Source organism: Papio anubis, chromosome 19 (assembly GCF_008728515.1).
Source record: "Papio anubis isolate 15944 chromosome 19, Panubis1.0, whole genome shotgun sequence".
NCBI lineage: Eukaryota > Metazoa > Chordata > Mammalia > Primates > Cercopithecidae > Papio > Papio anubis.
This window is the reverse complement of record NC_044994.1, coordinates 33105857-33177945: the sequence shown is the minus strand read 5'-3', so window position 1 is coordinate 33177945 and position 72089 is coordinate 33105857.

The window sequence follows — 72089 nt, the reverse complement described above, 5'->3', positions numbered from 1 at the left end:
AAGATATGCTTTGGTGTTTTTTATTTTGTTTTGTTTTTTGAGTCTGGGATAATATTCAATCTGTTTGGTGTTCTCTGATCTACCAAGACCTATGATTTGGTGTCAGTGCGTGATTTTTACAATTTATCAGTTATTATGTCTTCAAATATGTTTTCTAACCTATTCTGTTTTCTTCTTGAACTCTAGTAATGTGAATTGAAGTTTTGGTAATGTCCTGTAACTCTTACATGCTCTTTTTACTTTTTATTATTTTTTCTTTTTTTCTTTATGTTTCCATTTGAATAATTTCTATAGACCTATCTTCAAGTTAATTGATTATTTCCTCAGATATATTATATCCAGTGATGATCCCATAGAAGACATTTTTTTATGGTAGAGTTTTTCCAGTCCAGCACTTCCATTTTTTTCCTCATACATCTTATCTCTTCTACTGAAATTATCTCTCTGATTTGCATGTTTTACATCATTTCCACTAAATCCCTTAACACATTAGTAATAATTACTTTAAATGTCCATCAGCCAGGCATGATAGTTCATGGCTATAATCCCAAGAACTTGGGAGACTGAGGCAGAATGATCTCTTGAGGTCAGTAGTGAGATACTAGCTTGGGCAGCATAGTGTGACCTCACCTGTAAAATAATAATAATTTAAAAAAAAACCACACAGCCGAGGATGAGGGCACATGCCTGTACTTGCAGCTTTTTGGGAGGCTGAGGCAGGAGGATTGCTTGAGCTGAAGAGTTCAAGGCTACAGTGAACCGTATTTTGTCACAATGGCTCTTGCCTATAATCCTAGCTCTTTGGAGGCTGAGGTGGGAAGACTGCTTAAGACAAGTTGGAGACCAGCTTAGACAATGTAGTGAGATGTTGTCTCTACAAAAAAATGTTAAAATTAGCCAAGTGTGGTGGTGCACACCTGTAATTCCCAGCTACTTAAGAGGCTGAAGCTAAGGAGGGAGGATTGCTTGAACCCAGGAGACCAATGCTGCACTAAGCCATGGTCATGCCACTGCACTCCAGCCAGTCAACAGAGCAATAACTTGTCTCTTTAATTTAAAATCAAACATTTTTAAAATTAAAATAAACAACTTTTTAGTCAGGTAGTTTCAACATCTTAGTGTAAGAAACGGATATACATGCCGCTACCTTTAGGATGTTGTTAAAAACAATCATTGTATCTGGGAGATACTAATCCAAGTTTAGTTCTAATGATTGCTATATCTTTTCTGAATATCTTTTTCTTTTTCGCCATTTCTATGCCGTGTGTGTGTGTATTTTGGAAAGCTGAACATGTTACGTAAAGCATTGGAGACTGTCGTAAAATGATTTTTATGCTTGAAAATGGGCGGAACCCATTTGTGTTCAAGGGAAGCACACCTTCCCCTTGATTTTGTTGGTGTGGCTTTCTCAGTTTTCCTGCCCTTCCTTCAACTGTAGTTTTTGGTCCCACTTACTGCTGTCCCCCTCCCTTTCTTACAATTGTCCCCACTTACAATTGTTTCCTCCCCCACCCCATGTTTTCTTTTAATCTCCCAGATACAACGATTTTCTTAACAACATCCTAAAGGTAGCAGCATGTATAAACTGTTTTCTTACAGTTTAAGGCTGTTGGTCCATAGTAGAGATAGGGGAGAAGAACCCAGGCAGAATTTCTTGCCCCTCTTTCATGGCTGATAGTCCCTTATTTCAGTTCTACGCCACGACGATTTTTTTTTTTTTTTTAAGAATTTTTATAAACTTTCTCTCTGGTGAAATCTGTGACAAGAGGATATGAACCCTCCAATTTCTTTGACTCTTAGGGGTTTCACACTGTCATGGAGACTCACATTTGGCCTTCTCCAAACTGTCAGCTCTTCCAGCTGAACTCTTGACTGGTGTCTATTGCATCTGCCCAGCTTGAGAACATGCTGACATCACTGTTGTCCCTGAAGACATAAATTCTTTTTAGATGTTGAGATCATTGTTTGCTTCCTGACTTTCTTTTTCCAAAGGAATAAGAAAAATGGTTGATCTTTGAAGCTAGTCTGGTGTTTTTTCTTAGAAAGAATTAGAGCAACAATTCTTGCATTTCTAATACATGGTTCAGAAGCTCTTAATTCCATATGGCAGATTTTAAAATAAATACTAAATACATACTTATGAACATGGATAGGATTGATCTCCAAATATTAAAACATAAATTTGCTAAGTGGTGCATATACTATACTGAAAATTATATTATTTAGAAAACAGAGCAATATGAGGTAGTGCTTATATATATATTCATATTTTAAACGTATAAAAACAGACTGGAAAGGTACACAGCAATGCTATTATAGTGATTACCCCTGGGGATAGGGCAATAAAAAGAAATTTCAACTTTATCTGCAATGGCCTATTTCTTTTATAAAAAATTACTTTAATGTCTGACTAGCACATCAACTGAAGTATCCTCAAAGCCAAAAGCATCATATATATTCCTTATGATGTGCCAGTATGAGCTTAATTAGTGACTCAGTTATGGCAGCCATTCTGAAGGCAGACAATAGACAGTTATCTTTAACACTCCTTAGTGTTGCAGTTATTTCAAATTTATAGATTATATGTGGATTGCATATATTTTATTTCCTCTACCACTACATCAGTGTCATGTGCTTTTTGGGGGTGCATTTTTCCCACTTTGAAGCAGACCTGACATACACTTGCAGAGACCCTATTCCTCTAGCAAGTGTTCTACATGAATGCTTTCATAAGAAATTACCAACCCTATTCTTAATTTTGGCTGCACATAAACATCTTACACTTGTTAAATTAATGATTAAATACATTTATCCACATCCTAACATGAGGGGTCACCGCATAAACCTCTTCAATTGATGTGATAAGGAAGAGCGACATGCCCAATATTTACACACTGCCAGCAGTCTATATTATTATAATATTTAGAAAACAGAGCAATATGAGATAGTGCTTATGTATATTAGTGCTATATTCTTGCTGGGAAGATAAAGGCTGCACAATTGTAGTAGACAAAATCACTATGTTGGGAGAAAGTATGTTGGAAGAACTATATGCCCATATATACATATACATAATATTAATCAGTAAGTAGTAAAAGTATCACCATTTTAGTCTATGACAAGTTCCAGAAATCATAAGTGGGAAGCATGTCATCAGGCAAAGCTATTAGAAGGTCTTCAAAAGATTAAAGACAGCTCCAGTGGACATTCCCAGGATATCTTAAAGGAAAGCTATGAAATCTTCCTTCATTATTATCTTCTATTATTCTCTTTCAGCAGCATATAAAGATATTTAGGGAATGGTTAGTAATTAAGAAAGTAAGCAATTATTGGTAGGAAACTTTAAAAACTAACTTACATATCATTTCATTTGTGTCTAAAGTGTATTAAAATGAAATTTCTGTAGTATCAAAATGTAAATTATTAAAATTTAATAAAATAATCATTAGTTTTTTTCATATAAGTTAGACACATTTAGGTAATTGATTTATACTGAACACTCTCCCCTTGAAGTGGTAGAAAAGGCAGTGAATAACTGTGGCTATAAATTAAACAAATTAGTGTAAACTATTTTGAATATTTTTAAAACAACTCAAGTAATTGTGAAAATAACTCTGCTTTTCTCTGTGGTATGAAGCAGATACCAAATGCTTAGAAACTGAGAGAATGAACAAAGTCAATGAGGGAAAGTCAAAAGAACCTGGGTTTCTTAACTTTCAGTAAAAAACAAAACACAAAGAGGGGCACGTTTATATCACTGAAGACTTTGCTATCTTTTTTCCTGCTGCCCTTTTGTATCCAGGACTATATGGGTCCCAAGAGGATTTAGAGATCCACTTTTATACTCTTTAAATATCTTGTTCTAGAACTTAATCTTTATTATCACCATCATGCCCCAAAATAATAGCAGTAAGTACAAAGAAAAAACAAAGAAAACTCTGCAAAAATCCATTTGCCTCTCTTTGCTGAGCTCCTAGTAGGGCATTTGTATTCAGCCCATCCATGTTCCTTCTTAACTCTCTTCCATGCAGGAGTGCCTGCTATGCCCCTGTGCCCAAGGGACAGCAAATTAAGTGCTGAAATGGAAGATATCTCACATCTCAGATGAGTCTGATGTCATTATTACTAGAAAACATAAGCAATAAAAATCAAATATGAATAATCTCATCTTTTTTTCCACAAGCCTGTCTCACCCTCTGCCTACAGAGATTTAGTCCAGCATGCTTCCTCTAGTTCCTGCCTCAAATACGCCAGTGCTGAGAGTCACAAGTCCTTACGCTAGGTCCTACTGTAAGGGGTCAACTAATATCTGCAGTCAAGACCATTAATATATCACAAGGGTTTTAATTCCCTGAAGAGCAAAGAATAAAATGTAATTAGAGAATCATTTTACAGTTATCCTGAAACCCATGCTACATTCCATGGAGGAAATACACAATTAGGTGGAAGTGAAAGAAAAAGAGAATAAGACAAACTTATTGTTCCTTAAATATGATAAACTGACAAAAAAATAAACGTGTTTAGACAATTCAATTGATTATCTATGATATAATGAGAAGATTTCTAACTGACATAGTAGAATAAATCTCCTTTCTCAAGTGACCAAGTAAGTCAAAAGGAAGGATATTTCATGATCAGCATAAAGTTATTATTATTGAACAGTATAGATAAAAGATAATTTAGGGCCAATTAAGTATTACATCTTCATCCTTGTCTCAGTCAGGTAAGAGTGATGAGATATCTTGATTTACATTGTAATTCTGTTTGTAGGAGACATGACATAGATAACAGCTTTGATGACTCCCAATAAAATTATTACTTGGATTTGTCACATTAGTAATTAAAATGTTTTTCTATCAAAATCAGAACCTTCACTTCCTATCAAGATGGAGTAATAGAGACCAAATTTACACTCCCACCTGAAATAACAAAACCAAACAAAAAAAAAGAAATCACAGTTCTCAAGATATTAGATATTAGGTGATGAAAGGCTGTGCTCTTTAAGGGATGAGGGAAAAAGTTGACTTCTGTAATTACTTCAGTTTACTGCCTAAGGAAAAGAATGTCTAGGCTGCAGTGCAAGCAGGAACACAGGCAGTGACTAACTCTCCCCCCGAATTGAGAAAGCAGATCGGAGAATCCAAAGATGCCAACATGGCTAGAGTTTGAAGCGCAGAGAGGAGAAAGCTTAAGAGAGAGAAATCAGAACATCTGAAGAGAATTCTTTCTGATTACTCAAGAGAGTCCTGGTCACAGCATACGTGTAAGGAAATTACAGGAGGTCAAAGAACCGCAGAAAAGACAAAATGGAAAAGTCATCCAGGCACACACAGATCTGGCCATAGAGTCTGCAAGAGTATCAAATGTCACAAATTTGTGAGACCTCTAGTAGTAAGAGCATCTTGTCACAAAAGTGGGGAATAATAAGCCCATAGGAAATCCTGCTCTGGTCTTGCCCAACACAGCTTTAAAAAGTATGACCAAAAAGAATCACACTGTTCAAATAATTACATCACCCATAAAAATTTATATTTACAAAGGTATAAAAATATCCACACCCAACAGGGTAATATCATGATGCCTAACATTTAATCAGAAAAAATTACTGGGTTTGCAAATAAGCAGTAAAATACAATCCACAGGAAAAAATAGATTCATCAAAACTGAGCCAAAAATTAAACAGGTAACATAACTGGTGGACAATAACATTAAAAAATTATAATTCTATTCCATATGTTCAAAAAACTAGAGAAAAAATTGAGCATACAAAGTAGAGACATGGAAAGTACAAAAAGACATAAATTGAGCCTAAAAAAATACAATGATTGTTATAAAATATACAATGGATGGGATTACTCAGAAGATTAAATGAGGTAGAAAAAATGGTAAATTTGAAGACATAGCAACAGAAATTATGCAAAGTAAAAGGAAATGAGTTTAAAAAGTAACTGAAAAAAATAAAGTAAGTCCAGCAGCAGTGAGCAGTGAAAGAACTTCAAGATGCCATTTAGTAAGGATATAGGAAATTTGAACAACATTGTCAATCGACTTGACATAATTGAGGTTTATAGAATATTTTACCCAAACAGCAGACTTGTTTTCAAGAGCACGTGCAACATTTACTAAAAGAGTCTGTTTTTTTTTTTTTCATAAAATAATGATCAATTTTAAAAAATTCAAATTATACAAAGTATATCCTCAGGTCACAATACAATAAAATTAGATAAAAATAACAGAAAGATAATAGAAATATATTAAGCAATTGAAAACTAAACTACACATTTATAAACAACTTAAGAATCAAAAGTAAAATCAAAAGGAATAATAGAATGCATTTTGAAATTATAAGAAGCAAAATCTCAACATGTCAAGTTTGAAGAATGTAAAGGGACTTATAGGGAAATTTAAAGCAGTAAGTAGCTATGTTAGGAAAGGAAAATATCTCAAAGGAATAACTTCAATTGCTACCTTAAAAACTGAAAAAAGCAAATAAAGCCTCAAACAGATAAAAACAAAATTATAAATATCACAATGGAAATCAATAAGCCAGAAAAAAAGAACAGTTGAATAAATCAATAGAACAATAGATTGCTCTTTGAGATGATAAATGAAACTGATAAACCTTAGCTAGATTAATTAAGAAAAAGGAGTAGATACAAATTGCCACTATTAGATATGGAAGGATAAAGATTATAAAAGATTGTATAGACATTAAAATTATAACAATAGAATTTTGTGACCAGCTTTCTGCTAATATATTCAAGAACTTGAAAAAATGTACAAATTTCTTGATAGGCACAAACTAGCTACACTTAGCTGAAGAAAATGTTATATCTATTAAATAAACAAATTTGTAGTTGAAAATTTTCCCACCAAGCAAATTCCAGGCATAAATAATTTTTAAGGAAATTCTATCAAACATTTAAGGAAGAAATATTTTACATTTTCCAAAATGCCTCCAAATAATTGAAAAGGAGAGAATATTTCCAAACTCATTTTATAGAGCCAGACTAACCTGACACAAAAACTAGGCAAAAACAGTGTAAGACAACTAATATTACAGCTGACTGCCACTACCTACTATTTGACACCGTCATTACAGGACTGAAGGAAGGGACGAAGGTAGAAATGAAAACTTAAGACAAAAGTAACTATTTCAAGGAAAGGTAACACGAGAAGAAAAAGAGAGTTTCCTGCTTCTAGTGAGCAAAGGCCGCCCCTTAGCTTCTACGGGTATTTATTGGGTAACAAGAGCAAGAAGCAGGAGGTAACAATTGGCCAGCTGCTTAACTGATCACAGGTTCATATTGTTACTGACAGGCTTCAATTATGCCTGATCATGAGAAACACTTGCGCCTGGGTCGTGACTGCCGTCAGCCTTCCTTCTGGGTGACATATGCAGTTTATCAGTTTGCCAATATTCTGCATTTATGAGAAACAGTTTGCTGCTTACTCATATAGCCTCCAGTGGTATACTGAGTTGGTCACGACCCTCATTCTTTCAGCCTCCAACATAATATCTCTTATGAAAACACATAATTATTTTAAACAAAATATTTGCAATTCTAATCTAACAATAAATTAGAAGGATAATACATCACAAGCAATTGGTATTTATAACAAGATTTTGAGACTGTTTTATGATTCCAAAATAAATCAATGTGATTTACTGTATTAACAGACTAAAAGGAAAAAACAGGTGATAATATCAACAGACACATAAGGAGCTTTTGATAAATTCTACCATGCATTTGTAGTAAATGTTCTCATCAAACTAGTACCAGAAGGAAACTTCCTCAGTTTGATAAAGTGTATCAGAGAGAAGACATATATCATCATTTTTTATGGTGAAAGATCAAACACTTTATTCTCTAAGATCAAGAACAAGACAAACATGCCTGCTGTTATTATTTCTATTTAGCATTGTAATGGAGGTTCTTGTTAGTAGAAAAAGATACAAGAAATATACGTATACCAGTCATCTAGATTACAAAACAATAATTAAAGTTGCCTTATTTTCAGATTACATAATCATCTACATAAAAATTCCTGTTGAATCTACTTAAAGAAAACCCTACCAGAGTTAATAAGTGAGTTTAACAAGATTGCAAGATTCAAGAGCAACATACAAAGACGAATGATTATCTGTATACTAGCAAGAAACATTCAGAAATAAAATTTAAAATAATATTCACAATAGCATGAAATGTGAAATATTTAGTAATATATCTTATAAAACATACTATACACTGACAAATATAAAATATTGCTAAGAAAAACTAAGAAGACCTAAAATAGGACAGATATATCACATTCATTTTTGAAAGATTTAATATTATCAAACTGTCAATTATCCTGTACTGTTTTTATAGATTTAATACAATCTACATTATATTTCCAGCAACTATTGGTGGACATTTCCAACCTGATTCTAAAATTCATATGAAAATATAAATGTCTTAACCAAAAAAAAAAAAAAAAAAACTGAAAAAGAAGAAAAAAGCTGACTAGACTTAACTATCTGCTTACAAGATCTATTACAAAAGTTCAGCAAGCAAGAGAGTGTATTAGCATTAAGACTGACAAATATAATATGTGAGAGAAGATACAAGGGAAAAAAGATTGACAAGTAGATAAAACAGATTTAGATCCACACATATGTGATCAATTGATTTTCAACAAACAACAATCAATTTAATAAATAAGGAATATTCCTTTTCACAAAATTGTGCTGAGACAATTGGATGTTTACATGTAAAAAAAAAAAGAATTTTTTAAAAAAGTTAAAATATATCATAATGTAGATTTAAATATAAAAGTTTCAACTATAAAACTTCTGGAAGAAAACTCAGAAAAAAACCCAAGAAAACTTTGTGACATAGGCAAAAATATTTTAGAAGGTAAAAGCAATTAAAAAGATGGTATCTGAACTTCATCAAAATTTAGAATTATAGCTTTTTGAAATACATTGCTAAGATAATGAAAAAAAAAAACAAAAACAAAAAATAGATTGAAAGTCCGAAATAGATTGTGATTTACAAATCACATGTCTGATAGAGGAGTTGTATCCAAAATATATTTAAAAACACTCAAAATTCAATAATAAGAAATAAATAACCTGATTAACCCAGAATTATTTCTCTAGTTAAAGATCTTTAACTTAATTGTAGCTGAAAAGCTCCGTTTGCCATATAAGGCAACATATTGATAGGTACCAGGGACTAGAACATGAAGATCTTGTGGTGCCATTGTTCAGCTGACAACAAGCAATAACTTATAAGGAATTTGTAAAGTCGAACATCTCATAGGTAATATAATGTGCTAAAAGTCAATCAAGTAGTGCTGTCAACGTTCTAAATGAACCATTTCGTGAACCAAGGATTTTATACTTAACCAAAATATCAACAAAATATATGGTTTTAAAAATATTTTGTCAGACATGTAAGAAGTGGGTATATTTATTTTTTATATACTTGCTTAAAAATGATGTGTTTGAAGAAAAATGTAAAAGATATACAAGAAAGCAGGTAACATAGAAATTCCAAAATGTGGACTATACCAAGGGTGTAATAAGGGAACATCCTGTAAAACTAAAAATATTCCTAAAATGTAATTGGTACACAGTATAACAGAAAGTCAGAGCTAGAGAGGATGGCTTTAGGAAAGAGGTGTGTTTCATGCATAGTAAGTATGCTTGGAGTATGGACGATCTGAGGAATCTATAGAGAATGTTGACCCTAATATTTTAGAATGAGAACATCAAAACTAATGCTCTACGTATCAACACAACTAATCAACTTGAGCTATAACTATATAGACATATATATATACACACACACAAGTAAGAGAATCCATATTCCTTTCAAACGTTTATGCCATCAGTCACTACAATGGCAGGCCATCAGCCTATAAAGGAAGCCTCAATAAGTTCAAAGTGTCAATATCACACATAATATGTGTGAATAAACTTCAAAAAAGTTCATGAAAAATAGAATTAAAAAATAAAAATGTAAAATAAATAAACTGTATTTCTCAACGTAAGTTTTGTCAAGTTCTAGACACTTTTATAAGCAACGATATCAGCCATTTAGTTCATTCTTAAAGAACTGAGGGTCCTAGAAATGTAACAATGTCAATACATATTTTTTACATGTTTATTTATTTATTACATATTTATTTATTACATATTTATACAATACATATTTATTTATTAACTAAAGAAAAGTGGGTGTCTTTAAAAATTCTTTAAGATTAGAAAACAAAAAGAAGTTAGAAGATAAAAATCAGCACCGTATTGTGGCTGTCTGATGATTTCCCATTGAAACTGTCATAAAATTGCCCCGCTGGTGAAAAGAATGAGCAGAAACATTGTCATGGTGGTGAAAGACCCTCTGATAAATCTTTCCTGGGAATTTTTCTGCTACAGCTTTGGCTAACATTCTCAAACCACTCTTGTAATAGCAGATGTGATTGTTCTTTGGCTCTCCAGAAAGTCAAGAAGCAAAATGCCCCGAATGTCCCCCAAAAACTATTTCCATTACCTTTGCTCTGGCAAGTTCAATTTTCTTTGACTGGGCTACTTCCACCTGTTGATAACCATTGATTTGGTTGTGGTTTGTCTTCAGGATTGTACAGATAAAACCATGTTTCATCTTCTGTTACAACTCTTTGAAGAAATCCTTCAGGATCTTGATTCCTCTTTTTGAAAATTTCCATAGAAAGCTCTGCTCTTGTCTGCAGCTGATCTATGTGTAACAGTTTTGGAACCAATCAAACGGAAACTTTGCTCAACTTCACTTGTTCAGTCAGAATTGTATAAGCTGAACCAATTTAAATCTCTACGGTGTTGGCTGCTGTTTCTGCTGTTACTCACTGGTCCTCTTTAATTAGGGAACAAAGAAGATTAACTTTTTTCTCTTCAATTCATGTGGATGTTCTGCCACTGAAGACTTGTCTTTTCTTCAAACAAGTTATCCATTGTAAATTGCTGATTTCTTTGGGGACATTATGTTTATAAACTTTTAGTAAGGCATTAGTGATTTCATCATTCTTCCACCCAAGGTATATAATAAATTGTATAGTCTTGCTTCAATTTTAGCAGAATTCATGTTGCTCTTTTAGGGGCTTTTTTCAAAGTAATGGCATAGGCTTCTCGGATCCTATTCAGGAATGTCATAACAAGTTAGTATGAGTTTACTTTGGTGCAAAAAATTTTGAAATCTATGCACATCTTTTTTAATAATATGAATTTTCTATAAACTTTTGGAAGACCCCCTCATATTTTAAACACAATCTTATAGAGTGAAAAGCTAGTAGCTAAAAATAGCTAAACAAATTTCATATGCTGAAGAAATTAAGTAGCATATAATTAAATATTGCATGGTCAAAAATAAAATAATCAAAAAATTCAGAAACACATAGAAATACATGTTAATGTAATACAACCTGTCAAAATTTGTAAAATATAGCCGAATATTTATTTATTTATTTATTTATTTATTTTTATTTTTGAGATGGAGTCTCACCCTGTCGCCAAGGCTTCTATGCAATGGCGTGATCTCATCTCACTGCAACCTCTGCCTCCTGGATTCAAATGATTCTCCTGCCTCTGTCTCCAGAGTAGTTGGGATTACAGGTGCCCACCACCATGCTCAGGTTTTTGTTGTATTTTTAGTAGAGACAGGGTTTCACCATGTTGGCCAGGCTGAGCTCAAACTGCTGACCTCATGATCTGCCCGCCTCGGCTTCCCAAAGTGCTTAGATTACAAGTGTAAGCCACCGTGCCTGGCCAGAACCTTTATTTAGATAAAAAAGCAAATGAGATATGAGTCAAAACAGTTAGACATTCAACTCCAATACTGGAAAAATAATAATTATATTAACTCATAAAATGAAAATAATAAAAATAGTAAAAAATATAAAGGCATAAATCAACAAAATAAAAAAAAAGTGTAGAAAAACTTATAAAATAAAATGCTACTTTTATGAAAATGTTAACAAGATAGAAAGAACTTGGAAGTTTTGAAAGACTGCAAGAATGAAAAAGTAGGCCAAAGATACAAATAAAGAAAATATAAAAATAGTGAAATAGCTACACACATGTCAGAGACAAAAATAAGAGGTCCGTGATTAAAATGTGTGTGCCTTTACATTTGAAAACTTAAAAGAAATGCGTAAATTCCTAGAATAATACAAAATGTCCAGTTTGATAAAATAATTAGTGAAAACACTATCAAATACATAAAAATCTTAGTCAAAGCCCTCTCTTCATTCTAAAATTCAGGCACATCTGACTGCTGTCAAATTTTAAGTAACAAATCATTTCTATCTTATATATATTGTTCTAGGATGTAATCAGAGTAAATTGCCCAGCTCATTTGTGAAGTCAGTATAATTCCTGTTTATAATATGTAGATATACTCAGTACAACAAAACATAAAATAAAAACACAGGCTAATTCTATGTATAAAGAAAACAAAAATTATACTAAATAAAAGAACCCTAAAGCACATTAAACTTATATTCCATAATCAGACTTGGTTTATACAAAGATAAAAGGATAATCCAATAAATAAAACATAACATAATTTGTCTTTATAATAGAATAAAATATTTAAAAGTTATGTGGTTATCTCAATAAGCGTAAAAAAAGCTTTTGATACAGTTTAGTATCTCCAGTAGTAACAAACATTGTCAGGATTCAGATCTTAGCTTTGAAATACCATTCTACAATTAACGGAATCAGGAATTCTTGAAGAAAAGGCAGATTCTAAAGCTGAAACAGAGAAAATAGAAGATGGGCTAGCAATAGCTTGTTAGCTGGAAAGTTATTTTATTTATGAAAATAAATAAATACATACATACATACATACATACATACATACTAGGGTCTGACATGTCAAAATAACCCAGGAACCAACCTGAAAGAACTCCCAATGGCTAAATTTCAGTTTGAAGCAATAACAAACCACAGGAAATGACTTTGCATTGCATTATAACCCAAAGTATAAATTAATTCTACATGAAACCATGCTGATATAATTAAATGATTAAATTAATGAATGATGAAGAGATGAGTCTTCCTAACAAATGAACTTCAAATGATCTATATCGATATTCTCCTTTCCAGGAGGTGGAGCTTCATCCTCCCTATCCCCTGTGAGTGTGGAAAAGGTTTGATGTCTTCTTTCCATAGAACAAAGTATTAAAAGCAGCAGAAGAGAAAGAAGAGGCTTACTTTTCAGTGGAGAAACCTGGCAACAAAATCTTAAGCAAATGACGGAGGTTAACATTAGTAGTGATGGCATGTGGTTATTATATACTCCCTGATGTGATGTGATGGGAAGGGCACTTCACCTCTGTCAGATTCTTTCTAGAAACCCATAACTTCAGTCTAATCATGAGAAAATAAATCAGACAGATCCAAATGGAGGAAAATTCTATAAATTATCTGGCGAGTACCCCTCAAAATCATCAAAGGCATGAAAAACAAAGAATAACATTAAAACTATCACCAACCAGAGGAGACGAAGAAGACACAGCAACTAAATGTAATGTAGCACCTGCACTGGGTGGTGGAACAGAAAAAGGACATTAGCAGAAAATTGGTGATACTTGAATAAAACTTGGAATTTAGAAACCGTAATACATAGGGATTCTTAGTTTTGACAAGATGTGCTATAATAATTCAGATCATAAATTTAAATAATATTTGGGAACTCTCTGTACTATCTTTGCAACTTTTGTGTAAACCCAAAGTTTTCCAAATAAAAAGTTTATTTAAAAATAAAGCAAAGCAGCAATACAATTCATGAGCTGTACTTCTGTGACCTGTGAATTTTTCTAAATGTATGTTATTTTTTCAATTAAGCATCTATTTATAACTCATAAAGCAACATTATCAGAAACAAATAGATAAGAATGTCTTGATTTGGCAAGGGTTCTATACCGCAAATGAATAGCAAAATATTGAAAGAATATTAGATTTACTCTGTTAAGATCAGGAACAATATAGAAATAATATAATAATATAGAGATAATGCTATTACGAATGTTGTTAAACAATATAATATGTTTCTGCTATAATGATGGACTAACCAGAAGTCAGCATACAAAATGTATTTTTTATAATAGCAACATGATTTATCAAGTACTGAACAACTTATCCTACTCAAAAATATATAATAATTTCGACAGAAATAAATTTAACATTGCAGTATAATGCAGATAATAAAAATTGATTCCATATGCTTGGGTTAGAGGTTTTAATTTTTTTTTTTTTTCCCTTGAGACAGAGTCTCGCTCTCACCCAGGCTGGAGAGCAGTGGCATGATCTTGCCTTACTGCAACCTCCACCTCCTGGGTTCAAGCAATTCTCCTGCCTCAGCCTCCAAAGTAGCTGGGACTACAGGCACATGCCACCACACCTGGCTCATTTTTTTGTACTTAGTGTTGCCCAGGCTGGTCGTCAACTCCTGAGCTGAGGCAATCTGCCGGCCTCGGCCTCCAAGATGATTTCATCTTTTAAAGATGATAGTTCTAACATATTATGCATATATTAAAAGCAATTCTAGTCAAAAGTTAAATTGAATTTTTAGAAGGGGCTTGATAAATTTATTCTGAAATGTATATGGAAGTATAAAGTCAACCTTGAAAAAGTGTGAGTTGGGATGGGAGACTGCCTGTCAGAAATGATGACGTTGTCCAATAGGCTGCTATATCAAAAATTTACAAATGATGACACACTATGGTGATGTAGTGATATAAACTAATGTATTAGCACAAAAACAGACAGACTAATGGGGACACAGAACAGAGTTTAGAGACAGATAACTTAAATATGGTGAGTTTGAGAGCTTAATGCATAATAAAACTGATACTTAAATCAGTGAGGAAAATAAAAGATGTTTCTATGTTTTGCAATATGGAGATAAATAAATTTAGATATCCAAAAAGGCCATTTACAAATGGACACCCAAATGATTAAAAGTTAAAACTGTTAAATTAATGGGAGCAGATATAAGAAAACATCTTTATAATCTTGTGGTTAAATATTTACTTAGAAATTCCCAAATCATAAGCTGTAAAATTAAAAATTTGGATTTTTACCAAACAGAAAATACCATTGACAAAATTTAGAAATGCATAACAAATTGGGAGAAGATATTTTTGATTTCTAAAAGTGACAAAGATCTAATATCTTGAATATAAAAGATTTCCTGAAAATAAGTAAGAAAAAGACAATAACTACAATCAAGAAATGGGCAGAGGATGTAGGCTTTCTGGAAAAAAGAAGACCCAAATGCCAGCAGCATAGGAAGAAATGCTCAAATTCATTAATAGCTAGAGAAATGCAATTGAAATATCACTTTGCATATATGTACAGATACTAGATTAGACAATGTCAAGTGTGGCCAGAAATGAGGTGATATAAGGGTGGAAGTGTACACAGGCCTAATTGTTCTAGATAGCATTCTGATAGATGTTCATTGATTGACCAGTCTACGAGCTAGCAGTTTACCATTTAGATATATATTCCAAAAGAATTTTCACATGTTTCAAAAGGGAGCATGTAAGCATATGCTTACCACATTATTGTTGTGTGTAGTAGTGGAAGTTTGGAATGCATCCATGACCTGCAGAATGACCAGGTCAAACATGGTGGATACTCTGCAGTTTGATGCAAGGAACTAGAAATTCACAAAGCAGCATGAATGCTGGTGACATAAGTAACAGATTGACATCTATAGAAAAGTCTAATAGACACAAATCTAAAACTTAAATTCATATATCAACAATGAACTTTTTGCAAGAAAATTTACCAAAAAAAAAAAATTAAAAAAAAGGTGTACATCATATATTTAAGTGAATGCCCTTAGGGAAAAGAATGGGAGGAGAGAATGCTAATAACAGAAAAAGTAAACTTACAAATCTGTGTCCGAGGGAGGAAAAGGTCAGTAAAAACAGCAGCTTCCTTTAAGAGTTCAGTTATATAGTTACTAGTCCATCCTTCCCGCATTTTACTGCAATACATAACAATGCTTGTGCTACTTTGACTCCCATAGAACAGTGTGATGGTTAATGAGATATCATGCTATGTATTTACTTCCTTCATCCTTAAATCCTTGAAAACCCATGACTCACTTCAGGAGTCATGATGCAGCTCTTCATTAAGCAGTTTAAGAAAGAAATAACTTTTAATTAGGTGGTTTGATAAAAATTCTAACTAATAATGGATTATGTAAGCTTTCTGCTCCGCAATAATTTGTACTACTAAGTGAATCCTTTGAGATTAGCTCTCTCTGATACCCTAATAAATAAATAAACTATCGGAGAGGCTGTGTGGGGGAGCATTCTTCCTTTTATCTACTCCTCTAATTCATTTACCCAAATGTGACAACGAGATGAACAGTTTTGCAAAAGCTTGACAAGTGCTGATTTATCTCCCTTTTATATTATTTTATGAACATAACAGGTATTTTCCCATCTTTCTGTTTGTGAAAGTTAAAAATTACTGATTAGATTTGCTATTCTGGTTGGATCCACTGGAATCATCTTCCATATAATATTTATTAATTTTTATGAAGGAGATATGTGCTTATTATAGAGGACTTGCTGTATATGTGTAAGAGATATAACTTGGACAGTCATAAATAAGAGTTGGAAAATGTTTCCTTAATTTTTTCTAATGTATCTAATCTTGTTCTTTAGTAGGCAACACATTCTAATCTATTTCAGGGTATTCATTCTGCTCTAGAAATACTTTTGTCAGCAGAACCTAAATATCCCAATCATAGACAAGTCCAAAGTTTAGTCACTTTGGTTTAAGTACCATGCTCTGTCTTCAGAATGTATCTACCCTACTCCCACCCCCATCTCAAATCTTGAATATTCTCTTTGCTGCACTTTCTCTTGTGTGTTGTTAGGTTGGCTTCCCCACCATAGACTGTCATTTTCTTTCACGGTAAGTGTCATAATCCATATTCTTCTTGTCCCACCACCTGTATGCCACGTCTTTGCTTTTTCCACATTACACATAAATGTGCAAAACCCTGTAGTTGTGTAGTATCACTTAATAAGTAGTAAAGTTTCTTTTTCATTACATTATTCTTTCCAAGACATCCTTATCTATTTATTCTTACACACATATTTTATAACCACCTTGTTAATTTTCAAAATAATCCTGCTTGAATTATTATTGAAATTGCATTGTACTTTTAAACTAATTAGAGAGAATTGGTATTTTTACAACATTGTGTTTAAAAGTTATCTAGGATACATTTATATCCATCAGAAAAGTTAGTAATTTTTAGATAACTTCCAATTGACTACTTGTTAACCTTTTTCTTAGCTATGGTTTTTTTTATGCACTTGCAAATATAATTTTATTATATTTTAGAATTGGTTATTGTAATTTATATAAGCTTAATAATTTTTATATATTTTCTGTATTTGTCTACCTAATTATGCTATTTCAGTTGTTCTGTTTTCAACTTATATTCTAGCTTTATTGAAAAATAATTGTATCATCTAAAATTTATTTTTTTCCTCTTCAATTATTACCCTCTAGTATTTTTCTTGTCATATCTGTCAGAATTTTCAAAAAAAAATGAGAGAAATAGCTTGATCCTAAACATTAATGTAACTGGCTCTAGAAATTTATAATTACATACACTATTGGCTGTTAGGTTTAAGTGGTGGTCCTGAAGTCTATTATATTATAGAATTATTAGTGGTATCTGATTTTAATTTCTCCGAAGGCTGAGGAATCTGTGGGGATTTGAGGGGAGCTGTGGGTATATGAAAAGCAAATTCAGGGAATGGAGAATACATATATAATCCTTTTTTCATTAGAATGAAGCTCTGGTCAAATCTGTGCTTTAGAAATTTTAGTAAACTGCCAAGAGGAAATGTTTGGATTGGTGACTAAGTATCGTTTGACAGATAAACAATGAAGCTGCCTAGACCAACACAAAGCATGCATTGGCTATGGAAAGATAAAAGGTAAATATATATTAAAGATTGACTAGGCATCATATATTATAGTAAACAACATAACTATCATCAAATATTTAAAAGGTAAGTGTTGGTGTTTATTTCTTATCAATTTCTCTTCTGTTTGTCTGCCCTCTGCCTTTTTCACTCTCTGTCTCTCTAACACACACACACACCCCCCCACACACACACACTCCTGACAGATAGATCCTATTCTTTTTTTAGGAAAACGAGACAAGAACACATAAGGTTGTACAAGTTACCTAGTATTAACACTGGCACTGGGATTAGAAACTTTTTTGTTTTTAGTATAAGATAAGATTCCTGACACTGCACCACATTTGATTTATATGATAACTGAAATACAAATACAGTACTATGGGGCTGTGTAGGAGAAAGAGAAGAATTTCAGCTGAAGAAATTCAAGAACACTTCCTGTGTACAGTTTAGGATGATTTTAACAGTAGATAATAGTGGAAACAAAGGATTTTTCTTTTTTAATCATTTTATTTTTTGTATCCCATTAACATACATTAGATCAAGGAAACAAGATTGTATCTGAGAAGTCCACATGGCATATGTAAAATCTGAGAAATCTGGCCTGATGAGTACCATAGATCTCCTTAATCTCACTGCCCTTCCCTCATGCATTTCTAAAACACTTACGCAGATTTGTTTCAAATGCTGTTATACTCAGCAGTAAATCTGATATAATTGTTTAGCAAATTCAAGACATTTACTGCTGTGAATGTGAGTCTATGGGGGTAAATATATGTATGTGTATGTTTATATATATATATGTAGGTATAAATGTATTTTCTACTCATAACCTCAGATTGTATACTTACATTATTTCGTTATATATGTATAAATTTGTGCATGTATTCATTCACACATTATGTTTGTAGATATAATGTAATATACATTGTCTGGATTTACTGTCAGTTTTAATTACTGAATACCCATTTTAGGTCTAAATAAAATCTTAGAAACAGTCTCTAAGGCCACATGCTGTGCATATTGTTCCTGTCCCTTTTCTGATGTGTGTGTGTGTATTTAGTGTGTGTGTGTCAAATGAGTGGAGTGATAATAGAGATTTGTGGAGGAATATAAGCTGCATGAATAGAAGGAAAATATACAGGAATGGGGTTGCATTTCTTCAATTATTTTAGCTGGTGGCACAACATATAGATTATTTAATTTTAAATGACAATGTTTGAAAGCAACATGAACTAATACCAGCGCAGAGAAAGGGTTTCTTTGGTTATTGGATTGGTATAAAATTTCCCATATAAGTAGTTTAAGGAATGTGGCATTTTACACTTAGAGAATATGAGAAGCAGGGAGATGGCATAGCTGTCCTCAAACGTTTAAAATGTTGTCATGTAGCAGAGAAAACAAACGTGGATTCTGTTTGATCAAGCAAGTAAAAACCAAATGATAGGAGTTACAGTGGAAAAGAGTTTAAGGTTCTAACCACTTTGTTTTTCTAGAGAAAAAAATTCATCTTAGCAGGCACTGAGTTTCTTGTTTTCAGAGGTATTCAAGCTGAGTTATGACAATAACGTGGATCAATTACAGAAGGGATTCAATCTCTCACTGGAAGATGGGATTAGGTAATCCACGTTTTAGTTCATTTTGTGTTGTTGTAACAGAATACCTGAGACTAGATAATTTATAAAGCAAAGAGGTTTATTTAGCTCACAGCTCCGTTGTCCAGAAAGTTAAAAATTGGGCAGCTGCATCTGGCAGCTTTTGGTGAGGTTCTCATGCTACCTCAAAATGGAAAGGGAGCCACATGTGCAAAAAGAACAAAACACTAGAACCAACCTCGATATAACAACTTACTCTTATGGGAATTAACTCATTCCTGTAAGAACTAACCAGTGCTGCAAAATAATAATAATAATAATAATAATAATAAAAAATAAATAATAAATAAAAGACATTAACCCAGCTTAATGACTGAATCACTTTTTAAAGACTCCTCCTCCAAGTGCCACCACATTGGAGACCAGGCCTCAACACGAGTTTCTGTGGGGACAAACCATATTCAAACTGTAATAATTTGTGATATTTTCTGATGCTGTGTCTATCATTATATTAAAAATCCACACACAAATCAGTTTTCTATTTTCTTTGATGATAATTTCACTCATGTTCAGCACCAATTCAAACCTCAAGGCTTTTGCAATCAGAACCAATGCCCTTTTCAACATTCAAGGGTTTTCTTCCTTTTTTTTTTTTTTTTTTTAAATCCCTTTGGCTAACATACACATCAAAAAGCTCTTGAAATATAACATTTTGATGAGTTAAGAAGTAAAGCAGTAAGAAATAAGTATGGATTAAATGTCTTTTAAAAAAATGGGTGTTAAAAATTGATGGAACAGCACCTGGCAAACCTCACTGAGGATTTTGCCAAGCCCCCAGTATTTGAAATATTCTTTGTTACACTTGACAAAGTCAACCCCGCTGAGTGTCTCCAAAGATATTACCACTATAGGTTGGCAAAGCAACCCATAAATACACAGTCCAAGTTTTCAAACAGTTTCTTTAGTTCAGAAAAAAAATACAGCCAAATTCCTTCTAAGTGAATGAGGGCTTCTGGACATCTTCCAGTTGGGGAAAATAAATTTGGAAAAACACAGCTATTGAAAGTAACATCCCTGATATAATTATTGTCCTTCTAATCAATGAAAAACTCATACTTCAATTTTATATAGTTTATTATTGTGTACCTGTTAAGTTTTGATTTTATTGTTGTTTTGTCCCAAGGGAATATATTTCTTTATACGTATTACTCTTTCTACAATCACAACCTTACTGTCATGACATTAACTTGCTCCCTTCTTGGCTGATTATCTTCTTTGATCTCTCTTTTCTGGAAACTTCTATGCCCTCCTCTCCCCATGAACTGACCCCTCTCCTTTAATCCACATTATCTCAGCCCAGAAGTGAACTCATTTTCACTTTAATCTTTTCCCTTTTCTGTTGCCTGGACCACCAGCATGAGGGTCGGATCCTCCGCAACCACACTATATTAAGAAGTGAGTTCTTTTTATTCTGACAAACATTAATATTTCTATGTTCAAGCTACTGTTAATTTGAGTATTTTGTTATACACAGCCAAATTTCCTTCTAATTGACATATCAATGGGAACAGAAGTTAAGCTTCAAACGAGCCCAATTTATCCATCAAACTCATCCCAAGTAATTTCTGCTCCAGAAAACATTAATTGGCCCCCTCAAACAAGTAACGTTTTCTTTTTTTTTTTTTTTTTTTGAGACGGAGTCTCACTGTGTCTCCCAGGCTGGAGTGCAGTGGCGCGATCTCGGCTCACTGCAAGCTCCGCCCCCCGGGTTCACGCCATTCTCCCGCCTCAGCCTCCCAAGTAGCTGGGACTACAGGCGCCCGCTACCGCGCCCGGCTAGTTTTTTGTATTTTTAGTAGAGACGGGGTTTCACCATGTTAGCCAGGATAGTCTCGATCTCCTGACCTTGTGATCCACCCGCCTCGGCCTCCCAAAGTGCTGGGATTACAGGCTTGAGCCACCGCGCCCGGCCCGTAACGTTTTCTTTTTTCTGTTCTCTCATATCATTTCACTCATGTCGTTTCATTCAAATAACATTTACAGTAGTGCTGTGATTATTGGATTATTAATAGTTGTCTCTTTCCCTGACTTACTCTATGGGAATGGTGTATCCAGGGAACAAAGAAAGTGCCAGAGGGCCTGGAATGCAGGAGGCAATCAATATATGCTGAATTAATTTATGAATAGAAAGTTTCAGGAAGGTAGGCAAGCAAATGATCCATAACAAAAATGTGGCAGTAAGTAATGTGGCTCAGAATGCTGGCAAGACAGTGTCAGAAATAAGGACAAGGATCTGTGAGGGAGGACCAGGCAAGGGGATACCAAGGCAGCACCTCACCAACGTATTAATGGAAAGAGTTGGACCAGGCATTGAGGCTGACACATGGATGGGCACGTGGTCAGAGAACCAAGTTATCAGTACATTATGGCAATTGGTGCCAAAGGTTATAGAGGATTGATGCAGCCTAAATTAGGGATTCTTTAATTCCATCTAGGGTTAGATATGTATTGTCAAATACAGTAGTCCCTACCCTAGTCACATGGGGCTATTGAGCACTTGAAATATGACTAGTCTATATTGAAACGTGCTGTGAGTAAATTACACAAAAGACTTTTTGAAGATATAATACAAAAATATAGCTTATTAATAGTTTAATATTGATTACATGTTGAGATATATGTGGATAAGATAATATCAAACTTAATTTTACCTTTTAAAATCTTTTTAATAACATGGCTACTAGAAAATATAAATGTGTACATATGGCTTGTATTTGTAGCTAGAGTTATATTTTTATTGGACAGTACTTGCCTTAGATTAAAAATATGATGGTCTCAGATGAGAGAATGTTGGAATGTTGTTGACACAAAAGAAAAGCATTAAAGATAAGAAGCACCAAAACATTTTCTTAAGATTTTGGTCTCTGCCTGCCCTAACCTCATTCAGTTTGCAGCAATGATAAAATGATAACAAAAAACTACTTCTTTGCCCATTCCCTAAATAATTAGAAAGTAGCATTTGTCTTTATGTTTCTAAGATATTGGGGAACTTCAGAATGCTTACCTAACTGCTTTTCAGTCTTATTCTACACACGTTTCATTTGATGTCATGTATCCTATGACATCAAGTAAAATCCAGATCAGGCTAGATTAATGCTACAAATATGCTTCCATTCCCACTTATACGTGAAGACCAAACTCTACTAATCAACTAACACCTTTTTTACCCACTATGAAAGAATATGTTTCAAAGTCCTTTTTCGACTCAGCACTCCAAGAAGGTTACAATATTTTAGAATAGAAATACAAGATTAAACCTTTTGTCATTCCTGAGACATATATTGAATGTCCCCAAATCTGCATCTCTACCTTAGATCTCTTTCCTGAGCTCCATACACGGAATCCAAAATTAATGTTGAAATTGAATTCAGTCTTCCTCCTCTCCCTCCAACTCCCTCCTTTTATATTTCCTCTCTTGCCACCATTATTGGGACCACCTGATGTATGTTTCTCAGGGGAAGGGCCTTGGACTGACCCAGTTCTCCCCCATTTCTCACTTATAGTTCTCAAGAATAACTAGAATGTGCTGGGAATGCAACATCCTGAGATTGAAAGAGTCTCTCTAGAAAAGGCTGCACTCTGTTCCAGGGCTCCTCTAGAAACAATGTGTTCTTCTACCCTTGAGCCCAGTGGTCACATTATCCTGGGGCATAAAACCTGGAGAGAAGCTGCTTTTTGGGGTCCCTCAGGTAGTTAAGTGAGTTATGTGCAAATGAGATACCATCCACCATGGGCAGCTTTCCTGAGCCTTAGAGGATCCGCTCACAATGAATGCTACACTTCTGTTGTCCCCTGCTATCTATCTGCAAGTAATCAATCTGCTGCATGTAACTTGTGTGTGGTTGTCTTGTTTCACCAGACTCAGGTAAATTGGGAACTGGTGCACAGTGAACTGCTTCCCACCATATCCTTTCAGTTGTTAATGCACATCTGAACATTGAACATTAACCTTGACTTGTCTTTTTCCCTCACCCCAGCCTGTAATCAATTATAAATTCTCACCAGATCCACTATCTAAGTATATACTTAGTTGTTCAAATACTATTGATTGCTACTCAAATTCAGGGTTCTGTGATTGCTTGCCTAGGTTACTGAAGTGAACTCAACTTTTGGTCATTTTCAATTCATCTCCAATTTTGAAGCCAGAGTGATCGTTCTAAAAGTCATTGTTCTAATTTTTGTTCTGGAAAATATTTTCACTGACCTTAGAATAAAGTCCAACTCCATTATAATGCTTAAAAGTGTCTCAAGATACACCTCTCCAGGTTTTTAATGTGCCTTCCCCTCCTCTTCCAACTCTATGCTTCAGTCTAGGACTTTCAATATTTTGTGCACACCTTAGCTTCCACCTACTAATTCCTCCTCATATTTTTGATGTACAGTTTATATTTTATAAAACTCTTTGGGGATCTATGTGCTCTTCATTTCTTCATTCAACAAATACATTTTGAGCATATATCATCTGCCTGTATATTATGCCGGTTAACAATAATACTACTATTCCTCCATGCACACAACTATTAATCTATTGGAAAGACAGTCATCAATAATTACACAAATAGCTATCTAGATATTAGAATAACTACAAGACAAAATGTAATTATTAAACATTCTTTACATCTACTTACCTTGAAGCAGATGTTTTTTTCTAGGAGGGAAAAAAAATCAACGCACATGTGTGTTGCTAAAATGACCACTGATTTCGGTATACAAAGCTCAAGGGAAGAGGTGAAAAATTTTTCTAAGATACCAAGACACTTATGGGAAAAATATAACTAGAATTCATCATATCCTCGTTAGGAATTAAAATTCAAGAAACTTATCAGAGTTGCCTGAATGAATCTGGCTAATGTTCACTAGCAAAGAAAGATCTTTTAAGGTAAGTAAGTCACTGTGAGGAAACAGACTACCAGCTGTTGACCTGGCCACTAAGTAAGGACTCAGAACTCAAGAGGCAGAACTAATATGAAAAATATATAACTGAAACTTGAAGCTTCTGGGTGGTCAGTCTTATGTTCATAAAAACGGGGTTTTGGAGGACATGAGTGTAATCTTTTAGCACAAGTATGGGCTAAAAGTCATCTGGATTAAAGAGGCATAACCATAGTCCCTTGTGTAGAAGCTACATTTAACAGAGATACCCTCGGGCAAAAAAAAAAGTTATTACTTGGGGATCTCAGGTGTCTCTCCTTATATACCCAGCATTTGGAATTACTCTTTTTAAACTGAGTAATCCTTGGGGGTCTTGGAGAATTCAGGACCAAGAGGTGTCAGGGGACAGATAAGGAACTTGCTATTAAGAAGAATGTGTGAGAAAAATAATTGTGTTATGTTGGTCTTTGTATTTCCAGTTAGTGAAGTATATTACACCAGTTGCATTAGGAGTTGTGGAAATTTCTGTAAAAGAAAGGTAGAAAGAGTCAAGGTGAGTATAGAGTTTCCTCTAGGAAATGGGAGCCAGAGATGTGCTTGAGCAGGGGATTGTCAAAATTAGACTTGCATGTGAGGTGCAATTCTGCACATAGGAGGATGGATTTTAAAAGAATGAAACATTGAGGGATACCTAGTGTTGAAATGAACTAGGGGAGGGTTATTTATGTAGTCACAATGTAGGATGATTTGTAATAGTCTACTCTCCTACCAAGAAAATTACCTTCTGTTCTCTCTGTAACATCTAATAGATAAGGCAGTCATAGAAAACAAAACACAATAAAGCAAACAAGCAAGAAAACAAAAACAACAGAATCAAAACAAATCTTGTACAACATATATATGAGACTTATCCTACGATTTTTTTCTGTAATTCTTCCCTCTGCTCTTATTTACTCCCAAAAAGAAGAGTTATGCAGAAGCTTGCCCACACTTCTCAGATGTAATTGGAGAATGCACATTTAAAAGTCAATGGAGTTTAAAAAACACCCCAAGATCAATGGTTTCAAGTCTCTTATTTACAAATTAAAAGACTGCAACTTACGGAGAAAAAGTGGCAAATTGGGAATCACAGCCCAAGTCTTCTCTCTGATTCTCAATAAAACAATCTTGTAAATTTTTTTTTTTTTTTTTTTTTTTTGAGGAGATAAGCTATCTGGGACAGAGTGAACCTTTGCAGACCGTGAAAGGAGAAAGCGCTGATCATTTGCTTTCTCCCGGCCAGGCTCCATAAACTGTAATTGGGCAGATCTGGAACTGCTCTCAATTTCTCTGTTGCTACCAAAGGCGTGCAAGGCTACTCTGTTGACACTGATGATCAGAATACTAGCAGAGGGCAGCAAGAGGCGCTTCTCTACGCATCTCCTGAGACAAAACTTAGCATGCCTTTCTGGGTACAGGAAAGAAAATTCAGCTCATTTAAAAAAAGAAAGTTTCTCTGACATTTCGCTCCCCTCTTTGCACATTTCTTCTCTTGTCTTCATTTCTCAGCCTGACCCTTTCATCTACCTTTGCCCAGAGGGTCAACATAACTTCATTGGTGACACTGATTTTTCTAACAGCAGCATTTCTAACCCAGTAAAAAGTATCCCCAAAGCACAAAAGGTATCAAATTAAAGTGTCTCTCCAACAACTTGATGTTGTGGCTAATTCACAAAGGCATAAAGTGAGGAAATGTGTTGTTTTGTTTTTGGCTTTTGCAAACAAGTGAATGCTCATCTGCCCTTGTCTCACCTCTTGGCTTTTATGAATAATCACTTTTTAAATGAGATGCTTCTGAATTAAAAATCTGCATCCATGCATTTGTTTTGTAGTCTAATATCTGTCGTCACATTTTTGCCACTGTAATTATATTTTCGATAACTCTGCATAAGTTCAAGAGCACTCAAGGAGCCAGATCTATGCTTTAATTTATTTACCATTCCGTAAATTTATCATGGAGAATTTCAAACCTATCAAAGTAAAGAATATTATAATTAACCACCATGAACACTTCATCTATGGTCAACTTTTCTTAACTCTTCCCCAATCCTGTTTTATCTATATTACTCTCCTTCCTTCCCCTCATCCTGTATTATTTTAAAGCAAATCCAAGACATCATTTATTTTTTACCTGTAAATATTTCAATATAAATATCTAAAAGGTAAGGAAACAAAAAACATAAAAGCATCATCCCACTGTGCTACCTGGAAGAAAAAATCCTTCCTATCATTCTACATGTCAATTATCTTAAAAATGTTTAAAATTTGAATTATTTAATCAACATTCAGGAATGATCTATTCACTGTGATCACTGAAATTTCTGCATTATCTGTTAATCTATGCATTGTTCCCTCACTTTTTCCCTTTATGGAAAATTACTTGTTTCTTAAAAATTCAAATCCTGGCATGTAGAGTTGCTTAAAGTCTGACTTTTCCTGATCACATTTCTCATAACCTGGCTTCATATTTTCTCTGCCTTCTTCATTTTATAAAATTGACCAACTTTTTTGTTTGTTTGATTTTTGAGACGAGTCTTGCTCTGTCTCCAGGCTGGAGTGCAGTGGCTCCGTCTTGGCTCACGGCAATCTCCGACTCCCGGGTTCAAGCGATTCTCCTGCCTCAACCTCCTGAGTAGCTGAGATTACAGGTGCCCACCAACACACCCTGCTAATTTTTTTGTATTTTTAGTAGAGACAGGGTTTCACCATGTTGGCCAAGATGGTCTCTATCTCTGACCTCGTGATCCTCCCACCTCGGCCTCCCAAAGGCCGAGGATTACAGGCGTGAGCCACTGCGCCCAGCCAAACTGACTAATATTTGATCAGGAGAGTTAATCAGATTCAGGTTTGATCGTTTTGAAAATGGGACTTGTAGGTGGTGTCATGTACCTCCATGATGAAGCACATAATACTTGGCTGTCTTTCTTTCTACTACTGAACTTTCTTCTCCAAAATTGATTTTGTCCATGACCTAGATAATTTAAAATTATATTAACATTAAATGTTCTTGTGGAAAAATCTTAACTGTTCCTTGTACATAATACCTTATATTCATATTACTAAAAACGCTGTCTTCTTCTTTTTTTTTTTTCCGAGACAGTCTTGCTCTGTCTCCCAGGCTGGAGTGCAATGGTGTTATCTTGGCTCATTGCAATCTCCGCCTCCCTAGTTCAAGCGATTCTCCTCCCTAGTTCAAGTGATTCTCCTGCCTCAGTCTCTTGAGTAGCTAGGATTACTGGCGCCCCCATCATGCCAGGCTAATTTTTGTTTTTTTAGTAGAGACGGGTTTTCACCATGTTTGCCAGGCTGTCCTTGAACTCCCAACCTCAGGTGATCCACCCGCCTCGGCCTCTCAAAGTGCTGGGATTACCTGCGTGAGCCACTGCACCGGGCCAAAAACTCTCCTTTGTAACAATCAAAGAGATATAAATGAAGGAGAATAGATAAGCAAAACAGATAAGAAGGCAGTGAATTGAGTGTTTTCAAGAAATGATTTTAAAAAATAAATATGCAACTGTAAAAGGTATTAATAACTCTGGGGTTGGCATTGGAAGTATCTTTATGGACAATGCTCACTGACCTAATCATAACTCAGCTCACATTTGAATCACACCCAAAGAAAAATAGCTATGTTGATGTTGCAGATGCAAATTTCCAATCATGGATAATTTTGGGTTTCTGGAAAAAACTATTAATGTACATATTTTTGAAGTACACACATGGACAAAGTATACAAATTATATCCAACTTGAGGAATTTTCTCAATTTGAATATGCTATGTAACCAGTATCCAAACCAAAAACCAGAATGTAATCATTAATCAAAGTGATTCCTTATGCCTGTTCCAGTCACGATTTTTGTTTCAAGGGTAATCATTATTCTGACTGTTAACACATTAGTTTTGTTTGTTTCTAACCTTTATATGAATGGAATCATAGAATTTTTTTGTGTGTATGGCTTCTTTTGTTCAACATTTTGTCCATTTAAAATATTTATGAGGTTATATAGAGTTCTCTAATATAGCTATATACATACATAGCTAGCTAGTATAGCTATATATATATACACACAGTTCTCTAGCATAGCTCTCTATATATACTATATAATATGATATAGTACATATATACTATATATAGTATATATAATATACAGTACTATATTATGTATAGTATACAATGTATATATAGTATTTTGTTGTATAATTATACCACAATTTATTTATCCATTCTACTATTGATGTGTAATTGAGTTGTTTCTAGTTTTTCACTGTTATAAATAAGACTTATAACCAATCTTTTATTTGTCATTTGGAGAACATACTCATAGATTTTTTAAAATATCTGTCCTGGAGTAAAATGTATGGCCTGTATGCATAAGTCAGTTTTACTAGATATTGCCTGAGTTTTTCAAAGCAGCTGTACCAGTTTACACTTTCACTAGCAGTGCATGAAAGTGCCAGTTGATTGACACCTTTGCCTATATTTGATAGTTCAATTTTATACTCTAGGCAATCTGACACGTTTTTAGGGGTATCACAGTATAGTTTTATTTTTTCTTTTATCTAATTTCCAATAAAATTAAGCCCTTATTTTTATTGGCAATTGAAATATCCCCTTTTGTGAGTAGCTTGTTCAAGTCTAATGCCCATTTTTCTATTGGGTTGTCTTCTGTTCTTATTGCTTTCTTAAGGCCTTGTTTGTATGTTTGGAATTACTTACCGTAAAATCCGAGGGTAAAGAAATATAAGGTTTTACAAGAAAAAATAAAGAGGTAACTTCTATAAATTTCATCAGTTTTTACACAGCCAATTATAGCTATGCACATTAGCTACTATTCTAAAATTTTCCTAAAACATTGTTCCTCAGTGACAAAAAGGGTTTTACTTAATTCTTCATGCATAACTAAACTTTTTTGTGTGTAATTTTCTTACTAGCAGTTTAACAATTCTGCTTTTCTTCCAGTCACTCTTGGACAGAAAGTGACCATCAGAGAATGGAAATACTTCTTAACCCTCAGTATCACTTTTTATATTGTTGTTGTTCATTTGCATCTTCAGTTAAACACTAGAGATCCTAGTTAGGTCTGGTACATAAAATTAGTTGATTACTAATTTAGAACTACGAATTACGTAAAAATCATTGGTTTACTGTATTAAGTAAATTTATGGAACTTTATACTTTGGTATATAAAAGTAATCAGACAAAAGTCAGAGAGAGAAAAAGAGAATTATGTAGGCTGCAATCACAAGGTAGTTGTGTGCTTGAACCATTCATTTCACTTTCCTGGACCAATGCCTTTGTATTAAAAATAATGATTCTCTTTATTTATAGTTTGAGAATGAGTTAATATATCATATAGAAAAATATTTTAATGAAAGTGACATTAAATTTTTAGGTGACATTGTTAATCCATCAAATAATTTGTAGGTTTACTGAATGTTGCAACTAGAATATATGTTAGCAGCAGACTATTTTAACAATGAGTAAATTACAGTTTAAATTAAGTCTGTCATCCAAAGTCTTATTGCTAGTTTCTGAATTGAAAATCTTGTCTTTTTTTACCTGTAATTTACAAATGTTGAATTGCAACTACGTCCTCACAACCTAAAGCACCACATGAAACTATTTGTTACTCCCTACTACAATTTGCACATGGAAAACTGAAGGGAAAAAACATAGTTAAAAATATTTAAGTTGCTAAAGCTTCCATTTTGTGGAAATATGAACCATTTAAATATCAACCAACAAAATTATAAATAAATACAATTATTGTATTCATTACTCCAGGTCCAAGAAAGAGAAAAATGTTATTAAGAGGAAAAATAAGAAAAGACCAAGAGAGAAAGAGTTTTGTCTTTATTTGCTTGACTTTCCAGAAGTTATTTTCATAACATAAGAAGTTTGAGTTGGATAATACGTTGGAGGTTCTCCAATCTATTACTTCTATTTTATGGATGAGGCAAGCAAGGCACTGATAAATAAAGATTGGTTTCTGAGTCATACCTTTAAAGGAGAAGTCCCGAAACCTTCCTAAATCATAGCCAGTGTTCTTCTTTGTGAGGAAGAGACATTGAGTTAGAGAGTTGGAAGAGGAGAGCCCTGCTTTGGAATACACTGGAGACAGACCTATTACCTGTGAGGCAGCACTACAGTCATCATGGAGACCTTTGGAGATATCATGAAGTACCTGATTATATGACTCAACAGTTAGATTCTTAGGAAACATGATATTAAAGACACCAAAACATTTTAGTAATTAATTGAGGCATAGAAGTCAAAAAATAAAAGAATAAAGTTTTGTCCTGCTTTTAGAGGTAGGACACACAAAAGCAAATGACATCAATGACCAATGAAAAGATTAGCACAAGTGGGAATAACCCAGTGATTTGGTTAGCATGGAAAAATTAGATCAAGTGATAATTAACTCAGTGAATCAATACGAGTAAAAAGATAAAAGAAGAATCACAATTTTTCTAAAAACTCAGAATGAATCTTCTCAATAATATGATACATAATACCAATGTGCAACTGTAAAGAGTTTGATAAAAAATAATTAATAGCTACAGAGTAATAACAGCAGGGGCAAGAATAGTTAAGACAGAGAGAGTTTTATATAATAGAAAAATAATACATATAAATATTGTGAATCTGGAGAACTCTTACCAGCACAATACATACTGAGGCTTCCATCTCTCAAAATGACCCCCAACACCATCAGCAAGGCTGAAAATGGACAAGGGAAATAGGGACAACAATGAAAATGTCTATGTTCATCCACGGTAATCCCTAAGTGAGAAAGAGGAATTACGTGGGAGCTGATCCTCTCATACATATGTTCCCATCAATTGCATTCAGAACTATTTTGTTATCATTTATATATGTGTTTATTCGACTTTTAAGTGGCTAGAATATTGCTTTAATTTTTTGTATGTTTGTTTTTGACTTTGCTTTTTGGTCCAGCCCCTTCGGTTTATGTTTCTGAGTTAAAATGTTCCATTCAAAATTTGATGAAGTTATCATATATTGGCTATCTATGTGCCTGCCAAGACACAAATTATGTGAATGCTGTCTCTAAAATTAATATCCAAAATGGTCAGCTGTTTTGAATATTACAAAGCAGTTACCCCCCAGCCTTTCTCCCTAAAACACAGCTCTCAACGGGTGAGTCAAGTCTTATATTAGTACATTACAATCATCTCTTAATGGGATATAAATCTTTTGGTTTTGAAATACCATTTTAAAGTTGTCATTAAAGCATGATAGATTACCAGTTCTTAAGACATTTAATGACTCAGTGTGAAATTGACCCAGTTGCTGGGTTGATAAGGGAGCAAACCTATTTATATCTCCTTAATGAACATTAAATGTCTTTCTGGAGTGATGAAGTATGGTTTAGTAATACAAGAGGTCTGAACATGGCAAAGGAAACTGGACATTCCTGTAAGGTTCACCCTCTCTTCTGGGCCCCCACAGCCCACTGTATGTGCCACAAGAGGGGCCAAGTGCCTTGGCTGTCTCTCCAGGGAAGCTTAGCATGTTCCAGAGAACCGGTTAAGTACCCCTAATTTTAATTAAGTTACACCAGCCTTCCATCACCAGAATTTGAAACTTAGGCAATATTTTAAAGTATTTTATTTTCCTTACTACTGTATCCAATAAGCCATTAAGGGCCCTTCATGCTACTGCCATAATGTTATTCCTTTTTTTCCTTTTCTTTTTATTGCCACCACCCCTGTCACAATGCAGGCATTTAGCTCTTTCTTATACCATTACTCCAATCTTCTTTCTAATTGATCTATGTCATTCATGCCTCTCCCATGTCCTGTTAGTTTTAAATAAAGCAGAATGGTAAATGTAATGTGTCATATTGATCAATTAATCCTCTTTTAAAAGCTTAACATTAACTCTTCATTGTCTGAACAGTAAAATTTAATATCTTGAGGTGACTGACTCTATACTTATCTAGCCTTATTTTTCTTCATTCCTCACTTACTCAAAGATCCAGGCCAATTTTTCTAACTTTTGTTTTTGTTGCTTAAACATGCATGAGAAATAGGCAACTCCCATTTATAATGGTGGCCACCAAGGTAATGATACACTAACAGAGAGGGAAAGGACAAATAAGATCAGATCACAAATTCCAGAGAGGTGTACCCTCTCTATCCATCTTGCAGGTGCCTTTTTTCTTTTCCTCCTACCCTTCTCACTTTCTTCAAGTTTTCTCTATTCCTTCAACCTACAATGACCTTCTTTCTACTTTCATTCATCCAAATTGAGACTCACCTTAAATTTCTTATTAAATGACAAAATAGAAAATCTCAAATTAAAATAACAAAAAATGTAACTTTACAAATTGTGTTACAGATAATATTATTTGAAATTTTAGTAGAGACTACTTTGATAAAGACAAACTAGATTTTGTTCATCAAAATCTGTTCTCTATTTTGGGACCCATCTAGGTGCCATTTCCCAGCTTTTCTAGCAATTAGGCTTAGCCAGGTCTCTCACAAAGAATGTAAACAGACAGTGCTATGTGCTACTTCCAGATCTACAAAACCTTTCAATGAGTTCCTCTCTGTGTGCTTTTTCTGTGCTCTTTCTTCTCTGCCAGTTAAAAGAGGAAGATGACAATGACAGAATTAGCAGATGGAAAGAGCTTGGAGTGGTGGTGGGGGTTCTTTTAATAGAGTTTTCAGAGAAACAAGTAAGATTTGAGAATATATGCACACACACACATATACACACATATGTAATATGTATACATAAACACAAAAATTTTAAAAAAGAAATTTATTTCAAGGAATTAACCAACGCGATCATAGAAGCTAGTGTGTCTGAAATTTTTAGGGAAGGCCAGCAGGCTAAAACCTGAGGCCAGAGCAGATGCTGTGGTCTTGAGGCAGAACTTCTTCTTCCTCAGAGAAGTCTCAATTCTGCCCTGATTGTCTTTAACTGATTGGGTGAAGCCTGCCCACATAGTGGTGGATAAACTTCTTTATTTAGTCAATTGATTGCAAATGTTAATCATATGTACAAAATATCTTCACAGCAGCACCTTAATTAATGCTTGGTTGTATAACTGGGCACCACAGTCCAGCCAAACTGAGGCATAAAACTAACCGTCACAGGGTCTGTACATGGCAGTGGAAGTGAGTTCCCTTAGCAATCTGGCACGCACATAGAAATGTTACGTAAGCATGAACTAAAAGTTTATTGTTTTAAGCTATTGGAATTTTGAGAGTTCTTACCTTAACCAAACCTATCCCAAATAATATGCAAAATATTGCTAGATAGAGATCTTTTCCAGGCCTGCTTCAAAGAATAGATAAAAGTAGCTTGTAATTAAGCATTAAATGTTGATATGCTAGTAAATTTTACTCTGAGGTTCAAGTTGGTTTATTATCTTTAGCAAGTTAATCATTTGCTAAAATGTGGATGATGCTTTAATTTGCCCAAGATGAACACATTTTTCATGGTACTATTTAAAGGTGAACATTCACCAAGCTTCATTTTGGATTATCACCTCTTTGAAATTAGTGGAGTGAATTTTACTGAGGTTTTAAAAATGTTGTGATTTTGGATTAAATGTTTCCAGAAGGGAGATAGCTATTAGCTTGGCTAAACTTGATATAGTTCTCAAGCAGTTATAGGGGCGAAGATGCAGCAGTCACATGGTTTTAGGATGTAAACCTCAAAATTGCAAAGGCAATTGCTTGCTTGATTTGGTTGATATTCAGCCAAAATCTATGAGCTCATATTCACCGGTATTAACTGTATTTACTACTACCAGAATGAAATTCAAATCATTCAGTGTGTAGCCCTAATAATAATCCTATATGACTAGGGGCTGCTTCTTCAACATTATTTCCACCTAATTTATAATCAAGATGTTCAATTAATAATTTCAGCACTTTACGCAGTGTTAAGTCAGCTGAAAAATATGTGATTTTTCCACTTTTCATTTTTCACAATGCTGAGGAATGCATAATAACCTGACAAAATGGAGAGCCAGGAAAGCAACGATTACTAACAGACTAAATGAGAAAAGGAAAGGATTTTAAGAGAAAAGCTGAAAAGTTGATGGAGTTCTGTAAAAATGTGAAGGCAAAAAACTTTGCAAAAATAAGGCAGCCATGTCTACAACACTGTTTTGGATATTAAAGATTCCTTTGGAAAGGAAAACTGATTTAGAAAGAGGATAAATTATCACCTCTTTGGATGTCTTTTACATGGAATCTGCTAGGGATCTGCTGAATTTGCTTGGATTTGCTAATTTTTATTTTGAATATTATTATTTCTTTCTCCATTCCCCATCTCTAGTGTTATTTTCTATACTTTTAAGTTAATCAGTTGAAACATATTAACTAGGCTAATTCAATTCTTTACTAATTTGACTAATAGTTATGTAAAACTTTTCTTTCAGTGCTAAAAGGATGAAAAAAGATGTAGTAAGTCATGGAATAATAATTACAATTTACTGAGTCACCATGATAGGTGCTTTACATGCATTATTTTATTAAATTCTCACAATCTTATGAGGTCGCTACACACAAAATTCTATAAAAGAAGAGATTCAGAAAAGTTAAATTCAAGCTGCATTTTAAATCTAAGTAGATTGGAGAACTTACTTTGTAAATGGAGATAACAGCTGTTACTGGGAGCTGTGACTAGTTTAGTTTGACTCAAGGTACAAGCAGTGTAGATTTGTAAAAGGGAAACCTAGAAAAGAACTTGAGAGTTGTATTCCACATATGCTTCTACAATTAACCCATACACATAAGCATTTGGCTCAAAAAAAAAAAAAAAGTACAATGACCACGTTGTAGGTGTTTTAACTACTGAAACATTTGAGCCAAAGTGATATACAGCTGACACTTCAGCATTTAAGGGAGAGTGAATAAAATAGGACTTATTTAAATATTCACCTTTTATATCACGTTGGGAATATTTCCCCACTTAGCTAGTATAACCGCTCGGGGTCCTTGCGTGAATGGAACCTAGTACAGGGAGGCAACTCCCTTGAGGGAATCATTCACATCATGGCGGGCCTTGATGAAGCAGTATTTGTGGGTGGGCACCTGGAGCCGGAGTAGGGGTTGGAGAGGCCCGGAGTGTGCTACCTCGAGGGTGTTAGGCACATGGGAGAGGGGTGGTTATTACAGGATAAAGGTCACTGGAAAAAAGAAGCATGGCATAACAAATTTACCCAGTCACAATTTACCCATCCAGGCTTTGTTCTGTTTTCTTGTATACATCAAGGTCTGTATGAGAAGGAGGCCCCACTTTAAAAAGAGGACTAAATTAGGACCAATATGTTTGATACTTCACAGCTCAGCTCTAGCCTTACCTGGGAGACTCAGAAATGATTTTATTCTTCCCGATCTAGGCTTAGAGCCGTGTTACATTAAATAAACTGCTTCCGGGGAACAGCTTCTACTTGAACAACAACAAACTTAACAAGAAAATAAGAGAATTAGACATGATCATCAGAGTGCAGGATTTCTTTTTCTTCTTTCTTCTTCTTATTTTTTTCTTTTCTTTTCTTTCTTTCTTTTTTTTTTTTTCTAGAGGGAGAATTGTTAGAACTCTATTGTTCAGAGAAGTGACGTATCCAGATAGAGAGAGGAATATTTTGGAGAGCATTTAGCCAAACTCTCCATTTATTTTCACAATGAAAATAAAACCTTTATATTTATAAATGAGGGAACTGAAGCTCAGGGAAGCTTAGTTATGTGTCTAAGGTGACAGCAAATTAGTAACAGTTATTTTCAAACAAATACCCCACAATGCCACACTGCCTCTAAAATAAGTCTAGGGAGATTTTTTTTTTTTCTAAAGATAGGAGAGCAGTAAGATGATTCTACATTAAAGATATGAAATTTTCTGTTGATGCAGCATCAACCTTGTACATGATTGGCTCTTAATGATGAAGCAGGAAATTCATAATGGAAATTAATTCCCTTGATATCTAAGAAGTCAGAAACTCCCTGAAAGGTAAAACAAGAGATAACGCTGACTCTGTTGAATATATTCCAATGCCTACTGTACTGAAATAAATTTAAACCTTTGACTGAACAAGGGATTTTATGGTTTTTCTTTATTAAAAAGAAAAAATATATTTTTTAATAGACATCCTCAGAGGTTGAAATTACTGTTTATGTAAATTTAGTTGAACTATTTAGAATTCGTTACTGAAGGGTAGTCTTAACCATTTCCCAGGTGAGGCAAAAACAAAATATTGTTCCTCAAATATTAATAATTTCTAGTTTGCAACAGACTGTCCAGAAAGACTTAGGTACACATAAGATACAATCTGAGGAGAGCCAGATGTTTGCAGTGATCCCGTATCTCTTCCACACCAATGTCACCAATGCTTGGGATTAAATTTCTATACATTTCCACTTTGGACCTCAGTGTTTAGTCTTCCTGAGTTCATTTTTGAAATGCAAATACCTCCTATGAGCTAATACTTTGAGTTCTTATCAGTGAAAAAATCCCCCTGGAATTACTTATGAGTGAGCTGGGAGCACATAGCCGCCTAAGAGTGGAAAAAAAAAAAAAAAAAAAAAGGAAAGAACAGCAAAGGGGCGGGGCGGAGTGGCTCAAGTCTGTAATCCCAGCACTTTGGGAGGCCGGGGCGGGCGAATCACCTGAGGCCAGGAGTTCGAGACCAGCCTGGCCAACATGGTGAAACCCCGTCTCTACTAAAAATACAAAGATTAACCGGGCATGGTGATAGGCGCCTGTAATCCCAGCTACTCAGGAGGCTAAGGCAGAAGAATCGCTTGAATCCAGGAGGCGGTGGTTGCGGTGAGCCAAGATCATGCCATTGCATTCCAGCCTGGGAGACCAGACTGAAAGATTCCGTCTCAAAAAAAAAAAAAAAAAAAAAGAAGAAGAAGAACAGCAAAGGTAGGAAGGAATACAGTGAAAGATGGGAGCTGGAGCTATCAAAAGTAAACCTTCAGGGCAGCATAATTTTGCCTGAAGCTCATTCTGACCTCAGAAAGGACAATAGAGGTTGATAGGTGTATCAGAGGGTTATAATGTGTTCACAATTGTCCTAAGTAACATTGAACATCAAAAGTGCTTTAAATTAACTTTTCCCTTACAAAATATTTGATAATTGCTTATGTGATAAATGCCTTAATAGTAAAGAATTTTATTCGAACTCTTTTTGTATTTAGAATAATGACTTTCAAAATACTTCCCATCTTGTGTCAGTCAAATATACTTTGTTCATCACTGTAGGGGTATTAAGTATTGAATATGTAAAAATCAAAGGAAAGTGGTGACACAAAATGAGGAAAAGCATACTATTTGAAATTTAAGACACCCAGTCTTAGTATCTAATGACTAAGGCAGAAGGATAGATGTCCTGAACTTTAAGTGAGATTCTATATCTTTCTCAGTGTGTATATATGTGCACACACATATATGTATGTATATATGTATCCATGATGACTTTTGAGAGTTCCAGAAAAGTAGAAGCATGTCAAGGCAAGCAGAATGATTAATGAAGTTCTCACGTTTTGCTGTATGCTCCATTGCGCTCTGAGGTCTGGCTTTTGCCCTATCCCTCTAATGATGATGCTATTACAAAGATCACTGATGATTTCCTAGTCACCAGATACCTGTCTCCTGATACTGCTTTGTCTTGGGCATTTATATTCCCAATCACCTTACAATTCTGTAAACTCTCTTCTTGGCTCTAATGGCAGAGATGTATTCTGAGATACTTTCATTTCTGATGCTTTCTTTTTCATCTCCTCTTCCCATTTCTGACTTTTACCTATGACTGTGTTAACAACATTTTGGTCCTGAGTCTTCCATTCTTATGAAAAATCATAAGGTCTTAATCTTAAATTTTAGCTTAGGAAGCTATTATTTTATAAATGCCCCCGAGGTCAGAAAGAAGTGAGTTTCTGAAAGTGATAGAAGGATAATTTTCAATTGGCCAGGTTCCATTCAGATTCATCATTTCGACCACTGCACTTATAATGCTAATTCCAAAACCCTCTCTTCTCCCAGGACCTCCTTTCCGACAACATCCATAGAGTTTCCACCTCAGATGTCCTAAAACAATCTTAAAATTAAGATATTCTGAAATTTGTTTTCTTGCTCCAATCTTCTTTCAAAATTCGTAATTTCAGTTAATATAATAAGTCTTTTCACAATTCTCTATGACACTCAGCCACTGGAATTTCTTTTGTTTGTTTTCTACATGTATAATAGTTACTGAATTCATTCAGTACTTGATTCATAAGGTCTTTTGCAGCAGTATTTTCCACATTGGCAGAATACTAGTTCCAGCCCTTCTGTTATTGTGTCTAGATCAATTTTGAGACAAATATTTCTTGGGAATCTAAAACTTATGATCATAGTTCTAGCTATTATGGGAAATTAACTGCTCTATAGACACAGATCCCACCCTCTAGGGAGCTTATAGTCTAAACAACTGTGATGAGTATTTGACTGCCCTTTCTGCCTACTCTTCTCTCTAATATATGTTACCCAGTAATTATTGTCTATGTGATCAATACATCACTTGAATTATGTGGTAAACACCTTCAATATTTATCTATTTTAGAAAGATTAATGACTATTTATTTGGGTTTTGAAGACTTCTACAGTTTCTTCCCAACATACTTCTCTAACCTTATTACTTCTTTTACTTTCTATAAAACCTGCATTGTCATTAGACTTTGCTATTCCTTGTCCCTCAGATGTGCTGCATGGAATTTTTTCTCCCAAATTATGGCTACTAGCTCACCTTTGCTGTCCTGTAACTAAAGCTCATGCCTTTTCCATGGAACCCCACCTCACTACTTTGTACCAACTTGAACTTTTTCCCAGTGAGTCTTCCTTGCCCAGTCCCCATGCCTGACCACCAACACTGAGCCTTCTTTTTGTTATTTCTTTAACCATTTAAAACAAGCTTGTTCAACCCATAGTCCATGGGCCACTGGCCCAGAATTGCTTTGAATGTGGCCCAACACAAATTCATAAACTTTCTTAAAAATTTTAAGTTTTTTTGTGATTTTTTTTTTAAAGTTCATCAGCTATTCTTCATGTTAGTGTATTGTATGTGTGGCCCAAGACAATTCTTTCATTGTGACCTAGGAAAGCCAAAAGATTGGACACTCTGATTTTATAAATCTATATGTTTTAATTATTTGCCTCATTTATGTTATATCTCCCTATTAGGATGTGAGCTCTAGAAGGGTAGGGCAAGGATTTTTGTCCATTTTGCTCACTGCTAATCATTTATGCCTGGAATGGCTGTTATCACATACCAGACATTCAATAAATTATTTTAGAATAAATAAATGGATTAATTAATTCAATCTTTCAGATCTTTGATTTTCTAATCTGAAAAATGAAGACAATAATTAAAAACAAAATTATTTTTTCAAAGAACATAAAATCTAAAGAGATTTATCCATAAAAGATAGTCTCATTTATTAATTTTACTTGTTATATATGTAATGCAGGGATACCTTCACTGTGGAATTAATCACCTATCATTAAATTAAAATGGACTGTAATTGGCCAAAATTTATTACCTAGTAACTTGTCTATAGAATCTGAAAGAGAAAAGACTAGGAATAAAATATCTCTTAAATTAGAGGATCAAGTTCTTAGATTAAGAACTTTCAATTTGTTTGTGTGTATGTGTGTGTATTTCTTTTTTTTCCCAGAATTGACTCCCTACAGAGATTCTCTAGAGTTTTTTTTCTATTGGCCTTCCTCATGAAATTTTAATATCACAGGTATACTATATGCCTGTTTTTGTTTTGCAGCCCTTTGAAGGCCACTAACTATTGTAATGTCTAAGAATTTTTTCTGGCTCGCTTTCCCCCATGAAATAATTTTTGCCTCTTGGGAAAGATATTACTTATACTGAGAATTATGTCTTATTTAGTACGACAAATAGATTAACGAAGTCTCTGTTTGGCCTATGTATTTAGCCCAGATTAGAATGCATGGGCTTTTACTGGCATGAACACCTTTTAAAAGCAAGACAATGGCTAATTTTAAAAATAGAGCTTCAATGCCTAAATAACAAAGCAAACAGAAAGGCCCTTCAATTTGGCTACTTTCCTATTTTAATATTTTTTAAAGAAAACAAGTAAATAAGCATAAGTCAGCTCCTGTGTTTATCAGTGACTCCATGCTGTTGCCCAATGGATCTCATACTTGACTGAGACTCATAATCACATAGACATTTTGTGAACACACAGATTTCTGGGCTGCACTCCCTGAGTTCTTGATTTGCTAGGTCTTAATTGGGGCCCAAGAACTTGAATTTTTCACAGGTTTCCAACTGATGCTTATGCTACTTAAATCGCACCTTGGGAACCAGTGCTGTACTTAATGGTGACCAGAAAAAAAAAAGTTACCAAATATTATGTTTAGAATGTTCTCCTGTTTCAATAACTAAGGTATTTTTCAGGATTCAAACAGATTACTGAAAGACATGACCAGAGCTCTTCCTTGAAGACTTTCAACCATTATGCTAATGATTACACAGTGCATATAGCAGATCAGAGGTCTGAATGGAGTCTGGTGCCTCCCAGCCCTGTGACTTCATAAATAAAAGACTGCCTTCTGGTGGAATCTCAGGCCAAGAAGTTATTTCTGGAGATCTTCCATTTTTATTTCAAAGATAGCAACTTCTTTTGTACATATAATTGCTATTCTGTTTCCCTTTACCTCCTAACGTGAACTAATTATTATCTCTCAAAGAAGATTTAGAGGAGTCTGTGTAAAGAAGTGTAAAGTTTCATAATTTCTTCTAAACCAGGATTCTAACTGCTTCGTTGTTTGAATCCTAGAAATGCAAACAAATGATTATAGATCAAAGTTGTTTGATTAACCTTGATATAGCCACAAAGAAACTAGAAAAGGATATGAATTTTAAGGTGAGAAATGTAGAGAAACACATAAAGTGAGTCACACACTTTTTTTTTTTTTTTTTTTTTTTTTTTTTCCCCTGTTGGATTCTGTCTGTGCTGAATGGAACAAAGTCCACACTGAATTTGCTTACTCTAGATGAATTCAGTCATTTGGAGCGTGAGTGCATGATATCATGATATAAATACAATTCTTTTCAGGGTGGAACCCAAAAGAGAGGTAGATTAGTCTTGAAGTTAAAATAGAAATATTTTCAAAGTCCAAACACATTTCCAAAGAATACAAAAAAAAAAAAAATCGGTTCCTATTTGATAGTTAACAAGTGCTGTACAACTCAGTGTATCTCAAACTGTGCCTTTGTGTCTAAAACAGCCAGGCTACAAATTAGCACTGACTTCCCTTTATTAGGCCCAGGGGAACTTAGCTCAGACTAGAATGCACGGTCTTTTACCTGCATGAACACCTTTAAGAAGCAAGACAAAGTGAAATTTTTAAAATAGAGCTTCAAAGCCTAAATAACAAAGCAAACAGAAAGCCCATTTGATTTGGCCACTTCTCTATCTTAAGGATCGTGCTATTGATCCATTGCACATACATTAACTCTGATGTACTACTACTCATTGTCTGAGATAATCTTGTATTTGCTTGCACTCCACTCCACCTGGCTTCTTGGATAAGAATGGCCAGGAAATGAGGGAGGCTGTGGCAAAGCCCTGGATAAAGACAGACACTGCTTTTTTGTTTCTCATACCTCACTGTCTTCTCAGCTTTTCCTCCCTCTGCCTTTCATTTCTATGTTTGCCAAAGAAAAGAATTAATAGAGTAGAAGTTTAGATCTGAAGCTGGTTTCATTGGCATTGATATTTTTTTCCAACCTATTCTCAGCTAAGTGGCAGGTCACTGGGAGACTGTCTATATGCTAAGTTGCTCTTTTGCTAAAGGCTTTTCTTGGTGAGGAGGGGGACGATTATTATTTTTCCACTGCTGAAAAGCAGACATTTTATGTGTCTTTATTTTAGAAACCCGTTAAAGCTATCTATTCCCATTTGAGATTGAACAACAATTTAAAACCACCAGAAAAAATAAGTCACATTCTGAATGTATACAGCAAGTGTGCTTCATTGTATGCACCAATCTTTAGGTTATTTCCAATCTGACCCTTCTTGTGCCTATAGAATGGGCATCACTTCACAGCATGTTTAGAAGGAAGATTTATTATTACTTTTAATGCATTTTATTAATCTGTAGCATGTTAATACCATATCATTCTATCTGATGTGTAGTTAGGCAATCTCCTCAGTAAATCCTGCATCTCCTTAGTACTTCAGTTTTTGCACGTCTTAAGTAAGTAGTTAGCTATGTGAGCAAATATACACAATTATGTTCATATTTGACAGCAATTTCAACATTTACAGAAGCTAAAAATCAGAATTTTTTTATGCCCAGTTACTCATTGTTCAGGACGCAACCATGACAAGACCTGCTGACCCTCTTGGGGATTGCCTGGAACGTTCCTCTATATGGAAGCTTGGTGCCGAGCTATCATGTAGTTCCAGATTCCTTTTCCTTATTTGGAGACAACTTTCTCCTGCTCTGGGAAGGTCTTGAACTTCCATGTTGTTCTTAAGCACGTAAGTCACATGGCATCTGGCCAGCCTCACTGGTATATCTGTCACCTTAAGAAGAGATGGGGTCCTTTTCCTACAGCACAGGAAGCATGCAAGAAGTCCATCACTTTGTGCTGGTTATCAGCAGGGACCTGTTAGCCGTGGGAAACTGGTGCAACTACAGATTCTGATCTTGTTGAAATCTTTTTGCATGTGAATAAAGCATTTTTCAGACCAGTGCGTTGTGGATTGTCTTCCTTGGCGACTGTGAACCTGCAGCATATGCAGTAGGCTGAGGTCTCTGGGGTCTTCCTTCTAGTGATTGATTGGTCTTTGCCATCCTTCATGCAGTAGGAGTGCTAACTTGGGACTGGTAGCTGGATCTTCGTGTTCAATGCTTGTAAGGCAGAATTTCACATTTTTCAATACAGTTGTTCCGTCTTAACCACAGAGTATACTTTCCAAAACCCCCATTGGATGCCTGGAACCACGGATAATACTGAACCTGACTGCCTTCAGTTGGGACACATTTTTATTCGTATCTTCCACCCACAAATTTAATCCCTCTTCCATCTTCACTAAGCATTTATCATGCGCTGTGGCTGAAATTTTTGTAGTTTGAGGTGTAACTGGCACTAATTTCTTTTTCCTTTTTCACAATTTCACGAGTATAAGATTTGTTGTAATTGTAGATCTTAGCAACCTCAGTATACTGCTTTCTTTTCTTTCTTTATTAAGTAGAGATTTTCATCTTTTCATTTCAAGGAAGCACTTTACAGCCTCTCTTTGGTTTATCTGAATTGCTACCATTCCTAGTCTTGTGCTTTGGGGCCATTATTAAATAAAATAGAGGTTACTTGAACACAAGAACTGTGATACCACAACAGTGTATCTGATCACAGAGAAGGCTACTAAGGAACTAATAGGCATGTAGCACAGACTGCATGGATACACTGGACAAAGGGATGATTCATGTCCCGTGTGGGACAGGCAGGACTGTACAGATTTCATCATGCTACTCAGAGTAGCGTACAATTAAAAGCTTACAAATTGTTTATTTCTGGAATTGTCCATTTAATATTTTTGGACTGCAGTTTCTCATGGATAACTAAAGCCATGAAAAGCAAAACTGCAGATAATAATGGTCAACTACTATAATCTAAGGAAAACTTTTAGTGTTTGTCATTTACAACACTCAACAGCACCAGATTTCTGTCCCCTACATTTTCCAAATGTCATACCCTAATTCTTCTATCAGACTAGTCCATTTAACAGTTAAACTGTGTCTTCTTACCCACCTATTTGAAAAAAGCACATTTTTCACCTCATTCAAGATCATATTTTTAAAAATTTTGGATAAAAAAATGTTTTGTTCAGTATGTCTTTCATTTGGTCTGCCTATATATGTTTTTCTGTCATATAAATCTGCTATATCTATGAATAAATATTATATATGCATGGATTAATACATTTATATCAACAAATAGATACATATAGGTGATATGCATTCTTAGGTATCCTATATACACACATATAAACAAATGTGTATGTAGAATACATTGTATGCACCTATATTTGCACTTTTTCTATTTTTTTCTAATTTTTAAATATTGATATATTGTGCTGAATTACTTTCAGTTCTTAGAGGGATATTTCAAACTAAAGTTTAGTCAAGTCAGTAGTGGCCCAAACTCATAGTTTCAGCTTGAGATTTGTAGATATCTTCAACACTGTGAACTTACCTAATATCTATCCCATTCACAGAATTATAAATCAAGACTCATTATTATCTGGGCATAATAAAACATTAAACTCAAATAGGAATATTTTGCACCTCAAACAAAGACCCTGAGTTAAAGGCAGATCCCCCATCCTCTTAATCCCTGCCTCCCCCAGATCTCTTTCACTCCATTCTGGACCACAGGCAAAGTCTTGTAACTGGTCTCCAGGATCTTCAAAGTGTAGTATTTGCTTTGACTACTCTTCTAGTTATCCTTATTATGATTATGTTTTGTCATATTGCCACTCTAGGTAAAAGTTGTGCTTGCTTTTCAGTATTTGAGGAAAAGTGAAAATACCTCAGTATATCACACAGTAACTTTACAAACTGGGTTCACATTTTCCCAGACCAATCTATTCCACTCTATTTTCTGCATTCCCTCTTTAGACCACATAGTAACTCTTACTTTTCCACAGAGAATGCTAGACTTTCACGTCTCCCTGCCTAGTCAGGTCTATTTAAGAGTAACATTCTGCCACATTTTCTCTTTCCCAAGACTCGATGTCCCCTTCTTTGAGAGCATCCCCTGGTTTTGTAATTGTATACATTTTCCATTCATTTTCTCAGTTCATATACATTAGGCTCTTTTCTTAACTTAGAGGTGGAGTAGTAGAAAAGACAAATTTCATGCCAACAAGGAACTTATACTCTTGTTAGAGAAGACAGAAGATAAATTCAAATAGTGATAAGAAATAAGGAGCATGCAGAGCAACTAGGATGGTGTTGGCTATCTGAGATCAGCTAAAAGGGTCTTTACCAAAGGTAATGCCTAATCCAAGGGTGATTCAAATTAGAGTTAGGAGAATGAGGCAAATATGCAAAGAGACAGTGGAAGAACAATTTTAGGTGGGGAAGGAGACAGTAAATGAAAAGATCCTAACATATTTGTTTTAGGAACAAAAGGAAAGTCTGATGGAGAATAGAAAACAAGGAAAGTAGATAATCAAGTGACATAGGAGGACATTTTCCAGATATGTGGGAAATTATGTGCTGTATGGTATATAAAATAAATATGTTTATTTTATTCTAATTAAAATAGTAAGTTAATGGAGTATTTTAAGTGTGCGTATACGTTGGTGAGGCTAGGTGGGTAGCAGAGGAGCTGATATATTCAGTTACATAATTTCAAGCAATTATTCTGGCTTGCATAAAATCAGTGGAGAATTGAGTATGAAAAAAACAAAAGTAACTGGATGGGAAACCCTTTTAGTAGTCCAGATAGCAGGTGGCAGTAGCTTGGATTAGAGTTATAATAATTTAGACGGTAAGAAGTGAACAGATTCTGAATGTATTCTAGGAGGAATGATAAGACGTTGATGGATTGGTGAGAGAAAGACTCCAATAATGATTCTTAGCAGCAGGCTGGATGGCAGGGTCACATCCTGAGTTAAGGAACACTGACAGGTTAAAAAATTAGTTTAGGAGTAAAATTTAAGAACTGGGAATGAGATACATTGATGTTGATATGTTCCTATATATCCAAAATGAGATATCATATAGTTTATAAGTTTGAAGCTCAAAGAAACAATTGAGCTGGAAATACATTCTTGAGGATCCAACACTATGGAAACAATATTTACATTTATGAGGTTAGATTACTTCACTAAGGGATAAACTATGGATGAGAAGAAAGACAAAACCTAAGCCAGTATGTTCTAAGATTTAGGTATTGAGCAAAAAAAAGAAGGTAGGAATTTGGACAGGTAAAATATAACTTCTGACATAGGAGAAAAAAGTCATATAGCATCTAATAAGCTTTGAAAAAATGGTTTTAAGAAGGACAGCGTGCTCATGAATGTCAAATGCAAACACAAGTTTATTTTGATATGGACAGATTATCATGTGAACATGTCTCAAGGAGGGAGTCATTTGTGATCTTGCAAAGGGCTATTTGTAGATTGGTGGAGAGTTAGTCAAATGACAGCAAGTTGAGGAAGAAATGGGAGGTGATAAAATGGAAACCATAAGTACTGAAAACACTTTAATATTTTTCCTTTTAAAGGAAACAGAGATATGGAGTAGAGAGGAAGAAAATTATATCAAAGGAGGATTTTACAACACCTATCATATTAAACTGTGGCTTTATAATTAATGAAAAGGTCTTCTATTAACATAGTAACATAATTTGGGAAAGATAAGCGAGGAAATAATATTTAGTTGATGTTTGGCCTCGAGTAGTAGGACAGCGATAAAGCTTCATGGCCCATCTGGAAGGGTTGGCTTTAGATAGAGGCAGGAACATTTGCTTCATTATAACAAAGGAGAAAGGAAAACAATTTGGGCGGAGATGCACATAAGGTGATTGGCCACTTGATGGATAGATGAGGCCATTTTTTCTTTGTCTATTTTCTTAATGAAAAACAAGATGTCATGAGCTGTGAGTGATAAAGAGTAAAATCTGAATGAGAAGAAAGCAGAATGTATAAGATAGTTTTCCATAGCAAAAAACAATTAACTGAAAAGTTGTAGTAAGATTATCTTCATATGTTCATAAACTTAAAGTATATCAATCAGTAGAGTTATGTGATCTTCTTTAATCATATTCAAATTCTCAGGCATACACACAGAGTAAGCAATTAGACTTAACAAGGTTTGGACTTCTTAAAGGTGGGCACCTCCTTCTTTGAAGTTGCCTTGAAAGGCCAAATGAAATGTTTATTTTATGTGTAAAGCAAAAGCAAAATAAATCAAAACATGCAAACACGTAAACCTCAGCAATTATTAATAACTAAGAATGAATACATGAGTGAATGAATGAATATCCTTAGATTTTAGAAATTAAAGGAGAGTAGCATACATTTTAATGCACTTATTTTATGGCTAAAATAACTGAAACCTTGAAGACAAATTACTCAAAATTATATGGCTTATTAGTGCATGAAATGAGACTAGATTCAGAAACTAAGACCAATATATTTTTTAGGAGAAATTTCTTGAATACATGGTCAGTGCTTAAATTTCAACATCATCAAAAATAGATAAAGGGGCAAGAATAGAGTTTGAGTCAAAATTTTAATACTGTTCGTAAGACAGATCTCATCTTGCAAACTTGGAGCAAAACACAAGCTTTTTCCCAATCTTTTGAAACATCACAATCCTACTGTATTCCTGCCTAACCCCTTGTTTATTTGCAAAGCAAAAATTGTGTTGAAATATCATATAACTCTGATTGCTCTAAGTAAACTGTAGGCTAGGGAATCTAAAAAATGGAATCAAAGTGTTATTTTCACAATGGGATATGAAAAACCCTGGCCATATATAGTTGCTGGTGGAAGTGGGGAAGAAATGAAGCACATCAATAAAACATGACTACAGTTTGAGGACCATAGTAAAAATAGTTTATGGTGTCAAGACCTAAGGGATTTTACCAGCAGAAGGACAAAGCTAGTAGAGAGTGGGTGTGGGGGCTGCAAATTCTTCTTAAAATTCTTAATTTTCCCCCATTCCATGATGTTTGCCCTTGTTATTTTACTTGTCAATATCAGAGTATCTACTTGCATCTTAACAAGCTGTAAACTCCTAGTTCAGAATTCTATTTCCAATGGTTACACTCAAGTCTTGGTCTTAGTTCATTTTTCAATTTGAAAGATGTGTAAATTAACTTTACTCCTTCCCCATTGCTCCTCAGCTAAAGAGTTCTAAAGTGTCTTCTACAACCTGGAATTTAAAGGGTTGCTCATTTATCATCAATAAACATTGTATAGTTTAGTCTCCTTTTTACATGTTATATTTTCTTGTTCAGTAATAATTCAGGTGGTTCCTGAATCAGGAAAAAAGTGGTAAAAAATAAATCAAATGAAGAGAAACTAAGAGGCAGAGCAATTGAAATGAACTTCATTTCCCATTTTCTTTTGCTTTTTCTGTGGTATGAATTCTACCTTAGGGTTTCTAGTGAGTGCATGAATGTGCGGGATGTCCACTTGTGTGTATATATGTGTATGAGTATGTTGAAAAGGAAAAGAACAGCGGCATATTAGTTTTATAGTTAATCATGGCAATGCAGTAACACTGGCAAAACAAAGAAATTCAGGCACAATAATGTCAATAAAGGTTATTTTTGAATACCTTTAATAGAAAATATGTGTGTCTGTTGGATTCAGACATTTGGGGGCCTGGAAGGTGGTAAATTCTGGATCTAGCACTCCTTCTGCTTTCTTAAGCTTTCTTTTCTGGAAAAGGTTAATATATTATCTATTTCCAAGTATGTCCACCATAGTCGAGGATAAATAAATGTTGATTCCTTTTTTTTATTCCCTGCACCCTGGAGATGCTATGTTATACATCTATAATATAATATATACATTATATATATTCTCTTAAGTTGAATAATATGAATGTATTCGTAAATCATAGCACTGGAAAAAATATAAAAGATGTGTGATATTAAACCTATCCCTAAAATACTTAAAATTTAACTGAACAAGTAAGATATTCATAGAAATAATAATTGCAATTGTTTCAAATAATAGATGTTCCAAATACCTAATTAGCATTTCAAACACTTCATCTAAAATGGTAAGATTTTTATGCAAGATTGATGAAAATAAGGATTGAATTATACTTACAAATTCTTAGAGTAGGAGGGAGTTGTAGTGACTATTTAGTTTAACCTCCTATTTTAAAGTGAGGAGGTCAAGACTCAGAAAATGATGCTATTTGTCCAAGGTGTCATTAGTGTCAGAGCATTAAACAAAGCAAGCGCAGAAGTAGGATCTATAGAAGTAATGTCGCCACATGATACTCAGTGGAAGAGTATGTTTCATGTCTGTTTAACTCAAATATGTCCCGTTGGCCCAAGGAAAACTACCTTTCAGACTTAGTCCATTTGATTGTAACATGAACAATAAAACAATTTAAACGATACAAGGTAATATGGATTTGGTGCTGTATGAGAGAAAATAATTCATCTTCAAAGCTACCTAATAAGATATATTAGCAGCCATCACCCCTTTAGCTGGGATAGTCCATAGACACAAAGGTTCAAAGACAACTATAAGGAGCTTCAAAAGCAACTTCCAAATTGATGATTGCTTTAAACCAGAAGGGGCACAGTGTTTAACATCAAAGTTTGGCATTGTGTGGCTGCTGTTAATCAAAACCTCTTTGGAAAAAAGGATGAAAAGTAGAAACATTAGAAGATCTATGAAATGGGTGTCCTAGTTATCAAGATGAATCAGGAACCAACTTCTATATTTTTAGGGATAGCAAAAGCTAATCTTATGTGCTACTAAGGAAGAAGCAAGATAAGAATAGGCATTTTTCAGTAAGCATCTTTTGTGTTTCTTTGAAACACAAAGAAATCTGAGAAGAAACATTTCATGGAAGTCATATTTTTCCCCAGTGATTCCTACATTGGTGAGTTATTTCTCTTCCTGGCTTCTACCCCTGATCCCCACACCCTGATAAAATAGAGACTCCCATTTGTAGTCCAATAAAACATATATAGGTAAAATATGAGGCATTCTTACTCAAAATCATACGTAATAAACATATATACCTCATCATATGTGAAATGAAATTGGCAAAAAATATTAACACATTCCAAATGGACTAGAAAAGTTAACATGAATTAATTGTTGACAATGAAATCTAAGAAAGTCACATTTCCTGTCTTTAATAGTTACATGAGGCAGCTCCTCATACACACACACACGCACACACACACACACACACATACGTAGACATATATCCGCTTCTATTTATAATCAAATACGATGCCAAATCCAATATTCAGGTATTATCCAAGCACGTGTTTTAGGGCTATTTTCAAACACAGAATGCTTAGTTGAATACGCTCTGACTCTCATCTGGGGTAACACCGTCTTCCTTCTGAAGCTCTCACATGGTGCTTAAGTACAATTTAGTACTTAAATATATAGTATCTTATAATCACTTGTTATTGAACCCCTGGGGTTAATCCTGTCACTTTAACTGGATTTTAAGCTTCTTAATGACGGAGCTTATGTTCTATTTTCCTTCTTATTTTGTGTCCTTCACAGTGACTAGTTTGGGCCTTAGAGATATGGCAGAGGCCTGAGGAGCACCCTATGCTCTCAATTAAATAAATACTCTTGCTTATACCTCTTTAATCCAAAGAGAGAGAGTCAACTGATGTTTTAAAGAATAGAAGACCCTTAAAACATAGTATAATAGCAACTGAAATGTACTTTATAAAGACACAAAACAAAATAACATACCCTCTTACTTTATCAATGGCCTGCAATATGCCAGAGGGTGGGGTGGAATTTGGCAATACTCTCCTTACCTTGCCCACAGCCACATCTGGTGACTCCTCTGAGTTTATGCCCTCATCTTTGCATAATTCTTAATATCTAAATGAATTGCATGTTTCCACATTGAAGTTGCATAATTGTTATAGTCCATAATCTGCCCATATAGTCATAAATATAATGGTCACTTACTATTTACTTCCTTCTGGAATAACTCCCAAGTTACACGAGAAAAGAGGTAGTTTTACATTAGAATTATTACATCTCCACAAGTCAGCACATAACAAAATCCCCACTAAGTCTTCTGATTGCACCCAGAAAACATGAAGAGTGCCTCCATGAAAGAGAGCCTTTAAATTTGTCAGGTCTTAGAGCTGGAAAATATTTTGGGGCACTGGGTGGCCTAGAAATGATATATGACTTGAGCAAGGACACATAGTCAATTCTTCAAAATCTCATGGGTCTGTTAGTAATTGTGTAGTATCAGTTGGGTTACCTTCAGACAGTGGCTCTCAATAGGGGATATTTTCTGTGTGTCAGGGGGTCATTTGAAAATGTCTGGAGATATTATTGTTTCACAACTTGTAGGGAGATTTCTACTGGCAGTTAGTGACTAGAAGCCAGGGGTATTTATAACTGCCCTGCAATACATAGAAAGGGGCCCCACAAGAAATAGTAAGACCCCATACATCAACAATGTTAAGATTAAAAACCCTACCCTGGAGAAAAAAACAAAAAAGCAGAAGCAAAAACAAAATTCTATTATTTCTGTCTTGACAAACTTTTGTCCTACTTTATTCTCTGCCTATGGCCAGGTGTGTGTCCATTGCCAAGTCTAGGAAACTCCTATTGCCTTAGAATTCATTCCCACACTTCTTAAGTCTGGGGGAGTGGTGAATAGGGATGGGATTTACTGCCAGGAAGAGCAAGGATGAGTGTCATGAAAGTATCCAAATTCTATTACCTAAAGCACATTCAAAGATGCCCAAGATTCAATTCATCACTATGTTATTCCTTAGAATCATAAGTACATAGCCAACCCAGTTCAGAAAACTACTCTAGTGATATTAGGGATTTTTGCTAGTTACACATAACACTCATAAAATCTAAACTTGTGTGGTAACTTAATCCACGCTGCTCAGGCTTCCCTCTGACCTATTCAATTTTCAAAGCCTTTGTATATTCAGCCTTTGTATCTTGTCAGTGTTGTTCATTGCTGAGGATACTATTTGAACCTAAGTAAGAATTCTGTACTCTCACCAATACTGACAACTGACTGATCAGGAACCAAATCTGGATCTCTGAATATAGTCACACATGGGGGTCCAATCTAAATGTATATGTTTTATCCCTATATGATACCAGTACAATTAGGTCCTGTAGGTTTACATTTGTAACAGGAGGTGAAGATTCAATATGAAAACCCGGGTGCTGTGTTTTAATCCACATAAGCATTGGAAAGTCGGTCATTCTTCCCCAAAAACTCTGCTCTTTTTATCCTTCTTTCCTGTCTCTTAGGTTCACTGATGTTCTTTATTTTCTCTAAAACTAAGCTTGCCTTTAGTGAAGGATCTCCCATGAGGTATTGATACATTCATATTAATGTAATTTGAGTTGTTGTTTTTCCGAAGGATATATGTGTTTTCAGTGATGAGCGTGAAGCATTAGGAAGCAGATAGAAAGGCAATTTATGTGTCAGTTGACAGCTCACCTTGACTATAGACTTAGTTAACAAGTCATCTGGGATAGAGGTTAATTTTAGGAAAACGGCAGAAGAGAAGTTTTCATAAATATGATAAGGCCAGATTTTGAAAATGTGTGGATTTTAGACAGAGGAAATTAAACTTTGAAGGGAAGTGGGAGGAGCGTGACTAGGTAAGCATGTCCTGAAGTTGAATGAGTGTTAGATGATAAGTTGAATTGGATGAGAAAGAGATTATAGGCAGACCAATCATGTATTAAGATATTTCTGTCTCTGTTCTTTATTGTATTCTGTATTTTCTCCAAAAGTCCCTTCTGTCTTTCTTCCTTTTCTAACTCCTTCTCTTAAATGCCCTAGATTTCTAGAGCTGTAATGTGAAATATATACTCAGTGAGAATTGTTTGATTGGCTTATCTCTTGTTTCACCTTCATTTCAACATTAAGCTTCCTAACAACAACAAAAAAAGAACAGCTACATTTACATAAGGAAACCCTGGACAATTCTGAGACATTTGAATTGAGTCATCTCTCGAAATGATTGTTGTCATCAGTAAACATGGAACCGGTAGACCAGAATTTAAATTCACATATCTGTTCTGGAAGTCAACAGTTACAACTAGTACAAGGAAGAAGAAGGGGACGTGGAAATGAGAAAAAAATATGACTTTGAACTTCAGTTTTACTCACATCATCAGATAAGATCCCACACAACCTTATTTCTTTAATACTTTGATCCTTTTTCACTCAATAGTCATTCACTCTAAATGAAATTTTCCTTTTTCATATGGCATTCAACCTTTAATCCTTTCTTCTCTAACTCTTTAGTAGCAGACTTGATATTTCAGATATTTCTTATCAGTTTATTTATCCTTAATAAAAAGGAGGTACTTTAACAGAAAGTAAATGTTTAAAAATAAAGGGAGATAAAAGGGATATGGTAAACAAAATGCAATTTCTGCTAACGGCGTATATTTCTATTAATTAGATGAAAAAGTAAGTGATAAAGTATTGCAAACATGTAAAAAGAAAATTCAAATAATTTTTTTCTTCATGCTTCCAGTTCTTTATAGTACATTACATCAGCTAATGGCAATTTGTATAACTTGTGTAATGACATAAATTGCCACAAACTCTCACTCGGTGAAGTGCTGTCAGAGTCATAAATCAGGACTCAGAGAATTAGCTTTGGGAAGCATAGTCTATCAGCCTTAGGGTGAAAGAGGAATGGGTCAGAGTGGCAATCATTCAGTGAGCAACGTGCAGAGTTGGGGAGGAAAATGAATGGAATGGTGTGAGGAAAGCGTGACTGAGCTAGACCTTGATGAGCTAATCCTCCACATCAAATGGAATAATGCTTCATGGCTACATGTTGTTTTGCTCAACTTCTAAAATTACATTCCTTGACTTATGATTACTTCTCTGCAGGGGTCTAAGGACAATTTTGAGAATAAATCTCAAATCCTTTCAGGGACTTTCCAATACAGGGTATCTAATTTTAAATGAAAAAAAAAAAAAATACACACACACAAACACACTTTTTACCTTCCATCAAATGTTGTCTTTTCTGTACTCATGCACCTTGCCAGCAAGGGCCATGTTGGTAGTTATAGTCAATTACAGAATTTGGCCTTCTTCAGGTACACATGGTAATTTGTCTGTGGGCATGTGGTACACCTGCACTTAAAAATACTAGAACAAATATTTTTTAAATTCTGTATGTGTTTCAGAATCTCTTTCTTTCTCTGTCTCTCTCGCTTTATCTCTTTCTTCCTCCCTGTCCCCCAGAAATGTCTAATGTCTGTCTGTTTCTCTCTCTCTCCCTCTCTCTCTCTCTCTCTCTCTCACACACACACACACACACACCCTATGAAATTTTTATTGAGTGTGGAATTCTAGAAATTTAACATCTGTATAGTGCTTTAATGAATATGTGTTCTTAAAGGTAAGGTAAAAAACATTATTTCTGTAGAAGATTGTTCCATATAAACTGTTACCACCTTCCTCACTCTGTGTGTGCGTGTGTGTGTGTGTGTACCTGTGTGTGTATGTGTAAAGAGTTCTCAAGAGTTTGAGCTTTTACCCTACTGTCATGATAACATTTAGCCTGGCACAGTTTCAGGGATGCTAGGAGAAGATATGAGACTTCTGGGTCAGACACAGAGGACTTTATTACTTAAGGGAGTAACAGTAGCCAGATTGCATCAGTTCCATAAGCCTTAATTTCCACAACATGACATAGAACCAGATAATACAAAGAGGGCCAAGTGAGTTATGTTACAAGAGAAGAATCCTACACGTAAAAATTCCAATGTTTTTAATAGGCAATAAACATGCCTTCCATTTGTTTCAGGAGGAGACACTATTTTCATCTTCCAAGACTACTAGCAAACCTGCTCTTGGCTCTAGAAGGAAGCAAAAATCTTTCTCTTTGGTGGCAATTCAGTACATAAGCACATTTCAAAGGAAAATCCAAAATAAAGTCAGTCAGTGTCTCTGCTCACAAGAAGTAAAGAAGCATGAGACACTCATGGAAAATTATCTCCCAAAACTTTGTAAGCGGAGAAATGCTGTAATAAATTCAATGACTTTGACTCCCCTTGGGATCTGAATCTATGTTCTCTTTCTCCTGGAGAAATCTTTCTAACCTCCCACTGCCCCCACTCTTGGAACTAATGAACTTGAGCTACCTAGACAGTGGAAAACGAAACAATACATTAACTTTGGTCTTTTAGCATTGGCAGAGGGTCTAAAGCAATAATCCTTGACATTTATCTCTTTACCTTTTATTGTCTAAGCACTTTGTGAAATTATCTAGTTAGTTAATCTTCCTAACACCTTTGTGAGTGAGGTTAAATGATGCAGTTTCTAAAATAGATATATACAAATTATAACTTGATAGGCCTAGTGATATGAGTTTGCACTATAATTGTACTTGGTGTTTGATGGGATTATGGCCATTTTATGGGCCACTGGTTGTAGTTTCTTCTACACGTCATGTGTTTTTATGGTCTAGCATCTGAAGGAACAATCCAAAAAGACTCAATGAAATCACTATCCCTTCTAAGCATCTTATAGCACATAATCTTATCTATCTTATAACACATACTCATTTAAACATTTTTGTTTGTTTCTTACTATAACCAGCTTCAGTTATAATGCTAATTCTAGAAATAGTAATCTGAACAAATATTATAAAAGCTTAAGAGTATATAAGAACCTGAAAGGTCATGTGGGTAAGTTTTCTATCTTCAATGAATAAATTCTTCAGAACTGATATTTCTTATTTTTTTCTAATATTTATTCTTTTCAAATAAAAGTACAGATTAATTAACTTTTTTGTAAGAGAGGTAATAATACAATTTATGTTTCACATTGTTAATAAAACCTAATGTTCTCTAGGCTTTACAAGATTGTTAGTAAAAAAGAGTCACAGTATCTCAAAATTTCACAGGCGTATGGGTTTTTCATATGTTTTACTTTTCATTGATGAATCTGTAATAACTAAAACAAGAGGGCACATAGCATGCACTATAAATATTTGTTGAGTGGCTGATAGTGTAAGCTTTTATCTTTCTACCAAGTCTCTCCACTATGCCAGCCAAGTTTACCTAGAAACCCATATATGTAAAAAGAGTCCACCATTATGAGTGACATTTCTTGGTCAAGCATTATCATTGTTTCCTTCTGTTTCCACCTTACACAGTTGCTGCTTTCAGGAATTCAGACATCCCAGATCTCTCATGTTTCCAGGCACATGTTGTGTTCTGTACAGACCAAGGAAGATAAAAGATTTTTTTTCCCTACACAATAATGTATCTTGCTACTTGTGGGCTCCAGAAAAAAATATTTGAATCTTTGTCACATAAATATTTGTGAGTTCAATTTTTCACCTCTAGTCTAAAAGTATACTCTCCAAAGACTTAGTTCTCATTCCTACAGTCAAAATGACAAAGGGACTACTCACTGACCATTTACACTATCTCTTCTCCTCTCTGTCTTGCTGTTTCCACACAAAACTATCTCCATTCAGCTTGTCTGTCGTACCAATATACAAATTAACTTTTGCTTTAGGGGCCCTAGTTTTTCATAGTCAGTCACATCTGAATCTTTGTTTAGCTTCCCTGCAACATCAACTTAGTAATAATTTACATTCCAAATGCTTTATCTTTTGAAGTGAAAAAAAAATAGTCACCTATGTTTTGGACAAAGCGTTTATTTCAACCATGCAATGGCCAAAATCTCTCTGAAGACATTTTTCTGAATCTCAAGAAAAGGACGCGCTTTATTTTTCTGATGTACATCTAAATTTTCATAATTTATCAGTCTGACATGGAATGTTGTTGATGATGGCACATAACACAATCATTTTTCCATTTTCTCTTCTTTTAATAAGACATCTTACAACTTCTGTTTTAGAAAAAATTGTGTTAAAATCCCATGTTTTCCAGTAGAATCTAAATGAATGAATCTACACAGCATTTATTTTATTTCCTTTCAACTCAGTGATCACATTATCTGCTTTATGTAGATTTTCAAAGAATTCATATCCATGTTTTCATATTTGCAGTTTCTTTCCCTCTTCCAAATCCATGCAAATGATGATAAATGTGATCAGCCTCATCCTCTAAACACAGATTACTGTGAAAAAAAAAAAAAAAGCATGTTTCCTAAGAAATAAAAGTTCAGCCTGTTTTTGACACAAGTGTCAAGACAAACCAAGAATTGCCCTTGTGACAGATAATTAGGGAAAACTGTCAAGCCTGCAGCTTAATCCTGTGTACATCTGCTCAAAGTCAGCTCTGAAAACTGTGGGATCTAGGAAGACAATCTTTTGTAATTAGCCAAGGCCACTATAATCCATAAAAACATCTGATCAAATTGATTTCCAGTCCATCAAGTGGTATCTGTCAACAGCAACCTTACCGATCATCCCGAGGCTGTGACTACCTCATGTAAACCTCTAAGGTCATTTAAAGGTTCCTTTGCCTTGTAAATATGAAATCATTTTCACTTTTTGACAGGCTGCCTTTTCATGTAGGGTGGTAGGAAAAAGAAGAAGTAAGAAAAAAATGAAATGTCAAAATAATTCACAAACCATTAACATTGGGAAGGCAGAAATCCACAACTCACAAATGTCTTTTGTAAGATCAGTGTTCTGCTAAGGAGTAGCCAACAATATGCAGAGTTTGTGAAGAAAGAAAATTGCACCGTCTCTGCTTCTGAACTTGAGGTCTTGACTTTGTTCTTCTGGTGTGTATGCTGAATATTCCACCCATGTCTGTCTCGCAACTTGTATGTGCTACTTGCACCTTCCTGTCCCACCCTTGTTATTCTCTCCAGACTCTAATCTCTCATCATTCTCAAATACAGGGGCTAAAACAATTTTCCTCCATCTCAATTTTGAAAAATGGGTTGAGTCGTGTCGCTTGTCTGCCTCTCTGTTGTCTGCCATATCCATTCTAATGCTTTTCCAAGCCTGGTGTCTTATGCAGTTAATTTGAGCCTTCCTTACCCTTACTTTCTCCACGACCACAGATATTTCCTCTCTTAGGTAAAATTATTCTCACTCATTTCAAAATTCTGATCTCTAAAAACTTAGCACATTCCTCACCTCTGGATATCAATTGGACACACTCTTATCCCTCAGTGTGTGTGTATTTATCAAAATGGTCTAACTGTTGCCTTTACTTAGTTTTCTTTTTCCCAGTCTCTCCATAGCTCCTCTGTGCTGGCTTCTAGTTCTTGCAACTCTCTTCTCTTAGACTCTGTGCAAAGGCATTTTTCTGCTGTCTTCATTTTCTCTTTTCTGAGATGCCACTTTTTAAGACCGTCTCCTAAGTGAAGGATATTCCCACAAAACTCTAGTCCTTAATTTTCTATTTTTCTTTCTGCATCATCTCCATGATACTTTTTGCTTTCTGCTTCCTCTGAGTTGATGATACTCATTTTTGTGTTTCCAGCAGCTCGAACATGTGTCCCCAAAATTCAGATGCCTAAAGACACTTCCACTTAAAAAAAAATTTATATTTGTGCAAATCTCACCATTTTCAAAACTGAATTAATCTTTTGCCCACAATCGGGTTCTTTTTTCACATTAAATTTTTTCAATCAGAGAATTGTCCCTGGCTGGTTTTCTTCCCTTGTCTAGATTCAATTTGTCACCAAGCCATCTCATTTCTTGCTTCAGATTTTGTCATTGTCATATAATCAAAATTGCACCTCTTTTATTAAACAATCAACCTAGTAAAGGTTACCATCCTCCTCCTCAAATTAAGAACAGTTCTGTTAGATTTCTTTATTGAGATATAATTCATACACTATAAAATTTAATATTTAAAAGAGAAATGTTTTGTGGTTTTTAGTATATCCATAAATTAGTACAACCATCACCACTACCTAGAACCCCTACTCTAGGACATTTTTATCACCCCTTTAAGAAACCTCATGCTGATTGGTAGTCATTCCTCATTCTCTTCCCTCTCTTCCCATTCTTTAGCCTCTCATAACCACTAATTCTGTCTCTAAGGACTTGTCTATTTTTGATATTTTGTGTCAGTGGAATCATACATTATACAGCCTTTTGTGTCTGGCTTCTTCTAGTTAGCATAATGTTTTCAAGGGTTGTGCATATTGTAACATGTATCACTACTTCACTTATTTTTATTGCTAATATTCCACACTATGGATATACACCATCTTTTGTCTGTCCATTCATCACTTGATGGATATTTGGGTTGTCACCAGTTTTTGGCTATTCTAAGAAAATATACCACTCACAGTAACCAGCAAAAAGACATGAAGATGTATATTATAAAAGTGTGAAAGTGGAGATGGAGAGAAGTGTGTAGACTTGGCATCCACTTTCGGGAGCAGAATTAACCAATTTGTTGGATTGAGTGAGAGGGATGAGAGAGAGAAAGTAATCAAACATCGATTCATAAACTTATGAGTTCTGTGGCCCTCCTTTCCTAGGTATTTTACTTAATGACAAAGAAAAACTTGTGCCTATGAAGAATGTCTGGAGTAAGTCCAACAGTTTCTCATATATGTGTGTGTGTGTGTGTGTGTGTGTGTGTGTGTGTGTGTGTGTGTATGAAGGTCTACTGAATATTTCTTTTTCTTTTTCTTTTTTTTTTTTTTGAGATGGAGTCTCGCTGTGTCACCCAGGCTGGAGTGCAGTAGCCCAATCTCGGCTCACTGCAACCTCCCCCTCTCGGGTTCACGCCATTCTCCTGGCTCAGCCTCCCAAGTAGCTGGGTCTACAGGTGCCTGCCACAACGCCTGGCTCATTTTTAAAAATATTTTTAGTAGAGACAGGGTTTCACTGTGTTAGCCAGGATGGTCTCAATCTCCTGATCTTGTGATCCACCCGCCTTGGCCTCCCAAAGTGCTGGGATTATAGGCGTGAGCCACCATGCCCAGCCAGTCTACTGAATATTTCTATGTGAATGTCAAATGCTACAGAGCTAATGCTAAACTTATAATTATGCCTCTTAAAGATACAGCTTCTGAATGTGTCTTTTGTCTTAGTTGTATATGTCACCATTCATCCCTGTCACACATAGTGACAACTTAAGATGCTTGGCCTTTATCCTAAATCTATTCAGGCCCCTAACCATGCTATTACCACAATCAGTCATCAAGTGCTACCGATTTCACCACTGAACTGCTTTGTATGATCCACTTCACTCATCCCCTTGCCCTCATTCCTATTATTTTTTACATATACTCAAGTCTTTGACATATCTCTCTGCCTCTGGATTTGTACCCTTAAATTTGTCATCAGCACAACTTCCAGCATTATCCAGATAAAACATAATTCTGACCCATCTTGATACTTAGAGATGTTCAGCAATTTCCCATAGTGCAACCTGGATCCTGGATTAGTACTCTCCACTTCCCTAAATAAACTGCATGATACTATAATACAGCATAGTACATATAGCACCTTGTATGTACAATTTGTATTGTAATGATCTCTTCATAGATTGTCTTATTTTTTCTTTTCCTAAGATAAAAATAGAAATTCTTGGATAGTACTTAGAAGCTGACTCACTACAGGTCTCAATTAATGCTATAGAAATGAACATATTGTACAGATTAGGCTAAGCTGGTATAAAATAGATTTTCAAAAGCATTGTTCCTACTCGAAACAAAAATTAAAATAATGAAACTGCCTGTGGTCCTGGAGAAAGATACTTCATGTAGAGATTGAACATCTAAACTCCAGTACCTTAAATGTCATCCTAATAATACCTATTGGATCGTTGTACAGCACAAAATTGTAATACAGGCAATTAGAAATATTTAACAATTTAGTACTTAAAGTGAAAATATTTACATTTTTTAAATCTTCATGGTGGTTACAAGAAAGTAAAAACAAGGAAAAATACTTTTATCATGAATTGTCTGCTCCAACAAGAAATATATATATATACAAAAGCATATGTAATACTTCTAGAAGAAATATGTATTTAACAGAGTTCCAAATCACCTTTCAATGAAGCAAGCAACCTTTCCAAAGACAAATTAACCCCCAGTCATTCAGAAACCTGGTTATTACATTATAATTAGTGTATTATTTAATTGCTTTCAGGCTGGAGTTAAACACTGCTAGCCTTAAGGCTTATGGATTCAAGGCTATGAGACTTTTCTGAGGATGGAAAACATTTAGGAAATAGCAGGATTTCCCATGCAAAGTGTTGTAAAATATAGCAAAAGCCTAAAAGATTCAGTGCTTAAAATTTAGAGTGATTTTGTGGTTCTTTTCAGTTTTGGGACTTTATAATCTTGTTCATTTGGGTTAAGGTGTTACTTGGTTTTCATACTCCAGGATTGGGTATTTGTAACAGTCCTAACATCCACTAAATTCTTACTTTATCTCCAAACTAGTGTGACGTATACTAGATCAGTATACTAATATTCATCTCTCCACCTCTACTACTCTACCAAGACTCTATTAATTTATGTCAGCACCTTTAAGAGTTGATCAAATCCTACCTGTCTCAGGAAGCCCTTTTTAATGAATTTGATCATCTTTCTAATTATTGTGCCCCTTTCTGTTCTCTGTAGATTTGCATTTTTGGTTTCTCTTTTATCTGTTTGTATCTGTTTGCACTTATGTTATGACTCTTCTCCCATTATTTCTTCCAGACTCTAAATGTGAGATTTGTGATATCCTGGACATGGCTGCTATGGACCCCATCTTCGAGTTCATCTGCAGTGAGGCTTGACAAGTGTCACCACACTGAGAGTTTCCCTTTTTTGTTTTTATCTCTTTAGTAATTTTTTGGTACTCCAGGAGCTTGCTTTAACCACAGGCAGGCATAATCTGTGCAGGGAAATAAATAGTCACAAGTAATCAGTATAAACATGACCCCGTGATTCAGAAGCATTATTCAGTTTCTCAGAGGGCCTCCCGGAATACTGAACCTCAGTTAATTTGCTTATCAATGTGCAATTTTTAATATTATTTCTTTCCTTGTTATTTTCACCAACTTTATCTGTGATTCTTGAAGTCAACTCCCATGTAAATTAGCTGTCCTTAATTCCTTGCCATAAAGTCAATTTTTGAGTGAATCTGATTTAAGACAGTAACTTTCCCACAAGTCCTTGTTGAATGAAACAGCAGAGTGCTGTAAATGACTCAGAGACCATATAAATACCAAAGATCGATGTCAGAACCAAGGAAGTCTGGCAGTCATTGAAATGGAGGCTACATTTTTTTAGAGTTGTCCCGTCTCCTTGTTCTGAATTCTATTCCCCGCTTTCAGAACCTCTTTTTCAGAGCCCTGGTGTTATCATACTCATCCCACATTTCTGGCCCCTCCAGGCCAGAGAGAAGTTGGGTAAAGTTAGTTCTTCACCTAACTTCTCACATGGAAAAACTTCCAAAGTTTCTGATTCCTCCTTTATAATTTCCTTCCCTAAAAATGTCTTATGGTACAATTCATTTTCTCCCAGATTTACTCCTTATAAACACATCCATGTCCAGATGCAAGACATACTGTGTTATCTCTTCAGAGTAATTTGTCTTTTCATAGAGGTCTTTGAAAGATTCATTGCCATACCATAGACTTGAATTAATATACAAACATTAATTCTAATTGAGGAAATTGTAGTCACTGTGTTGGGGTAGTAGAAGAAATAATTATTAGAAAGAAGGTATACATTTTGCATTATACCTAACATATAGTGGCTTATTCTAACTGCTTACTGGGCTGGATTTGTTATAGACAACATTCTGTTTATTTTAACATCTTCCTTATGGTAGAAACAGAAATTTTCTCCAAATATGACTGATTTCTCCTCTTTGTTTCCCTTGCTGCCCTTCATTGTAGGTGTGGAGCAAGACTGGTTGAGGTGCAGGATGGAATAAAGCAGCAGGAGAGAGTCAACAAATTCAATATTCTTTCTGCATTTTGGAGTTATAGTTCCTACTAGTAAGTGGGAAGTATAATTGTTCAGCCCAAGTGCAGGAATTGATACATTTTAACTGCTGAAAATGTTGGATGCTTGTGCTTTTTCACCATTATGATTTGCAAATTCAGCTATGATTGCAGATTCATATGATTCTTCAAATTTTCAGGAACATGTTTATGTAAGGATACTTTAATGCAAATTTCAACTTTAGTTTGAGTTTCTTCACATCTCTTTTGTCATTAACATTATTAGATTTTCCTATGAAACTATCTAGAAAGACATGCAATTATCTTCCACTTCAAACGTATACTATAAATACCTATAATTAATCTATTAGTTGTGCCAGACAATAAATGTAGAGTATTTGAATTTTTTAATATCTCATTTGTGAGCTAGTTTTATGGGTCAGTGTGAAACAATAAGTTTGTGGCCCCATTTTACCACTTGCTACATCATATCATAACCAATATTTCCAATAAAACAGTTAATCAATATTCTGTTCTTGTCAACATCTAGACTAAAACATTTAAACATGATGATGCACTCTCTCCTACTATTTGACATTGATCAGAAGTCACAACTCTTGAGTATAATCACTCAATCCATTAGGAAGATAACCAATTGAACACTTATTCAACTCAAAATGGCTTAATTTTATCTATAAATATATTTCTTTTGAGTATCATACCCTCTTTTAGAAGATGATCTGATTTAATATTGGGCTTATCCCTTTATTGTTGGTAGATTTACCTCTACCCTAGGGATTTGTCATTATGTATGATTTCTTAAAGCTCGTCAGCTTCGAAAACTTCTTAAAAACTTCATGTGACATCTCAGAATCTAATTTTCTGACTTGGGCAATTTGAGCACATTAAAAGAGCCAGGAAACTGGAGGAATGGGGGGTATGTGTCAGACACTTTGCAAAGAATTTTATACCATGTTGTTTAACTTTTATAATGCCACTTTTATAATGCCCAGAGTGGTGTTGTGTTTCCCAGATGAAGAAGCTGCAGATCCAAGTTTCAGTGATCTGTATAAAGTAACATTGGTAGGAAGGACTAAATGTGTGGCTGTCTGTCTCCACCCAAGCCTGTGCTTTAACATTGAAGTAGTTAGGCTTTTAACGCTGGAATTTAGTTATCTCTTTCTAAGTCTGAGATGTCTCTCTGTCTTTGTCTCTCTCTCTCTGTCTTTATACATAGAGATAAAGAAATGTATATAGATAATATGCATATATATCTTTTCAGTCATCTCAGTTGAGAAAGAGCATAAATTTTACTTTATATTATTTATTAATACAACATCACTGGCCTCAAGGATTTAAACTTAGCAATCTCTTGTATGATTTGGCAAGAGGAAAATATATACAATTAAAAAAAATAAGTTTATTTTTAAATAAATTTTAAAATGGGAAGGACATACATATCTCCCCCATATCTATTTATTTGTGTTTGTTTTTCATTAGTGATTTTCTCAAATCTTGATTTATTCTGGGCATCAGCCTTCCAGGCACAACTCACAGATCTAAGACATGTTTTTATGTTTGTTCTCTGCTATAGTCTTGTCCTTTTGTCTAAGCTACCTCTCTCTTATCCAAGCTCATTTCAAGGTCCTCATACACTGACATTATTGTTTTCAATTATTTTAATGATATTTAAATGAGATTAGGCCAGGTGTGGTGGCTCATGCCTGTAATCCCAGCACTTTGGAAGGCCGAGGCAGGCTCATCACTTGAGGTCAGGAGTTTGAGACAGACTGGCCAAAATGGTGAAACCCTGTCTCTACTAAAAATGCAAAAATTAGCTGGGCATGATGGCCCACCCCTGTAATCCCAGCTACTCCAGAGTTTGAGGCAAGAGAATCGCTTGAACCCAGGAGGTGGAGATTGCGGTGAGCCAAGATCCTGCCACTGCACTCCAGCCTGGGCGATAGAGTGAGACTCCTTCTCAAAAACAAAACAAAATTAAAAAACAAATTAACTGTTCAATTGATATTCAATAAACTACACACACTTAAACTGCAAGTTTCATAAGTTTTGATACACATAAGCACCTGCAAAACCATCACTGCAATTAAGATAATGAACCTCAAACTTTTTCTCATGCCTCTTTGTAATTCATCCCTCCCACAATTTCCTCCCTCTATATCACAGGCAAATGTTGATATGTTTCCTGTCACTATAAATTAATTTTCATTTTCTGGAATTTTATACAAATAGAATGATACAATGTGTACTTTTTGGTTTTGTTTGTTGTACTCAGCATTATCATTTTGAAATCCATTCATTTTATCATATGTATCAATAGTTCATTTATTTTTATAATTATCGTTTCATTGTATGAATATACCGCAATTTTGTTATCCATTTACTGTTAATGGACATTTGTGTTGTTGCCCATTTTTGGGCTGATGCAAATAAAGCCGCTATGACTACTCATGTCTGAATTGCATGGCAATATGCTTTTATTTTTCTTGAGTCAATATCTAGGAGTAGAATCGTAGGCCATATAGTAGACATATATTTTAATTTTTAAGAAATAGACAAGCTGTTTCCAAATGAGTTATACCCCTTTACATTCTGCCAGTAGTGCATAAGAGCTTTGGTTTTTCTACATCTTAGCCACTTGACTGTCTTTGTATGTGTTTATTTGCCATCCATGTATCTTATTTTATCAAGTAAAATTAACTGCTCTTTTGCATATTTTCAAAAATTGTGATGTTTTCTTTTTAAGATTTGAGAATTCTTTATTTACTTTTGATACAAGTCTGTTATTAGATATATAAATTGCAAATATTTTCTCTGTTTGTGGCTAATCTTTTGATTCTCATTACCTTTTGAAGAAAACTTTCATAGCCTGGAAACTCTCTCACAGAAGTGAGCTGGGATAATTGTAGGGCTCACCTTATGTAGTTGCTCTCTCTTAGGCAAGCCCTTGTGCTTAACAGCCGGCATCTTGGAAACCAATATTTCATATACTTTGTCTACTCCTTTGGTTGTTTCAGTTGGAAGAGTAAATCAAATTCCTGTTTTTCTCCTTCTTGGGTAAAAGTGGGAGTTTTTAGAGATTTCTTTCTTTTCTTCTTCATTAGGAGGATTGACAAGTACATTTTCAGAATTTAATCTCTGTGAAACATCTAGTACTTTGCAATGTGTCATTCTTTTTAGTTTAGTGTGTTTTTTTTTCCCCAATTTTATCCAGTTGAAACCTCACCTCTAACTTCGAGCAAGACCAGAAGTCCAAAGTCGCATTATGGTCCGGGTGGTATTTTTCTCTCTTCCCAACAACCACAAAGCACCTTAAGTTTATTGCTCAAATTCTGAAGGATTTGACACAATTAGCCTCTCCTAAAATGATATATTTTCTCCACCTATCTATGTCTAAGACTCTGAATAATTCAGACTTTTTGAAAAGATCAGACTTCTCTTTCTACAAAAATCTTGTCCTAAGTTTATTTCAATAAGACCATCTGTATTAATCCATTCTCACCCTGCTATAAGAGACACACCTGAGATTGGGTAATTTATAGAGAAGAGAGGTTTATTTGGCTCGCAGTTCCATAGGAGGTTCAGGAGGCATGGCTGATGAGGCCTAAAGAAACTTACAATCATGGTGGAAGGTGAAGGAGAAGCAAGAACAATCTTCATATGGTGCATCAGGAGAGAGAGCGAAGGGAGAAGTGCTACACACTTTCCAACAACCAGATCTCATGAGTGCTCACGCGCTATCATGAGAACAAGGGGGAAACCTATCCCCGTGATCCAATCACCTCCCACCAGGCCTGTTGTCCAATACTGAAAATCACAATTCCATATGAGATTTGGGTAGGGACACAGAGCCAAACCACATCTATGTAGATACACTGAAACTATTTCTCTCCATTTCTTCTCTCTGCTGAGAATTAGAGTTGCATATCTAAATGCCAATTCAACTTCTCCATTTGGCTATCTAATAGACATTTCGATTCAATCAAAATACTTCATCCTCAGCACTTCTCTTTTCTCCCATCCTCTGCACCATCAATCAGCAAAACTTTGGGGCTCCATCTTGAAAATAAATAAACAATCTGCCCATTTCTCTCTCTCACAAAGTCCAATTTTATACTTAGCCACCACCAATTCTCACCAGGATTACTGTAACTACTTCCCTACTTGTCTTTATTTTTCTATATTTACCCACCCTTGTACTTATACAATAGACTTTCGGCTTTCACTTTTGCCCTGTGTAATGCATTTGACTCATAATAGTCAAAGTTTCCATTCAAAACATCGGATCGCATAGCTGCTTTGACTATGGTATTTAATAGCATCTTGTTACACTTAGAATATAATTCAACAGCCTTACTTGACTCATAAGACTGTGTTTGTTCTGGCCTGCCTCCTTCTCTAACTTGCTCAGTAATCTATAGCTTTACAAGCCCTTTTCTTTCTTACCAATGAGCCAAGCTCTTTCTTTTCTCAGTAACTTGGTGTCAGCTGATTTCTGCTCTTCCTCCCTGCGTTCACAAGGCTTCCCCATTCTTTCCATCTAACTCTTTATTCATATCACTTCCTTAAAGAGAACTGTGCTGATTCCTTTAGCTAAAGTAGACCCACTTATACTGCAAGCCTGGCATTCACCACTTCCTTGTCTGCTTTGAATTTCCTTCTAGCACTTAGCACTATTTAAAATTATATCAACTATAATTATTTATGTCTTTATCGACTGTTCCCCCCCCAGAAAATGAGGAAAAATCTTTATTTTTTCTTTGCATAGCCACTGCTTAAAACATTGCCTGACTAAATAAGCATTGTCAACTAGAATAATGAATGCATAATATTTTATTACTTTCTTTAATCTATTTACTAAGTTCTAAAGTATGTCATTGATCATCATTATACTTCTCACTTTACTACTCTTTGAAGACATGCCTCCTTCCTCCTGGTGTGTCTGTCATTTTCTTTTCATTCCAATGTTTTGCTAAGGGGTAAATTTATTGCATAGATGTCTCTAATTCTCGACCCTTATGTCTGAACCTGCCCTTTTTCACCTGGCTTTGTAGTTCCTTCCACCATGATATAGTTTTTGCTTCCCTGTGCTTTTAATCTGAGCTGAAATTATACGGTTTTGACCAATAGAAGGCAGCAGAAGTGACACTGCCAGTTCTGAGCAAAAGAATAAAGATGCCTTGTGTACTTTCACTCTTCCTGTCTCAAATTTTGTCCTTGCCATGTAAGCAGGACTGGGCTAGCCTGCTGGAAGATGAGAAATCCAAGAGAGAATCTAGTTCTTCAGCTGAGCCACCCTGAGCCAGCATAGAGCCAGCTGACTGCCAGACATATGTGTTCATTCAAAATTAAGAGAAATGCTTAACTGAGTCACAAACGATGACAGATAAATGAATGAGCCAACTAACCATGCCCAGAAAAATCACCCATCCCACCCATAGATTTGTAAGCACTAAATAATGCTTATTGTTTTACACCATTGAGTTTCGGGGAGGTGTGTTACTTAGCAATAGCTAATTGATACATTTTTATTTTCACTTCTTCCTTCTTGTTAAAATTAAGAGTCAAACAGTAATTCATCTATAAGGAGGTTGGTGGATTTCTATATAAGGTTATACTTTTTGAATGTACCAGTTTTTAACAAATTGTACATAGTTATGTATGTTAGAGTCTCAAATTCATTTTGTTGATTCCCATGCTTTGTGTAGTTTCTTCATACATTTCATGGTAGCAGGAACTGACACATTGTTGACCGCTTGTAACATCAAGGATATTTGACAATTTTTGTAAAAGGAATCAACAAATGTAACAAAATAGATATGTGTTCATAGTCCTCTCCTTAATTATTTTTACAGATAACCTTTCATATTTTAATGGCATACGTGATGCTTTTCAATGCATATAATTTGAAATGTTTTACTGTCTGAATTTACTTATTTTAAAATGTTTATTAGCTACTTTTTGTGCATCAGGCACAGGGATTAGTACTGGGTTTCATCAATTAACAATTAACACAAAGTTCCAGCCTTCAGGAAATTTAGAGTGGATTACAGAAAATAGGTTTATAGCAGGTTATAATAGATAGATTTTAAATATATGTGAAGAGAGTTATTGTAAGAACACATATCTCTTCATTTTCCTGCAGATTTTTTCCCTTATGATATTCTATTGCATATATTAATTTAAACAAAATTCTATTGTTTTCTAAACACAATGGTTGGTAGTACTTTTAGGTTATCTTCTTTTGTTCACCTCAGTTTCATATTCCAATATGATATATCCTTCTGCCCATTTGTTCACAAATTTAACTTTACCACCAAAAGAGAAAAAAAGCTGATGCTGAACTGTGTGCTAAATGCTGTCAGATTATGCTGGCAGACAAACTGGCTTTTCCCTTCAATACTAAATGCCCAATTTTCATCATATGCATGTGTTATTTCTGCCTTGAGCCACCATGAGCTGCAACCATGAATTCCAGAAAAGACAAGGTGGAGTAATCTCTGGCAATCGTGATCAGGAAATATCCAGCCTATGTGTGAGTGTTCTGGGGAGAAGGATGGGGGTGGCAAGTGGGAATGCCTTTCCTACCCATAGTCTTTTTCCAGCGTCTGGGCCGAGACAGCAGTTTTACTTCTTCCCATTAGAGAATTTCACTGACCAACTCTGGCAAAGCCTGGTGCTCCGGAGCTGCTAAGAAGGGAACCTTATTAATTATTGCTAGTGCCACAAGGGAATACTGTCACAGAGAAAGAATCTGGAAGGAGAAGCTGAATAAGGATAACTTGGGAACAGAGCGATGACTGAAATCCTTTTTGACCTTGACATTCAGAGCAGAAAATTCCTCCCAAACTCAGTTTGATTCAATTGTTGAGCACTCCAAGGTGACTTCTCTTCTAACAGTGCATTTGGCTTTAATCTCAGGGAAAGTAAAATGAGCACAAATCCTTTTCTTATTGTCTTGAAATCCTACTGATACATTGACATTTATCAAAAGTGGATTGGAACTTCCTTTATTTTAGAAATGGGAAGAAATATGATGTGAGGCTTTCCTACACACTTAGAAATCTATGTGCTTTATTACAAAAATCAAGGACCTGATATTAGAATTGGTCTCTTTTCGTATAAAGTAACTTCTACCTAGGTCCACTTGCATGGGTTGCCCTATTACCTCAATAGTAATTTTTATAAGCTTATAGTTCTTGCTTTAACATGGAAATAAAAGCTGTATAAAGTTTTGTTGTTGTTGTTGTTGTTGCTGAGGGATCTTAATTTGGAGTTACAGATTTAAGATAAGTTCAACTCTCCAGGATATTTATGGGATAAAAATGCAATGGTTGCTTTTTAAATAATACCTTCCCCTTACTTCACTTTGATTTCTATCCAAATGTAATTTATTTTCCTTCCTTCCTTCCTTCTTTCTTTCTTTTTCTTTCTTTTTCTTTTTTTCTTTCTTTTCTTTCTTTTTTCTTTCTTTCTCTCTCTTTCTTCTTTCTTTCTTTCTTTCTTTTCTTCTTTTCTTCTTTCTTCTCTTCTCCACTGCTCTCTTTCTTAGTATACATCAAACTCTGTGCTAAGTATCAGCAGAGTATACTCATTAGACCTAGGTGTTGTCTGCATTCTTTTGTAGTTGACAATTTTGTGGGAAATTTAGGTTTATCAGGCCTAGTGATTACTATCAAATCATATTGCACAAGGATCATCTAATATTTATGCTAGTTATGTTGAAGACACCACAACAGTATAGGGGAAGAAATGACCAGCTTACTGTAAAGAGGAAATTTTGTGAAAAAATACCTTTTGTGTGTCTTCTTTTGGATTTTAAATTTTTCAAGTTGATTTTTCATGCGCTTTCTTTTATCAATCCAGCAGTGCTCTGAATACCCAGGATGTTCTGATGAATTTGCATTTTCATTACAGCTAAGCTGAATCTACCTTTCCAGACTTTCCTTCCTTGTGTATTTCTGGATTCGCATAGAACCTGGGAAGTAGCCATCTTCCTTTAACCATCAGAAGGCTTGTGCCGAAGCTCCAGTACTGTTTCAGAACACAAAAGTCCCTAATCTGTTGGCCCACCTTGCTGGTATGGGGTAAGAGCCAGGTCCACCACTCTGTCAATGACAGTCAGATCCTGTTTTATCTTTTCTGACTCCTAGGTCCAGTAAATATTTAGATCCATGAAAAAGGGCACCAGCTTCTCCTGCAAGTAACCAGCATCATCAAACTTGATGACTTGGAGGTTGCCGTGAGATGTCAACTTAGGGTTTACTGTATCTCATGGCTCTCAATTTGTTCTTACTCTCCCTTATTTTATATTTTTGCTTTCTAAGTGCTGACATCAGACCCCAGAATCACAGGCATAAGCATCAGGCTTACACAGACTATTGATTGAAGTCTCACAATTGTAAAGTTGAATTTGTATACTAAACCTGTAACTCTGTAACACTCATAGTAGCTCTGCTTCTCTGACTGAAACTTAACCTACAGAGATGAATAGAGTAGACCCCCTCTTATATTTCAAGAATGCATTTCTAGACCTAAAATGGATAATGAAACTGTAAATATTACCCAAACCTATATAGACTATGTTTTTTTCTTATTAAGTTGAGAATTTTTATGTTTTCATTTATTTTTTTTTTTTTTTTTTGAGACAGAGTCTCGCTCTGTCGCCCAGGCTGGAGTGCAGTGGCGCGATCTCGGCTCACTGCAAGCTCCGCCTCCCGGGTTCACGCCATTCTCCTGCCTCAGCCTCCCGAGTAGCTGGGACTACAGGCGCCCACAACCGCGCCCGGCTAATTTTTTGTATTTTTAGTAGAGACGGGGTTTCACCGTGGTCTCGATCTCCTGACCTTGTGATCCGCCCACCTCGGCCTCCCAAAGTGCTGGGATTA